At 35.3% G+C, this 66,684-nt stretch overlaps 3 protein-coding genes across 5 annotated transcripts; 1 reads left to right on the top strand and 2 right to left on the bottom strand.

Annotated features, from left to right (window-relative positions):
• Positions 1–6,970: 6,970 nt before the first annotated feature.
• LOC128233010 (uncharacterized) lies at positions 6,971–16,507 on the bottom strand. 2 transcript variants are annotated; one of them, XM_052946862.1, is made up of 7 exons: positions 16,370–16,507; positions 15,503–15,565; positions 11,620–11,808; positions 11,097–11,206; positions 10,624–10,747; positions 7,866–8,017; positions 6,971–7,517 (listed from the first exon to the last, which is right to left on the bottom strand). In XM_052946862.1, the coding sequence occupies exons 1-7, from the start codon at positions 16,380–16,382 to the stop codon at positions 7,287–7,289; spliced, it is 882 nt and encodes a 293-aa protein (XP_052802822.1). In that variant the 5' UTR covers positions 16,383–16,507; the 3' UTR covers positions 6,971–7,286. The 2 variants fall into 2 exon arrangements, with proteins under 2 accessions (XP_052802822.1, XP_052802821.1); XM_052946861.1 differs by lacking the exon at positions 16,370–16,507 and having other exon boundaries at positions 15,503–15,717.
• Positions 16,508–16,638: 131 nt separating this feature from the next.
• Positions 16,639–22,348, bottom strand: LOC128233011 (dnaJ homolog subfamily A member 3, mitochondrial-like). The gene is made up of 2 exons (XM_052946863.1): positions 22,296–22,348; positions 16,639–17,373 (listed from the first exon to the last, which is right to left on the bottom strand). The coding sequence occupies exons 1-2, from the start codon at positions 22,307–22,309 to the stop codon at positions 16,644–16,646; spliced, it is 744 nt and encodes a 247-aa protein (XP_052802823.1). The 5' UTR covers positions 22,310–22,348; the 3' UTR covers positions 16,639–16,643.
• Positions 22,349–28,126: 5,778 nt separating this feature from the next.
• On the top strand, positions 28,127–60,426 carry LOC128230590 (zinc finger protein 37 homolog). Of its 2 annotated transcripts, none has more exons than XM_052943004.1 (4): positions 28,127–28,213; positions 29,509–29,842; positions 30,971–31,281; positions 57,573–60,426. In XM_052943004.1, the coding sequence occupies exons 2-4, from the start codon at positions 29,565–29,567 to the stop codon at positions 59,231–59,233; spliced, it is 2,250 nt and encodes a 749-aa protein (XP_052798964.1). In that variant the 5' UTR covers positions 28,127–28,213; positions 29,509–29,564; the 3' UTR covers positions 59,234–60,426. The 2 variants fall into 2 exon arrangements, with proteins under 2 accessions (XP_052798964.1, XP_052798963.1); XM_052943003.1 differs by lacking the exon at positions 57,573–60,426 and adding an exon at positions 47,665–54,193.
• Positions 60,427–66,684: the final 6,258 nt, after the last annotated feature.

Below are 66,684 nucleotides of genomic sequence, written 5' to 3'. Positions count from 1 at the left end.
CCAAGGGGAACTCTGCAAGTGGAATGCAATACTTGCTGACCAAGGGGAACTCTGCAAGTGGAATGCAATACTTGCTGACCAAGGGGAACTCTGCAAGTGGAATGCAATACTAGCTGACCAAGGGGAACACTGCAAGTGGATTGCAATACAAGCCAGTGTGTGTATACCATGTGACAAATTGCGTCATAAATGCTACGTCGGAAGGCAACATTTTACTTCGAATGAAGACTTTAAACAAAGATAACTTCACTTTTATTTCACCATTTTAAATGAAACATAGCTCAGTCTGTGCTGCATGCAGAGGTCCGCTTTCGGTCTTTTACGAGAGTTTGATTGAAAGTTCCATTTCTAAAAACACTTCGACAAACCTTTTCACAATACGGCCGTCTGAAAGAGCACTGTCAAAACATTATTTTGGAAACCGGTTTGTCGAAGTGGTTGATGAAACTAATCACCTTATCTATTAACTTCGGTAATAAAACGAAGATGGGACTCTTTAAGCAGCATAGACTGCCCTTTGTTTTATTTGAAATGGTGCAGTAAAAGAAAAGTTATCTTTGATTTAAGTCTTCATTTAAAGCAAATTTTTGCCTTCCGACGTAGCGTATATGACGTAATTTATCACGTGGTATACACAAACTGTAAGCTGACCAAGGGGAACACTGCAAGTGGATTGCAATATAAGCTTACCAAAGGGAACACTGCAAGTGCATTGCAATACTAGCTGATTAAGCGAAAACTGCAAGTGGATTGCAATACTAGCTGACCAAGGGGAAATCTGCAAGTGGATTGCAATACTAGCTGACCAAGGGGAACTTTGCAAGTGGAATGCAATACTACCTAATCAAAGGGAACACTGCAAGTGGATTGCAATACTAGCTGATTAAGCGAACACTGCAAGTGGATTGCAAAACCAGCTGACAAAGGGGAACACTGCAAGTGGATTGCAATACTAGCTGATTAAGCGAACACTGCAAGTTGATAGCAATACCAGCTGACAAAGGGGAACACTGCAAGTTGATAGCAATACCAGCTGACAAAGGGGAACACTGCAAGTTGATAGCAATACCAGCTGACAAAGGGGAACACTGCAAGTTGATAGCAATACCAGCTGACAAAGGGGAACACTGCAAGTTGATAGCAATACCAGCTGTCAAAGGGGAACACTGCAAGTTGATAGCAATACCAGCTGACAAAGGGGAACACTGCAAGTTGATAGCAATACCAGCTGACAAAGGGGAACACTGCAAGTGGATAGCAATACCAGCTGACAAAGGGGAACACTGCAAGTTGATAGCAATACCAGCTGACAAAGGGGAACTCTGCAAGTTGATAGCAATACCAGCTGACAAAGGGGAACACTGCAAGTGGATTGCAATACTAGCTGATTAAGCGAACACTGCAAGTTGATAGCAATACCAGCTGACAAAGGGGAACACTGCAAGTTGATAGCAATACCAGCTGACAAAGGGGAACACTGCAAGTTGATAGCAATACCAGCTGACAAAGGGGAACACTGCAAGTTGATAGCAATACCAGCTGACAAAGGGGAACACTGCAAGTTGATAGCAATACCAGCTGACAAAGGGGAACACTGCAAGTGGATAGCAATACCAGCTGACAAAGGGGAACACTGCAAGTTGATAGCAATACCAGCTGACAAAGGGGAACTCTGCAAGTTGATAGCAATACCAGCTGACAAAGGGGAACACTGCAAGTGGATTGCAATACTAGCTGATTAAGCGAACACTGCAAGTGGATGGAATTATCTGCTGACCAAAGGGAACACTGCAAGTGGATTGCAATACTAGCTGACCAAGGGGAACACTGCAAGTGGATTGCAATACTAGCTTACCAAATGGAACACTGCAAGTGGATTGAAATACTTGCTGACCACAAGTGGAACTCTGCAAGTAAATTGCAATACTAGCTAACCAAAGGGAACTCTGCAAGTGGATTGCAATATCAGCTGACCAAAGGGAACACTGCAAGTGAATTGCAATACTAGCTGACCAAGGGGAAATCTGCAAGTGGATTGCAATACTAGCTGACCAAGGGGAACTTTGCAAGAGGATTGAAATATCAACTGACCAAAGCGAACACTGCAATTGGATTGCAATACAAGTTGACCAAGTGGAACTCTGCAAGTGGATGGCAATATCAGCTGACCAAAGGGAACACTGCAAGTGGATTGAAATATTAGCTGACCGAAGGAAACACTGCAAGTGGATTTTAATACTAGCTGACCACAAGGGGAACACTGCAAGTAAATTGCAATACTAGCTGACCAAGCAGAACTCTGCAAGTGGATTGCAGTACTAGCTGTCCACGAGGGGAACACTGCAAGTGGATTGTTATACTAGCTGACCAAGGGGAACACTGCAAGTGAATTGCAAAACTAGCTGACCAAGGGGAATGCTGCAAGTGGATTGTAATACTTGCTGACCAAGGGGAACTCTGCAAGTGGAATACAATACTAGCTGACCAAGGGGAACACTGCAAGTGAATTGCAATACTAGCTGACCAAGCAGAACACTGCAAGTGGATTGCAATACTTGCTGACCAAGGGGAACACTGCAAGTGGATTGTAATACTAGCTGACCAAGGGGAACACTGCAAGTGAATTGCAATACTAGCTAACCAAGGGGAACTTTGCAAGTGGAATGCAATACTAGCTGACCAAGGGGAACACTGCAAGTGGATTGTAATGCTTGCTGACCACAAGGGGAACTCTGCAAGTAAATTGCAATACTAGCTAACCAAGGGGAACTTTGCAAGTGGAATGCAATACTAGCTGACCAAGGGGAACTCTGCAAGTGGATTGTTATACTAGCTGACCAAGGGGAACTTTGCAAGAGGATTGAAATATCAACTGACCAAAGCGAACACTGCAATTGGATTGCAATACCAGTTGACCAAGTGGAACTCTGTAAGTGGATGGCATTATCAGCTGACCAAAGGGAACACTCCAAGTGGATTGAAATATTCGCTGACCAAAGGAAACACTGCAAGTGGATTTTAATACTAGCTGACCACAAGGGGAACACTGCAAGTAAATTGCAATACTAGCTGACCAAGCAGAACTCTGCAAGTGGAATGCAATACTAGCTGACCGAGGGGAACTCTGCAAGTGGAATGCAATACTAGCTGACCAAGGGGAACTCTGCAAGTGGAATGCAATACTAGCTGACCAAGCAGAACTCTGCAAGTGGATTGCAGTTCTAGCTGACCACAAGGGGAACACTGCAAGTGGATTGTAATACTAGCTGACCAAGGGGAACACTGCAAGTGAATTGCAATACTAGCTGACCAAGGGGAACTTTGCAAGTGGAATGCAATACTAGCTGACCTAGGGGAACTCTGCAAGTGGATTGTTATACTAGCTGACCAAGGGGAACACTGCAAGTGAATTGCAATACTAGCTGACCAAGGGGAACTCTGCCAGTGGAATGCAATACTAGCTGACCAAGGGGAACTCTGTAAGTGGATTGCAATACTAGCTGACCAAGGGGAACTCTGCAAGTGGATTGCAACACTAGCTGACCAAGGGGAACTCTGCAAGTGGAAAACACTACTACCTGACCAAGGAAAACTCTGCAAGTAAATTGCAATACTAGCTGATTAAGTAAATACTGCAATACTAGCTGACCAAGGGGCATAATTATAAATAATATCATAGCAAGAGTAATTGAACTTGCTCCATATACATGTGTAGATATCCATTGTTTACATGTGTTCCAAGTTTCATGTGAATATCTTAAATGATTTTCAAACTTACATAGAATTTTCCACTCAACTCAAAAAAATGACAACTACTTGAGCAAGGCTTTGACAAACCCCAACATTTTTTTCTCTGATTACAATTTTAGCATTTGCAGCGCAAGCTTACTGCTGACAGCTTAAAAGTGGTATTGAATGTGGTGTCGATGAACAATTAATTTGACATAACACTTAATAAAGTTGAAAGGAGTTGCATTCCTTTCAAGATAAGCAAGTTTAATTTGTGTCCACCCAAGAAAGTGCCTAGCAATATGAATAGGAACAATTCATTAAATAAGAAATAGGGAGCTTATAGGAGCTCTAGTGAGAACAAACGTCACTCATTATTCTTTCAAACATTTAAACATACTTAGATGTTGCTCTCCGATACCATTACACTTCCTACGAGCTGTCAACTAATGGGAAGTTACTCCACTCACCTAAACACTGAAATGTAATGCAGTTATTTCCCTTCAAATACTGGTATTTTTCAGCAGGGTTTGAAATGATTTTTTTAACGTTCTTTAACTACAAACAATAAGATCATTGCAAATTAAAAATTATGAATGCAAATGTTTTTTTTAGTAAATGAAGTAGGGTCAGTAGTCTACAAATATTTCATCGGAGATTAATATATGCTACACATAATTATGCATATTGTTACAGTGACTATTTGTATCAAGTTCAATGTTATTATCTGTTCAGGCTATTTTAGATTTGGACAATGTTTTTTGCATGCTGTTGCTGCAGATGACAACATCAAGTCTACCACAATATAACAGGATGTATACAGTTTGAAAACTGGTGACCCACTTCATAAAAAGAACAATATTCAAACTAGGGATGAGATGATTCTAGTCATCACGGGATAAGATAGGTATCGATACAACTATAATAAATAATTAAGCCCATACAATATAGATACTTGATAAATGGGAATAGTTATCTTTACTAGCCATTTCGTTTTCACAAGTTAAAAAAAGTAATTCCTTTTGAAATATTTTCTGACATTATTGTGGTAAGTATTCACCTGAAACAAATAATAAATCTTCATCTCTTTAACTGTTCTAAACTATAAAGATATTTGTAAATGAAATACACAAGTAGTTTTTAATGTTGGTTTCATTTCTTTGTTTGTCAGCTAAATTGCAGTGTTACTCTCCTGTCATCATTGCAACTCCTTCAATCAAAGCTGTTTACATTTTTGTCGCCTTTATTTCCGACCCTGCCGCTGTTATTTCCACACAAATTACCGTTGTTTACACCCGTGTTGTTGTCGTTGTTACTCCAATCGTCATTTGTTTGTTTTCTGATTCTGTCTGCATCATTGCTGTATTTCTACTCTCTGTCCATTTTTTCAACTGCCGTCAACATAAACATCCTCTGTCAACATCATCTTTCACGCCACCGGTGTTGTTTGGTCTCTCATCACTTTACTTATATGCATGTATTTATTGTTACTCTTGTAATCGTAGCTATTACCGCTCCTGTGGATGTGTGCTTACTACCTATCCCATCACTGTCAGTTGACATCCTGTCATTAATACATTCAAAAAGGAGTCGATCTTCATGCAGCCGATGTTCATAGTATGGAAACTAAAACATTAATTTTTTGCTATATCTGACGCTGATCAAAAGAACATTCAAGATATATTTTGACATTACTAGAATGCTCTCAATTTTTTTTGTAATTTCTTTTGTTTCCATTTCATTGTCACTTGATAGTTGTCTGCTTGTCCTTCGATTATATCACTGATGAATGTGACTCTCAATGCTTCATAAAATACATACTATTGGTATTTGAAACAAACGCTAGCTGATCTATTTAAAGTCGTACTGAGTAATGGGTTGGTATAGAGGCATTTTGCTACACCCGGCCTGTATATCGATATATATTGGCGATAGCAAGTACCAAAACAGTATCAATAATTATCTGTATGGTCTAATCCCTACTTCAAATGTATTTAATTGTATTTTATATCAAATGTACGTTTAAACAGCGTTTATCAAAATTTCCAAAAAGTACCAAAACAGTATCAATAATTATCTGTATGGTCTAATCCCTACTTCAAATGTATTTAATTGTATTTTATATCAAATGTACATTTAAACAGCGTTTATCAAAATTTATCGGAACCCAAATAAAAAGTTTGGATTAACAATATTTCAATTACAGTTTTTAAAGAATAACAGCGTTCGTGAATTATTGCTGATGTTGATTGTTTAAAGATTAAGATGTTAGTAATGTTAGCTATAGATTACCAACATGTTGTGTTTTGTTTAGCTGATCATTCAGTATATATTTATGTTGAATTATTGTTTAATAAATGATTAATAATTTGTTCTTGTACTTTTTTTAATAACAACAAAGTTTTGAATGTAAAAAAAAAAATGACAGCACATGCTTGCAATCATAACATTCAATATATCCTCCTGGTTCCGTTCCCGGGCCCTTCTCCAGATTGTGCGATAGCAGGAGGAGTGACTAATGTGGCGATCAAATTTATTGAGATGGACATTTCAAATCATATTCAGATGGTATAAACCGAACTACACCGTCCAAAATAAGTTGCTCATTACCTGACATTGATGTTTGTTACAAACGTGTGCTAAATGTCATTCTTTAATTAGCCCCAACTTTGTTTCATTTTTACCTCAAGCTGATGCCTGCGCGCTGTTGCAATAAGGTGTGAAAAATATGAAATTACTGAGTTTGAGACAAGGATTGATAAATAGGTGTGAATTACAGAATGTGGACAGAAATTTTACTTCAAAATAGCAATAATTTAAAAAAAAGCAATTCAAATTTAATGATAGAAATTTTAATTTCATAGATAAAAACAGAATCGGGACAAAAAACTAAATTTGAAATAGCAATAATACAGATAAATGATGTTCGGATTAACAGTGTTTAAATGTACATTTATATTCCACCATGTTCATAAGATGACATCATGTAAATGGTAGAAGTTGTATCATACAAGATGTACAACTGTGTAAATAAGAGCATTATGGCCTTTTGTGTTTACTCTTACTAGTGACCTTGACCTTTTTACGACCGGTGACCTTGACATTTAGACATGGGGAAGTGCACATTGTCATTTTGATAATGTCATGATTAAAATTAACAGCACAGAGCATGGCAATTTCTACATGTCTGGCCTGATATGTGAATATAAAAGAATTGCCTTAAAACAAAAGAAAAACAACCAATTTTTTTACATTTTATTTGGGATATCACTTTTCTACATACAAGTTGTAAAACTCATTCTAAAGGGTTTCACAAAATTCAACATGTTGAGGTTATGCCTTACTTCAAATCAAGAACAATGTAATGAAGGATTAATTTTGATAGGAAAAATTGTATGAAAATACCTAGTGTAAATATAATCAATTCTACTATTTAGTTGTTATACAAGGTTTCTTAGAGAAGGGCATGTTTATACAACTGTGAAACCCTCTGTACAAAGCAATATTAAGATCAAAGCTTGGTAAGCCTGACAAGAGCTATGCTGCAGAAACCAACATTAACCGACTAGGTCGCTGGCGGAGTTGCTGTCATCGGTGCCATTGTCAGCCCACTTGTGCGGGAACTGTTTCATGACAGCCTTCATGCCCTTCGTCTTGGAGCACCAGAGGTGAGAGAGGACGGACGACTCGTTGGAGCAATACTCCCCCACTTGGAAGGTGAAGCACTGAACGTCCAGCAGACCGAAAAACAGCTTCCCCACTTCATTGGACGTCGGGTTGTTAACTTTCTGAGTTGGAAAAAAATATTATTTTGTGATTGGATAATGGTGGATCACATAGCAATCATGAGAATATAAAGTTTAAAGGTTTAGACTAGGAAGTTTCCAAGCTGAATTTGATGCCTTAAAATGAAGCTTTCAAAAGCAAAAGGATCACAATGGCACCTGGCCTTAAAACCAATGGTAGTAATATTAATTTTCTATTAATGTGATTGCAAGCAGTATATCAATTTCATTATGCTATGAAGAGCACATAAAAAATGTACATCCTCTAAATGCATTCAAAAAGAAAAGCATAGTGAACTTCCCAAAACATGAACTTCCAACAGGGAACATTGACATATTGAGGGCCAGTACCTTGAAACAGTCAAAGAGGTGTTGGTCACAGTCACAGTGGCTCACGGTCCACGGGTATTTGTTGTAGTAGTGGTACTTCGTCTCAAACCGGTCAATGTAGAAGGGACAGTGGTCATGGGTACGACAGCATGCGTCTGTCTGGTTGTGGACACCTGGGGAATTATAAAGACATTCATTTACTTAATAATACTTAACTAGGCCTGACAGTCCTTTTCAATTTATTGGACAGTTAGATTTACAGACCAATGAGAACAGTCCAAGAGAGTTCATGCTTAAGAGGGGAGAAAACTCAATAACCCCAAATGATATGTAACTGATGTTATTTCCCTTTATAAGCTTTTTTTACAAAACCTTACAGCATAATGATGTGGACCATTCACAACAACATAGATTAAACTCTGAAATCATCATTCTGTTTTTGCATAATCTACAGAAGACCTTTAACAATAGAAAAATAAATGTCAATTTTCAATTCTTTCATCTTTATTTTATAACCAAAATAGTGTCTCAAAGCCATTAATTATAAATACAATGCATTTTACTTGGCACAACAAGATATTTACCAAGCATAAGACAAAATGTGAGTGCATTTGAACTGTCAAACATAAAACATCTTATTTCTTGTCATTGCCATAAAAAAACTAGAATGAGCTCAGCATAATTAAGTTTTCATTTTTTAACCAATAAAAGTCTTTAAATAATAGTTTAACTATTTAAAGTGAACAATACATCATGTTTTATAGACATGTGCGGAATAAATGACTAGAATAAATGTTATGTAAAAAGGGGGTGACTTAAATGCACCGTATATGGCGTCAATGTGCTAGTAATAACATTCATCAGTCTAAACCATGATAACAGAAAACTTACATCGTGATTTTGCTGTTTACTAATGAAATTCAGCAGAATGCTCACCAATTTATAACAATTTCCTACAAAGGCTAATTAAACTTGTTAAAAAAGATCCATATTCAATAACTACTCATGTGATTATCTATATAATTTTTTTTATTGAAAGATTGAAAAATATTCAATAGGAATATGTAACAAACAAGAGCAAGCGGATACCAAAGCTTGTCTGGGTTGTTTTCAGTCAATAAGGGACATAACCAAATAATTATTACAGCAAGAGTACTGGGCCCTGCTACACATGTGTATGTTGTATCCAGCAACATGTGAAACAAATTGCATTTAATGCCTAGGTTAAAGTTTTTGTAATGTCAATGAGAGTATCACAATACCTAAAATGTTATATCTTCAAATAAAGACAAGATAAAAATATGTCTTTATAAGTTATGTACTTTTGATATTAGTTAAACTCTGCAAGTAGATTTCCACTGATCATAGCTCATATCATAATTAGGTCAAGCATGATTCCTAGCCATTAGAACTAAACAGACAGAACATTAACGTCATTCAACATGGAAACATATCATATATTTATGAAATAATTGATGTCTTTGTAACGTTAATAGCAAATACATCTTGTTTCCCACAATCAAGAATTGTTCAAAATGAAAAATGGGCATAAATCACTATGATTGTTTAAAAATGTAAATGAACCAGTAAAACAACAAGCAGAGCAACTCTCATATCAGATCTGGAATTATATAAATAATATATCCCTTAATAATTCAAATATTTCGTCTTTAATGTTTTTAAAAACATCGTGCTATAATGACATAGTGCAATTAACGAATTAACCCATTATTTTTCCATTCAAATAAATCAAAAGAAAAATTTGTTGAACCATCAATTTAAAGTGAGAAATAAACTAAATGCGGCTGTTGGATTCATTCAGATAAAGACACTATTAAATCAAGCAAAGTTTAAGAATAGCAAAAAAGTGTTATAAACCGTTCAAGAAACAAGACCGCCCACATGACAATTTAATGGTCACAAACGATACGACAGCAGCTTTATAACATTTCTATGATCTTTAAATCACTTTGACAATAATTAAACAATACTGCAACTTATTTACAACTTCATATTAAGCCATCTCGTTCTTCTTGCCTTCATTATCAGTTTCAAGAAATCACTCCATTTAAATTAAAGGAAATAAAATATCAAAGTTCAATACGATACACAAATTGAAGGCAAAAAATTGAATAATATTAAATGAATGAGGAAATAGATGATAGTGTATGACCTTGATTGTTATCAATCTTAATAAAAACAAAACAATAATAGCCGTCGGAGGAGGCTCATGACTTCATTATTCCCTATAAGGCAGGCGCTCATCTAAGATAAGAATAGGGGTTTGCGCCTTACTTTCAGTGCTTTCTTAAGTTTCAAAATGCAATCCAGTATTTGCCCTTGTAACTCTGGACTCAGACTTGAGAGTAATTATATATGCTATCAGCAGCATTCCTCACAATCAAAGTAAATAAATAAGTCTGAATTGAGTTGAGTGATGGTATTCTACAAGGTTCCCAGAATGTACATACAATTCATGAGGAGAGATAATGTTTTACTTTACTTCTGTTTATTGAGTTTGACTATAATTCACAATATTGTCTTCTCATTCTAATAGAGGGCAGCGTTGTCAAACAGTAAACTTGTTATGACATTCAAACCTTAATCCTTTAATCAATGTGCAGCGATGTAACCTGTCAAATACTTAAATATTTAAAACTAGAATATTTTCTGGTGCAACGGCTATTATCATTGTCACGTAAGTGCAAAAACTCAATATGTGCATATAGACATAGTAGACACTTATTGTGTTCTTGCTTCAGGCGACAGGGGAGATTACCAAGGTCCTGCATGTTGCTTGCAACATTCTGGAAGCCACACCATTTGGTGCCTGGGTAGATGGCAAAGTGACTGCCTGCGCCACTTGGTGCTCCCGTCTCAAAGTCACCCTTGAATGGCATAGTCTGAAATACATGTTGAAATACTGCTTTATTTTATGGAGGTTTGAAAGACTATTTTAGATGGAAACCTGGCAACATGTAATACTTTCCAAGAAGATTCACCACAAAACCTACAGACATGCTGTCAGCCATGATTTACTTTTTCAATTGATGTTCATTGATGATCATTAAGATATACAAAACTATCTTGCACATACTACTTCCATTACATTGCTTATTTGAAAGTTCCTTACCAGGCTGTTTGGGACATAGATACATAGAACCTGTTATGTTACCTCTTCTAAAGATAATCATAGATACATGTTTACACCTGCATCATAAAAGAATGAACTACCTGTGACCTTTGTCTCACCTTGGCAAGGTCATGGTTGAAAGTATCATGGTCATCAGCGCTGGTGGCACGACGTGCACTCGTCTGGTACTCCCGACACTTTTTCTTCATTTGCTTGATCTTCTTCTGGCCTGAATTCAAATACATACAGAAAATTGATGGCCCATGATATTCCTGTCATTTACCTTATATCCACACACAAGAGGAAAGCAAGTGGAGCCAGTGCTCATCTTTTGCTTTTTCAGTTGAGAGTTATGTTCAATCTGAATCTGATCTATGTTATATCTCGAACATTTTTAAGTCATGGCCAAGTTAAAAGTTTTTGCATGATGACACTGACGACATCAATGCACAAAGATATCACAATACCATAGCTATCTTTGATAAACACACATACTAAAATGCTCTGAAATCTCACAGTTGGTTTTCCTTTTTTTAATAATAAAAAGCCTCTTCTTATTTTCTACATTTTACATGATCTACTCTTCTTTTGACCATTATGATGTCGGCCATTCATCCGAGCAGTCACATTTTAGCAACATACCAACAGTCTCCCTATTGGCTTCCCCATCCTGCACAAGCTGCTGGGCCTTGCTGGGATGGAGGTAGAGGAAACACGAAGTCATGTCATCCACAGACTTGGACGTGCTCGCCTTCCAAACATACTGGCCATCAGTCACATCAAAGTCGTAACGATCCACATCCACTTTCTTGATCTTGTATGCAACCTCACCTGGAGTGCAAGAATGTTTTGAAAATGAAAATCAGTTTGTTTGTTTTTATACTTGTTGGATTGCAATTCAGATATCGTACATCTCTGATGTGCTGGACAACTTGGGTCACTACATGTCTCTCTTGCACATCACATGTTTTTGCAAGAGACATTCGACTTGTCATTGCCATGCTAATATTTGATATCTTTAATACTGGTAGCTTTTGGCTAAAATTAATGCTACCACACAATGTTGCCATTGACTACAACTACAACTACAACGTCACTACTGACAACACCAAGGCTGTAACAATATCTAAACATTTTTTCTTCGTCGATCAGATAAGCAAAAAAGACCTAATCATTGCAGAAAAAGATATGTGTTGAAACAAATAACTTTTAAAAAAAGATGTTTTTTAAATGTTTTGCTTTTTGCCGCAGAATGCTAATTATAGTCGGTGTAATAAAACTGGCATTTGGTAAGGGTTCACTCTATATGATAATGTACTAAATTAGACCACACATGAACAGAATCATCATTGAAGAAAACTTCTTTCATTCATTAACTAAACAAATATTATATTCTAAATAATAATTCATGGAAATGCAAGTAGTTTTTTGTAATTTACATTTACAGAAAACAATAACAACTTTAATGTTGTTTGCCTCTAAAACAAAAATGTTTCAATAAGTTCAACATAAGCCTTGCTATGTTACTAACTAGGATGTTATATCAAATTAATTAAAGGCCAAATTTTGTTTGTTTGTTTCAATGTTTCAATGTCTGTGCCCACCAAAAATAGGGTGAGTAGGTTGGGATTTTCACAAATTTTATTTCCTATCATTATTTAAGTTGTGTCTGAATATCACTGTCACACTTATATCCTGCGCCATTTGATCCCGATTAATGGTTCGTAGTCTAGTTTGGTGTTTTAAAGAGTACTCCATACAACAATGAAATCCTGAAATGTTGTACCAAAAAGAAAATTAATTTAAAGGGCAGAGAAACAGTCTTAAAACAATACATGAATGTGTCATGCCAAAGCAAAAAAGATACTGGAATGATGTACCAAACAGGGAATTAATAGAACAGTAAGGTCAAAAAGGTCAACACGAAAAATTAGGGTTGAATGCAAAAACATTTTGGAATAGATTAGGAAACCGGAAATAAACTTGTTTTGTTAAGCCTAACTAGGGCCCAGTCTAGAAAATGCCTGGTCACTTAATACATTTTTGTGACGTGACAATTTCAGTTTAAAACCCTAAAAGGAATGATAATGGCATAACTATAATGCTCAGATATAAAAAAAAACATGAGTTATGATAAATTATATATTTTCAATCAATGAAAACATTGCTCAATATAATTATAACGAAATAGAAGACAGGAATCATTGCTCAATATAATTATAACAAAATTGAAGACAGGAATCATTGCTCAATATAATTATAACGAAATGGAAGAAGACAGGAATAATTGCTCAATATAATTATAATGAAATTGAAGAGAGGAATCATTGCTCAATATAATTATAATGAAATTGAAGAGAGGAATCATTGCTCAACATTATTATAAAAAAAATGGAAGATTAGACAGGACACTTTGCTCAATATTATTGCTATAACAAAATAAAAGAAAACAGGAATCATTGCTCAATATAATCATACTGAAATTGAGGAAGACAGGATTCATTGTTCAATATAATAAAACGAAATGGTTGAAGAGAGGAATCATTGCTTTATATAATTTAAAGAAATGGTAGAAGACAGGAATCATTGCTCAAAATAATTATAACACATTGGAAGAGGATTGGAATAATTGCTCAATATAATTATAACGAAATGGAAGAAAACAAAAAACATTGCTTCAGTGCAAGTCAGTTACTCCCACATACTCATAAATCACCAATGTTTATGACATGAATTAATGTTTTTAATTATAATTTTGATGACAGAATCATCATAACCCATAATTTATCACAATGTATGTCAAAGATTAAAATCAAATCATAATTCAATATAAAATGTCTTACTTCATGTTTAAATTTACGTAGAATGACTTATTACTTATGTTATGATGAAAAACAGTTTTTTTTAATTAAAGTAGCAATATCATCTAACACCACTGAATAATGTTGAACTAAAAACTTGAAATGCGGCATGTTACAAAAGCACTTTTAATCTTTGCCCATGCTCCTTGTCAAAATGATATACGTTATGTTGTTACAATCGTTAAAGATTTATAAAAGTGACAAGAACTTGTATTAAGCTGTCGCTTGTTTTGATTAAAAACATTATCGCATGTGAAAATATTTCATGAATTAAACAAATGTCGCCACTATTCTTTTAGACACCGGAAAGGTTGTACACATTTATGACAAAGCTCAACATGTTCAATGCAATATTAACATTTTTAGATTCATTAGAGATAAAAATAAATACATTTATTTTATGTCATTCAACTGTACAGTGACTGGAATATAGATTATTTTATAAACACTAGGTTAACCTCAAAATGCATTTATAATATGCTATCCAATGGCAGTATTCATAAAGCATCTTAAGTCATTTCCTAACTTTAGATTTCTTAAAAAAATATTGTCAAATTAAAAGAAATGTATAAGTGTTTTTAACATTAAAGTATGTTTTTTAATAAGGTCAATGAAAATAATGAATTTTGGAAATTCTTTATTATTTATTTCATACGACTAAAGAGATACTAAAACTAGAACTGTAAGCCATAGGCTAACGAATACCCCCCACCCCTCCATGTCTAGGTTGTTTGCCCTGGAGTTAGGCCGGACAAAGCTAATTTTGCCTACAAGGGGAGATAACTCCAGTCAGGGTCAAGTGACCTGTACCAAATTCACAGAGGCGAAAGTTTACAACATGGCCATTAATTTCTGAAAGTTTGATAAAGATTTGTTGAATAATAACAAAGATGAATCCCGGACAGGGCTTATTTTGCCTACTTTAACACATCAAGGGGAGATAACTCCAGTCAGGGTCATGTGACCTGTACCAAATTCACAGAGGCGAAAGTTTACAACATGGCCATTAATTTCTGAAAGTTTGATAAAGATTTGTTGAATAATAACAAAGATGAATCCCGGACAGGGCTTATTTTGCCTACTTTAACACATCAAGGGGAGATAACTCTGGTCAGGGTCATGTGACCCGTACCAATTTCACAGAGGCGCAAGTTTACATCATGGCCATTAATATCTGAAAGTTTGAAAAAGATTTGTTCAATAACGACAAAGATGAATCCCGGACAAAAAAAAAACGGACGGACAGACGGACAGACAGACAGACGGACAGACGGACAACCCGATTCCAGTATACCCCCCCCCAAACTTTGTTTTGGGGGGTATAATTAGGAAAGTTAGGATATGACATTAGAAATTTTATGAATACCGCTCCAGCGCTTTATTGTGTAATAAAAAACAGTATTGAGATATATATCTTTTGGTGCTCACTCGTTGAAATTTATTGCAATCTTACACTGAAACAATCAATTATTCTCCATTCAAAACATATAACCCTTTTCCCTGATTTTTTTTTTCTTCAGCCACATACATGCTACGAATCAAAATAGTTCAGATTTTTAAGCTTTTAAAGGCCTCGTCATATATAGCTTGTCTTTGTTGATAGAGTACCAAAAGTAAAAACACACATAGCACAGACATAAATGCACACAAATTAGACAAAGTACCTGTTTTTAGTTTGGTCGTTATTGGGGTATTAACCATTCCGGCCCAACTATGGCCAATAAGCACTGAAAACACAAGAACACACCACATTTCATACATGTAAATATCTCCAGATACAAGCAGAGTTCACAGCAGTAGTGCCAAACATCAGGCAAACCCCTGTACTCTTCTACTTATCTATCTACCAGCAGGTTCAAATAGCACACCTCTAGTCTTGACCGAGATTATTCTGACGAAAATGCTCCAAAATTGACTAATTTTACAGGTTATCTCGATCTACCATCTACAATGTTCTGTTTAATTGAGTTTCCTGATTTAGAATATACAGCATATATATATGTATAATTTCCTGCCAAAACAAGTTTTTGTTAGGGAATACATTGAAGTTATCATAAATGTAATGGAAAAATATTTAACAAAATCTTTACTTGAATAGAATTTCAAGTTGAAGTCACTATGATGATGAAGTGCAAGATGTTGGGGACCAGGGGCCATACCTACGCACGGTCGTCTGTGTCTAGACTCAGACTCAGTAAATCACTTTAATTAAATTACAAATAATCAGTTTCATTCAATTGGATTTACAAAAATTATGTTAATACTTGTACAATTTCAGACTTGAGCCAGTTAGTAATCATGGCCTCAGGACTTGTCTTGGAATATTAGCCCATGTGTAAGTAAAGAATCCAACGTACTTGTACATGTAAATATGGTTCCTTTATGCCGAAACGCTCAGTAAGTCTGGATGACAAGTTTGCTATTTGTGTGATGCTTTCTTTTGTGAAAGAAAAAGGGCAGGCAAGCTCATTAATTATGATAATGCTCTACTTATCATTTATTATTGACTCAAGGTTTATACCGGTACATACCTGCAGATGACATGCGGATGTTGATCTTGACATGCTCTTTTAAAATGTACTTAAACCTGTAACTTCTGACCTAACCAGGTAAGTAATTAACTCTTTAACATACAGAAAATCCCATTTCATGCTTAATGAGCCTTTGTCTAGAATTGTTGAGGTCATATTTTAAAAGTTCATACGATGCAAATACACATTACTGATTGTCATCACAAAAAATATTCCAATAAATGTCAATTTTCGGTAAAAAGCAATCCAGTGTCAAGTTGCGAATATAAAGCATTTACTGAGCTTCTGTCATTACCGATTCATCATCATCATCTGGATACACTACTCTAACTGACAAGGAACAGGAGTCACAACACACAATGTCGAATTTCAACTTCAAGTCAACCGACGTCAACATGTAGCTTCCTCCGCATCTACATTCTAAAACATAGACACTGCTACATTTTTGCACTTTTCTTGTTGAAGAATGGCTAATTTCATTCTTCCTCTCTGCATCAATCAGACTAACTGGCCCATCTTTTACCTGCCCAGTGATTGTTGTTTCCACTGGAAATGCATTGATCACTTTTACATCTAATTCAGCCAAATTTCTGGTATCATTAAAGGAACATCTATCATGATTTTCTCTAATTTTGTTATCAGTGTCAACAAGATTTGCAAGTCCTCCATCCTTTATGTCTATACTATCTGCAGAACTGAAACCTTCCTCTTCTTCAACTACTTCTTCAAATTCATCAAAGTCTACTGTATCTTGTATCGGGTAAGTTTGTGCCAAGCATCGCTCCTGCCATTTGAGGTCATATTTCTGCCTCAAATCATGATCTTCCAGTATTTTCCAGGCTCTATTTATCTTTACAAACTGCTCGGCTGATGTCCCCGCAGGGCTCTTGTCAGGGTGATGTTTTAATGCCAAGTCCTGATAAGCCTTGCGCAGCTGACTGGTGCTTGCCGTGGAAACACACCCAAGAATCTGGTACAGGTCCTCCATTCTGTTGATGCTAGCCCTGAAAAAGACCTTCTTCATTATTTGTTTATATTATGCTACATTTTGCATCTATAAAAGTAAACTATAAATATTTACATATTAAGTAAACTAGCTAGCTTAACTAGCTTTATGTCAGTTTTCTGGAGACCATTCAGGGGGATTTGTTCAGAAAGGCTGAAAATTCAGGGGGATTTTGGTAGTATTCAGGGGAGTTTTTTTTAGCAGGTTTAAGTTGGCGAAATTTCAAAGTATTTTTAGAAGCAAGTATGAAAAAATGTATTCATATATATTTTGCTATGAAAACCTCTAACTTTTTCATTATACAGAATTATTTGATGTCATGATTTATCATATTCTTATGATACACTGTCATTTCATACTGTAATACTGTAAATTAAATTTAACATCCTCCAAAGTCTTTTAAAAAATTCTGCTTAATACTATCAGCTATGTAATGTTCAGACACTAAGAGAATTGAATGAAAATTATTAATTTCTTCTTTTTCCAAAATAGTAATATTTCTTTGCCTTTGATCATTACTTCAAATTAATTGATCACTTATTGTTAAGGTTTCCTTTTGGCATTTATCAAACCTTTTTTAAACAGTCATTTCACCCTTGCAGAGTCGATTTTTTACATACAGTTTCACGCACATACTATGGTTTCACTTTGTCATTATTGCCTAATGTAAAATGTCTAAAATAAATAAATAAAAAAAAATTGCATAATATTTACTAATATTAGGTTTTTTTACTTTATATAGGAGTTATCATTATGATAATCACAATAAACCATTTTTCATGTATCAAAAATCAATTATTGAAATAAGCTACTTAGGCCTGTTAAGCTTAAGAAGTTTCAAGAAATTGGGGCCAGGGGATTTTTATCTCACGCCGGGGGATGGATCAAAATTCCAGGGGATATTCCCCCCCCCCCCCGCCGGGGGATATGGCATGTATGCAAATGTGATGTCAGGATTCAAAAGCAAGAAGCACTAATTGATAATTCACTTTTATTTTGTTTTTGTTCTTCATTTCATTTCAGTATTTAAACTTATATTAAAGTGAGTTTTAAACATTAAAACATTGTTTAATATTCTTCTGGGTAATCACATTTCTGCAATGCATATAGCAAGGAAATTGTCATTGCGTTGTTATTGCATGAAAAAAATATAACAATGAGAATATCAGCACAAAGTTAAACATTATATTTGGAACCAAAATTCTAAAATCAAACAGGCAAGGGGATCAGGCCACAAGTTTTACCAACAGCAGTTACAAGCCTATCCTATAAACATAATTATTGTCATCTGTTGGCTGCAGACTTAAGTCCAGAACTGAATCAGCAAATGTATAAGCTATCAACAGTGTAGGAAGTTTAAAGTGTTTGGGCTTATAATTGGGGAGAAAATACCAGTCCAACACTTTAATGTATCTTCAGGCTCAGCTTTGGCTGGAGGTGCAGCCCTTAAGCCCGGACCTGCATCATCAAAGGTGCTGCAACCGTGGTGGCAGCTGTCGCCCCAATATTTAAGCTAGCCAACAAAACAATCAGCAAGATTGTGTTTTTTTGAGTTTCATTTCCCAAAAAATATTCATTACAATAATTGCTTTCGAAAATGCTTTTACCTCTTATAATCGATATTAAGTTGTGTTGCCTTGGTGTGCATATAAAAAATGCTGCCTATGTTAAAAAAACAACAACTTATGTTGCATTCACAGATTAAATGCAAAACCAATGAGAAAGATGATTTTACATATATTCTTCACATTTGTTTATTACATTAACATATGTTGCAAATTTCTACAAGGGCACCTCGAGAAGACAGTTCTGCATACATATATATATTTGGAATCACAACAGGTGCATGATGTGAACAAGGCGGACATCAACAAAGTCACAGAACATCACATCACAAAAGTTAGCACTGACATGAAACCAGCATCACATAGTATATTCTCAGAAGTAGTGACAGCGCTGAAAAATATCTTGGTGATGCTGACAACAAAAATACAAATTAACGGTCATTCTCTGCAATGTGCAGAGTAGAGAGGAACCTGCTGCCAAACATAAATCAAGTGATTGAACAAACTGATGACTCTCAGTCTCTGCACTTGCACAAGGAAGCTACAGACAGCCTTGAATAATGTGTGGTTGCAAATGAGCTCGTAAGATGGAAGGAAACATGCCAATCTACTTTCGGTAGATTTTAAGTTGACAAGCGCAGTTGAGTCAGCTTTTTTAGAAAATCTTGAACTGAAAGTACATCTTTTAACCCATGCTTGGTTTGTTCTGTATATTAGTTGACGTTACAAATAGGAACAGGATAAAAATCCAGAAAACCTGTTAAAACACGCTTTTGTTTACATTGATCGATAATTCAATGATCTATCATCACTTGCCAAGTGTCATCTTGATATTTATTTTGATTTAAAAAAAATTGTTTTAATTTAAAAAAAAAAAAGCCATTCAATGTTTTAATACATTTTAAGGACCAAAATGTAGCATGATGGGGAAATACCATCTTTAGGCCCTCCAAGTTATATTGACCTACATTCAAGATAATTATTAATTGAAATCGTGCTTTACATTTGTGAATCTCATGCTTTGAAAACCAGCAAAAATAAATTATAATTTGGCATCTAAGAGTTATATCAATTCAATACAAACATCTGTTTCCCACTCTTAGCACTCACCTGTTTCTACATACTTTAGTCAATATATAGAAAAAACTTTTTAAGTAAGTTGTATTATCTTAGATCTTTTTTTAAAAAATAGTGATTGGTATTTGTGCCCTACATAACATGAATTTAAGGATGATTAACTGTCCAAGAAATGAATGATATTTGACATAAAATTAATTAGATTGTGTACAGATGTTGACACAGCAACTAAAGATGTTTCATACTGAATCTTTACTTACTACAAAACTATATGCCATTAATGAGCATGTGAATGCGTATTGCTTAACACATTGTTGATTCATGAATTCAATGATATTTTTATCATAAATAAAATGTGTAACATTAAAGCCTAGATTTTTTAGTAAAACTTTATTTAAGGATTGATTTGTATTTTTTGTGCGTTCATGCAGTATGAACACTCGGCCACGATTTTGCATATGCATAAACCGGGTCAGCGGTTTTTGCAAAATATGTAAAATCGCTGCCTAGCGTTTATACTGCATGAACGCACAAAAAATAAGGATCAATACTAATATTTACATTTTTCCTTCTTATTTGTTATTTTTTAGCCATTGAGAATAAGCCTTTATGCTCATTTTAATCAAGAGAACTTTCGATACATTTTAACTCATGTTTTACATATGCATGACCCATGTGAGTGGGCATAAAAAATGTGGTCATGGTGATTTTATGGATTACTTCCAGTTCAAGGTAAATATAGCGTCATAATTTCATGTTTTTGTTGTCTTCTAACATTCGCAAAGATATTGAAGAGTTGTGATGTGCTAGTCTTCTCGAATTGTCAATATTAAGATGTTTGTTCGAACGAATACATTGGTCCTAGAAAGAAATCGCTGAATTTAGAATCATCATGTTTGTTTTGACAGTTGTTACAGACGAACCGTAGTAAAAACCGTGTCAATTTTAATTTGTCTTTATTATTTGTTCAATGCGTGTTCTTTGGTTATCAAATGCAAAATAAAGCATTTTCCAAATGATATTTCTAGAAAATAATGGCTTTCATTTAAATTCTTCGTAAAGCATCAAAAGAAACATGTAAACAAGCCGGCATTCAACAGAACATGTGCCATGCTATATTTAGCAATAAAGTAGATCGTAGTAAGATCACTACGCCCAATCAGAGCGTTGCTTTGTTGCCAAACTCCGCCTACATAGGTCACGAAAGGTCGACCGGTTCATGTAAAATGAACTCAATTTTTATCATTCAGAAAATCAAGTACGGATGTAAATATTCTTAGAATGAACCACAAAGCGCTGTTCTGTTGTTTTTGTAACCTCAAAATTGGCCGACCCTGATGTGCTTTTGGCACCCATCATTAATGAGTAAGGTTGCATGTTTGTAAATTAGTTTTCAGGTTATACTAATGAAATGAGACCAAATATTTCTATATAACATATTTTTTCATAGAAAAAGTGTTTAATGTAGAAAGACATGTTTTATTCAGCCTTCTGTACAGTAGACTATGCATATAGTCCACCTAAATGGCCGTCAACGAGACTTTTGACGATTTATTTAATATGGCAGACTCGTGACGTCCACCATCCCAGCAAAAAGTAGCAAGCGGTCCTTGCGCAGAGAATCCTCGCGGCCACAATTTTAAATTATCTCTGTTATAAATTCAAATTTCTATGAAAATATTATTGCCTACTATTAAACACATATTAAGTTATGTCAGTATGCCCAAAAAACATGTTAAGTTATCATAAAACACGTACAAGTGTTGATTGTTTATCAAGTATCCCGATATTGGTAAATCTGGGACAAATCTGACTGGTTGTGTACATGTATAACGGTATTCATGACCCATAATATAGTAATGTGAAAATAACAACTCTAATGACCAATTTAATCAAGTTCAGATCACTGTCGGATAAAAATTGAACAACTTTGTCATCATTATTCAACATCAATGCATATTATTACAGTATATCATTTCGCCCGTTGTTAAATGTTAGAGAGTTGTAGCGTTACAGGGATACATAAGAAATGGCTAAATAATAAAAAGAGTATCCCTGATCGCACATTATTGTAGCTAACTATGCATACTGTATCCGAAATTTGTCAATCCAGAAAAGCTTTCACTTTGACTAATGGAATTGATTCAACACTTAGGTAAACAATAACATGACAGTCAGTTAAATTCAGTTTGAGCGTATCTGTATGTTTATATAATCTGTATGTCTTTAAACTGTTTTAAATCATCTGTATCTTAGTGTATTCTGTATCTTTGCTTACCTGGATACATGCATTTATAGTTTCGTTCAAGGGAGGTAATTTGACAGCACGTGAATATAGGTCAAAGTGTAGGAAATTACTATTTTCTGCATATTTATTAAAGATGCACTCCTATTCCCATGTAAGATTTACCACAATTAAAACTTTGTTTTAAAATTACAAAATGGATGAATAAATGTCGAAAACAATGGTTCTCATGAAGGAAATCGAGTTGAATTTGAAAGAAATGAGCATAAAACACGGTATTTCTACCTTATAAAACTATAGTCAACCACAGTAAATCTTTAAGCATTCACCAACCATTAATATTATGCGCTTTCACCTATTAAATTCACGGTTACAGTCTTGTTATCAGTAAGTAATATTTTCCATTAACGCATTATTTAGTAAGTAGTTAAAGGTTTATCAGTCAAAATTTATGTTTGTCATACATGTGTATGTATTGATTTTGAATAAGAGTGTCACTTTAACATACATTAAAAGAAAGAAGAACTATCTTTATCGTAGATTGAATGATATATACGATATATAACTCTATAAAGAGTTTTCTGTTTATTTTAGTACTACCATTTGGTTAATTAGGGAAATAACATCAATGTTGTATCGATAGTTTGTATTATTTCGATCACTCGAAAATAAAACTAATACAAATTAATATATATCTGGTATAACAAATAATATATAATTCTCAATTTCACGGACACAAATATCCGTGCTATTCTGTATACGTAATTAGCGCCAAAAGATTGATGTTCACATGTATATAAATTCTTCTTATTTCAGTTGGTGGTATTGTTTAATAATCACTAAATGACAAGTTCTATTATTATTAACTTCTATTTCTTAAAACAGAAGTATTATTTCGTTCATTCAATCAGTAAATTAAATCAGCTTCGAAATCGTTATTCTTGTATTTCGTTATTGTTTTTATTTACCTTCTAGTAATATTGGTGTATTAATTAAATAATTAATATATTATAAGCTTACTGTATATCACAAAATCATGAGAAATAAAATACGTTTCAATTAAATAAGTTGTAACCCTTTTGAATTTTTTTAAATATCTGCTGTTTAACATCTGCGGGTTATTTAAAAAAAAAATCAACACATCGCCAAGAATTGATCTGGTTAAAAGAAATAACTGAGGTTTTCAATGTAAATATGTGATGTTTACCTAGTCAGTAAACAATATCTTAATTAGATTAAAACAAAGTTTATTTAAAGTGTATATCTTATTATCCACCATTCAGCTTCTACTGAGCGCAGAGTAACTCAAGTGCTAAGTGTAACGTGACGAGTACGGTTTTAACAGGTTTAACCGTTTTATGAATGCATACTTTGCAAGTAAATTTATGAATGAAACAAAAGAACATTGAAACACTGCGGAGCTCCTGCCATTACATTTACACGCATTTGTTTGCGGTAACAATGCAGTAGGGCAATAAGCAATGCGTTTTATGTTTCAACTTTTGGCTACTGAGCTTGTTTCTGTAGGTTTTTTTTTCATGTGAATATTGATGCGGGGGGTTGCAGCCGAATCTAGTGAAATTTGTTAAAGATTCGGATTTCATGAGCCGAGTGAAATCAAAATCTTCAGAAATCCATGAGATTAAAATACGTCCCCCTGGATCAAAACGCAGAAAAATGACACTAATAGATCAGCAACGTCTTCACGAGAGTTAAACCAATAAAGCATTTGAGAAATACACATATATACAGGATTTATATGCATTTAAATATGCTCGAGCCGTGATTCGAACTTATGATCCTTCGTAAGAAGCGTGAAAACCAAAAGTTTGTCAGCTACATTAAGTAATCATGGAAACGTACCTGATGTATACAACTTTGGGCATACGAGATCTAGAGCGAGAGAGACGGTTCCATCCAGAGCGGGAGAGATGGTTCCATCCAGAGCGTAACTTTCTTGGCGAGATCTAAAGCGAGAGAGACGGTTTCATCCAGAACGTGACTTTCTTGGCGTGATTTAGACCGAGAGTGACAGTTCCATCCAGAGCGTGACTAGGGCGAGAGAGGTGGTTCGATCCAGAGCGAGAAAGATGGTTCCATCCAGAGCGTGACTAGAGCGAGAGAAGCGGTTCCATCCATAGCGAGAAAGATGGTTCCATCCAGAGCGAGAGAGATGGTTCCATCCAGAGTGTGACTAGAGCGAGAGAGGCGGTTCTATCTAGAGCGAGAGAGATAGTTCCATCCAGAGCGTGACTAGAGCGAGACAGACGGTTCTATCTAGAGAGAGAGAGATGGTTCAATTCAGAGCGTGACTAGAGCGAGAGAGGCGGTTCTATCTAGAGCGAGAGAGATGGTTCCATCCAGAGCGTGACTAGAGCGAGAGAGGCGGTTCCATCCATAGCGAGAGAGGCGGTTACATCCAGAGCGAGAGAGATGGTTCCATCTAGAGCGTGACTAGAGTGAGACAGACGGTTCTATCTAGAACGAGAGAGATGGTTCAATTCAGAGCGTGACTAGAGCGAGAGAGGCGGTTCCATCCAGAGCGAGAGAGATCTAGAGCATGACTGTCCCGGCGATGACTTTTCGAGCGCCTTCATGATATTCGCCAGTTTGTTACCAAAATAAAACAGTGAAAAAAATACAACTGCAATACAATGATCGACAAAAAACATAGCCATTGCATTCCTTATGATTTAGTAGAACATCTTTAAAATTTCTTTGGTAATTAATATATTTGGCAACTTTCTATATAATCCGCCGTTCTGTATAATTATTGTATATTTATATCATAATCCGCCGTTCTGTATAAATATTGTATATTTATATCATAATCCGCCGTTCTGTATAAATATTGTATATTGCACTATGTTGATGTGTTGGTGTGTAAACTTTCGTCTTCCAGTGTAGATTGGTATTAACCCTTTTATCGGCTATCAAATGACACAGTGGTCCACCAAACTGTCCAGATCATGGAACAAAAGAAAGAGATTGTCGCAATAAATGAAATTAACTCCAGTATGTCTGTTCTGCTTATTTTGTGTTTAGTAAAGACGTTTGATGCCTGTTCTAACAATGTCAATATTTAAACATGCATACTAATTTAAATGATAATTTTTATAACGCAAGTTTTAAGTTGTTGTTTTTTAACTTTTAACAGTGACGTGTGCAATTATTTTGAACCATCACACCAACAAGAACGTTCCAGTCAACCTCAATGATAAAACCGAGAAGGTACCTTTATATACTTGCAAATATTCTTGGCAAGTGCGATTCATTATTTACGGTTTATAAACATGTCAATCAAAAATTTCGAGGGAACGAAACCAAACTGGTTAGTTAGAATATACTTTATACATACTGAAGCAAATTCACCAAACAACTTGATAAAAATGGTTTGGTTCAAAATTGTGTTTTGATGTATAAAGGAAATGTGAGTATACTCATTATTGATGTCGGAGAATAGGCCAATTCTGAGCTTCTATGGTGTATTCGGGAATAGATTTAGACATCAATGTTAGTAATCTTCAAACAACGGACACCTTCGCAGTAAAATAAGCTCAGAAAATAAAGTAATGAACAATTAATTTTTTTACCGTTGATTATAAAAGACTGGCCGGACAGCACCATATCAGGACCAACGGAACCGGACATTGTTCAGGAGTCTTTAGAATTTCAATTGGGTATAAACGACTGGCCGGACCGGACCATTTCCGTACCAAATCATAATTATAACAACAAACAAAAATTAACAATCAACATCTTATTACATATTAGTATTAAATATATAATACATAAGTTACATATCATACTTGATAATTTTTGAATAGACACCGTGTGAACAATATACTCATTAAAAAGAACCCCATACAGAGAAAGGTACATCAAAAATAGCTCAATCAATCAGGGGTCAATAACAAACCTTCTACCAGAATAAATGTACAAGTCAAACAACAAGCAATTACACTTTTGACGCAAAATACTTTACTATATACCACGGAACCACTCCGTTAAAAATAGTAATACTCGTTTGAATATGTCTCTTTTAAGTTTTAACCAAGATCCTGTTACGGCACAACATTTAATCGAAAACAACCGAACAAGAGAAACACCGCTATTCAAGACAATAAACACTACGTTCAAAATGTCGCCATTGATAAATGTTGGGGGAAATCGCCATGACACGGTCAGTGAAAACTAAGTAAGAGTTAAACCTAACACTTATCTAAAGAAAGTGGCATACGGACAAAACACCACATCACAAAGATGAACCACAAAATGCATTGCACATAACACTGTAGTTATAATGCAATAACTTATTTAAGGATAAATAGTATGGAACCCCCATGGAAAGGTCAATGAGATAACTCAGGAATTCCTTGTGGACCTCACACTTGCCCCCAACGTTTATCAATGCGTCCAACATTTGTCAAATAAACCTCTTATAGCAGCCAGCATCAGCTTGCATCAACTCGGAGGCAATAACGTATTAATAACTACAGAAACAAACTCAGTAGCCAAAAGTTTAAACATAAACTCATAAAGTACTAATGACCAGACATCACCTGCCAATGAATGAATAAAGTCGGAGCAACAGTATTGACTCGTTAACGTATAACTGTTTCTCACCATAATAATCACCACCACACTCAGAACCCCTTCAGGGTTTTTGTTCTTTGTTCATTTCTATACTTACCTTTTTCGGGTCCGGATCACCTAGTTATGAAATCCCCTGCCTTACTGCTTCTTGTTTAAAACTAATAGAAAAGATACGCCAATATTTTCACTTCCAGCTATCAAAAATCTGTTATATATATATATATGTGTGTGTGTGTATAGGCAGTATGGTCATAACGATGCACGGCATTTAAACCGTGAGTGTAATGGCAACGATGTCACGGCCACGCAACGGTGTCACAAAGTGGCCTAATGTCGGCAGTGAAAGAAATTGTGCGGTTTCGCCGGCAATTCGTAGACGATAATTAGGTAACACCGTAGGCAGGCATGTCTTGTATGTTTAATGACACAAACATATCAGGCTTATGTGTTGTATTGTGTGCCTCTTTTGGAGTTACTGCTTATAAATTGTCGTATATCTTTGTGCCACAAGTCCATAAATCTTTTTTTTTTTTAAATTAAGGACGGGCGGAGGTAGGGAGGGATAGATGGATGGGCAATGTTTTAGGAGCAATGGAATAGCATTTAAATATGAAATGTAGCACACGGGGGAATGACGTCAGTGGTCGCACGCGCATCTTTAGGCTTTGCAGTTAAGTTGACCTACATTCAAGATATTTATAAATAGAAATCACGCTTTACATTTGAATTGCATGTTTTGAAAAACATAGGAAACAATAAAGAACTTTTCAGCTAAGTGTTTATTTAACATAGCATATATACTTATTAATTATAATTGTATGACCATGTATTTTCGCTTTTCAAGTGTTCGGTATTTGTGCCCTCCACAGCATAAATTTAAGTGTGATTTACTGTCTATAAAATGAACGATTTTCGACATAAAATTGATGAGATTGTGAATCTGTACTTTCACAGAAGTTGTCACATTAACCAAAGCTGGTTCATACGCAATTTTAATTTACTACAACAAAAACTCTCCAAGATATTGTGAAAAACCTCAAAAAGTGTTCGGATTTGTGACCTTAGCCAGTAGTGAGAATTGTTTTCCATGTTTAATATTATAGTTTGGCCATGAATGGAACGGTAAAAACAATTAGGATATTGTCTTAATGTGGATAAATATCGGCAAATTACTGAACGAATGATTTTCAAATACCGATTTAATACTGTAAGTATACTGTACTATGACCTTCGCATGAAACTATTTTCGTCTAAGACGGCTAGGAATATTTCGTTCAACATGTAAACAATTCGTATGCTTTATGAAGCCAAAATTAGGGCGAAGAAGTGTTTCCCAGCACTGTTAACTTTTCGAAGTAAGTTTTCGATGTTTTTTCTTATGATTTGTCTTCAATTTTGATATTGTTAAATGAAGTAAAAGACTATGAATCAACCGAGCTCATGTTTATTTTGTATTGTTATTTTTTACGAACTTTCTTAGTTTATTTTCTGGAAAGCGTGTTGCGACAGAAATCGCCCCGAGCTTCCTCGCGTGCTATTTTTGGAACGTGACCTACTTTCTCTTTGCGCTGAAACAGGTGTGACATTTTCGGAAATAATTGCATACTTTAGAAACTTATGACAAGTTAAACATTTCTTAGAACTTTATGTTCATGCACGCCTTTGCAAACGTGTTTTATTGAAAAGTAAAAACAAATATTTTTCCATGTTCAATTAACTATGTATGGATACAACAGGTAATTTGGCAATTTTGCAGGTGTATTTTGTATGTTACTTTGTAAGTAATTAATTTCCTCATTTTTTAATGTTAAATATGTAAAAATTGAAGGTTTTATTATCCGCCAAGTTTCTAATGTAACAATGTTGATTTGATTATCATGACAACTAATTGAACAATATTTTTTTATGTTCAGAGATATGTTTTTCAGTAAATGTTCTTAATTGAATGAAAATTTGTATACAATAAGTACCCTGTACTTCATCAGCATATAGGCCAGGCTGTTGAAACGGGTCTGCTTTAGTTCTTCATAGGATTTGACATAATATGGTCAAAGTGGTCATCAGTCATATCAAGCTGTTACATTTCAACAAAACAGTTCATTTTACTTGTGGATATCTCAGGAAATGGGGCCTTCTAAATTGACTGTCTATCAGGAGATGGGGCTAAGGCACTTCTTAAAGTAAAGTAATATTTGCACCGTTCATGTCAGTAACACTCGGAAGAGGAGTTGACATTAAACAGAGATAGAGATAGATAATGTTTGCCAGAAATATTTATGAATGATTGTTGGGTCATATTGACCGTCACATAAGTAAGAAATAACTTGATTCTAGTGACAGTATATTGCAATAATAACATTTTATAGGGATTATCTTAAACTTGAGTTCTTTTAAGTGTCTCATAACATTTTAAAAGAGAATGATACTCAGTTTACACAGAAACAATACATATTGCGCTGAATTTGATCCTCCAATAAGGGACTTAAGGGGTTGCTCGAGAAGTAGGGTCCAGCTCAGCAATTATTATTCAGTATTTTTTGAGAAATTTTGTTTTTAGACCTTTTTTGAAGATAACTTAAATTTGGAATTCATATGAGATTTTAAATGTTTTCTTGGACTGTAATTTATGTGTTTTCCATTTTTTATACAGGATGGGCCCCAGACTTTGAGCCAAAGAAAATATAAGAATAGACAGCCCATGAATGTATGAAAATGGGGAGTGTAACCAATGAGGTTGCTTGTGGACATATCTATCTCCAAAGAGATGTGTCAGGAGAGTTTGACAAATCTCTGGCCTTAGCCAAGTTCAGGAATCCAGATGCATTCCTGGAACATTTGTTGGAGCTGTTTGTAAAAACAGAAGAGTGCACAAAGGTGGTACGGGTGAGGCCAGATCTTGCACAGAAGTTCACCACCATGCAATGCAGAACTCAGTTCAGATCCAGTGATGACTTGATGAAGCATTTGCTAAATCTTCATGTAGAGTAAGTTTTTGAATTATTAATTGAACTTGCAGATATTAAAGTCAGGAAAAATAATTTATAAGACTATGTTATAATATAATCTCAAGTGTTTTATTGTACATGTTATGACCGGTGCCTTTAGATGTTTGATAAATATTCGTAACTGTGACACATAACTGTAAAGACTTGACCATAGAATTAAGTCTCTAACATTTTTGCCAAGAACAATTGGTAATGGTTACAATAGATATAGAGGATTATTGTCAAGTATTGATTGGTCCCATTTTAAATATGTGAAAATATTTAAACAAAGAAGAAATGTTGCAGTATTTTCGAAATGAACATAATCCTTAAAATCTGGTCAAATTGAAAGGAAAAAATTATCTGTAACTGATTTTAACTGAAATAAAAAGGGTCTCAGTTAAGGCACACTAAGTGTCTAAGATTTCATGGACAATGAAGAGACTTGATAAATAAGTTCATTGCCTTGCCATTAACTTCAACCTGATGCTGTAAATTAAAATTGATTTAAAGGCCATATGCAAATATATTAGTAGATAATGGATTTCCATTTTAAACATAAAAAATGTAATGGTTTTTCCTTGACATGTCATGCTATCAATTTGTCCAAAATGGAAAACGTCTTTCTACAATTGCATAATTATTCAATTTCGTATGATGCCTTATGTCAAATTTAACAGTAGTAAACATTCAAGGATGAAAAATGTTTTTTTCAAGTCAAACACCTTTGCACTGTGTGCGCAGAAGTGCCGGTAACATTGGCTTAGAAAATAACAATAATATTGATACTAGTTTTTCATGTTCAACTGCCCGTTAAGTGTCTTGATTTTCTGCCTGCCATTAAAATACAAAATAATAGTTAAATATTAATTTGTTTAACTATTAATTTGTCTCAATTTCACCAGTGCCAGTGAAAAAAAAGGATATGAAGAAAAAGATTATTAATGAAATGAATATTAATAAAAAACTTAATTACATCAATTTTTTCTGACAATTTTGATACACACTTAATATACATTGGACTATTTGACTGGAAAATGTTTGTTTTTTGTAAAATTAAGTCGTGGTCCCACTGTCTGCTTGTATCCCAGTCTGTGTTGAAATCATTCCTTTTTTTGTTGTTTTCAGACACCAAAAACCAGTTGCTGTAGCAACTCCCACTCAGGAAAAAACTTCAGGAGGCAGAAAAAGCCGAAAATCACAACCAAAGAAAAATGTCCGACACGCATCTTTAATAGACTCCGATGAGGAGTCAGGGGGCCCATCTCCAAACAATCGTTCTTCGATCTCATTACGTGACATGTCCATCAGCAGTATTGAGGATCCCACTGACATTTCAACATCAGAAGGAGCCAACCTCGATTCTATGTTTGATCTTTCGAAGGTGAAACAGGAAGTTTCAGATGACGATATAGCGAAGGCCAAGCAAAATGAGAAAGGTTGGTGCTATATTTTCTTTAAAATCCAGCTTCTGTCTCCCTTTTCTCCCCATAAAAGTTATGTCTAGCTAAAGGGAAGTCTATACTTGTCTTGGCCGTGACAAAGCAATTAATTCTAAGAGCTGTTTTGGAGTGCTAACTCTTAATTATAATATATTTCTGATATGTCTTTGTTTAGGGCTGAGATTTTCAAAAAATGAAGTGGTATAAAAGTGACCTGTGTTTGTCCGATATATCTTAAACATTTCGGGCTTCAAATTCCAGTAATTTAATGACATGTTTAATAGTTGCCTAGCAGTCATGGCATGTTGGGTTTCTTTCAGAAGGTAAATAGATTTGGGAAATATGATAATTACAGGGACTTTTAAATAGAAAATTTCCTCAACGTTAATTTATGGGAAATGTTGTTTAAGTTTGAATTGCACTTCAGATTTCATTTAAAACTTGAGCTGGAAATTTTGAACAAAGGATTGATTATTGTTTGCTTAACTTATTCTGAACACGAAATGTGAACTTCTTATCAAGTTTAAGGGAAAATATAGCTTCGAACACATTGCTCCGTTCTCATCAAGGTTTCTTGGTTTTAACCCAGAGATAAGAGGAGTGTTTGTACATGGTGATAACAACCAGTTTTGGCAAGACATCTAGGTCATACTACAACTAGAAAGCGTTTGCCCAGTACTCAAATTTAATGTCCCTGTAATCATATATGGCTCGACTACAGCTGATATAGGCTCTTATTCTTAGCGGGGATCATATTTCAGAAGCAAGCAGTCAAACTGTTGATAATTATTATTTTAGTGCACAATTGGGATTGGGTTGTTATTTCTTGACTTTTGAAAGCAATTATAATCATATAATGACATATTCAGTATTCCCAGTTTTTTTTTCCCAAGACAACAACTTGAATGATTTGTTGTGACATTCATGTATTGAGTCTGCTTGAGTTCACAATGATTAGAAATGTAATCAAATAGAGAATAGAGTTTGATTGTTGTTTCCGACAGTGTATGTACAAAACCAACTAGTTGCCATATTTAGAAATACAAAATGTAGTTGATCAATCATTATTTTGGTCTACAACTAGATAAAATAGAAGGTTTCGTTCTCATATTCTTTGTTTACAATTTAGTCTGTTTAAAAAAAATATTTCAACAACCCAATCAGAGCCAATTATTTCATGCACTCTATTTTGTTTATTGGCACACTTGGCTAAGTTGATTTATTTATTGGGCTGTGACATTTACTTACCTGAGCTCATGATAAACTGTATGTCAGTTTTAGTTATGTATTACAAATGAAACAAAACTTGTTCCAGCAATTGCTGTCACACCCTTGGTAGAATCGGTTTGTAATACATGAAATATATGTTCAAACCTACACTCAATAGTTCTGTTCTGGTTAAAGTAAGTTGGTTTAATGGATAATTGCAAATTTTCTATGGCGGAAGTTAAGGTATACAGCAATTATGTTCAAACCAGTTACCCTGAATAAGTCAATGAATGAATTGACAATGAAATTGCTCAGAGAGCTGAAAAAGGTGAGAAACATGTTACCCATTAGTTTAACATTCAATTCCTTCCTCTTGGGTGTATGGTCTTTTTACGTTGTTGAAGTGTTTTAATCTGAATTTTTCAAAAATTAGAATATTCAATACAAAAACCCTAAGATTAAAGCTGCACTCTCACAGATGGACCATTTGACAACTCTTTTTATTTTTGTCTTTGAATAACCCATTCTTTGCGTAAATATCTGAAAAGTGGTTACAAAATATCAGATCACAATTTTTAAAATTAACGGTCTAAAACTAAAGTTTTGTGGCTTTAAGTTCTACAAACACTTCAAGAAAAAGGAGTTTCTCGGTATTAAACATCAATTTTCAAATGTAAATATGAGAAACTAGATCTGATCTTTTGTCAGCAGTCTTATATCACTGGTTCCATCTCTCTAATTAAAATATGTGATGAATTTGTAAAGGACCCCTCTGATTATAATTTTGACTTTCAGCAGATGGACATGGGTATTTGCACACAATATTCCTGTTCTATCAAATATTTTGAAAAAAGGGTGGCTCAAAAATTGATGGAATTTCTCTATTATTCGTAATAAAAGTAATTTTTACTAGTTTCCCATAAGGCCACACCAAATTGATATTTTGTTCCGCGGATTTACCGCTCCTATTTTTTTCGAAAATGTAAAAAAAAATTTTTTTATTTTTTTGTGCGCCCGCACCTCCATTTTGATTGCCAAGCAGATTTTTTTCAGGTAATAATTTATAAAAAGGCTAAAAATAATCAAGTATAATTTTTGTGTCGCCTGAAAAGACGACATATAGGGGTTACTTTTGTCGGCGGCGGTGTCGGCGGCGGCGGCGTCCCATTTTCGCTTGTCCGGGGTTTATCTCCTAAACTATTAGTGGTATCAACTTGAAACTTCATATGTACATAGATCAAATTGAGGGCAAGTGCAGTGCACAAGAACTGTTACTCTTGCTTCCATATTTTTAGAGTTTTGCCCTTTGTTATTTTTCATGCTTAAAGTTTTGTCCGGGGCATATCTTGTAGAATATAAGAGTTATCAACTTGAAACTTCATATGTAGATAGATCTCATGGAGGGCAAGTGCAGTGCACAATAACAGTAACTCTTGCTTTCTTAGTTTTAAAATTATTGCCCTTTGTTAATTTTCATGCTTAGAAGTTTTGTCCGGGGCATATCTTGAAGAATATAAGAGGTATCAACTTGAAACTTCATAGCTAGACAGATCTCATTGAGGGCAAGTGCAGTGCACAATAACAGTAACTCTTGCTTTCTTAGTTTTAAAGTTATTGCCCTTTGTTAATTTTCATGCTTAAAGTTTTGTCCGGGGCATATCTTGAAGAATATAAGAGGTATCAACTTGAAACTTCATAGCTAGATATATCTCATTGAGGGCAAGTGCAGTGCACAATAACAGTAACTCTTGCTTTCTTAGTTTTAAAGTTATTGCCCTTTGTTAATTTTCATGCTTAAAGTTTTGTCCGGGGCATATCTTGAAGAATATAAGAGGTATCAACTTGAAACTTCATAGCTAGATATATCTCATTGAGGGCAAGTGCAGTGCACAAGAACCGTTACTCTTGCTGCCATATTTTTAGAGTTATTGCCCTTTGTTAATTTTTTTGCTTAGGTTTTGTCCGTGGCATATCTCGTAAACTATAGGAGGTTTCAACCTGAAACTTATTCCGTAGGTATATCTGATTGAGGGTTCAAATGCCACCTACACTTGAAAGTTAAATGGCAACATCATTGTCTATAAATGAATAAAATGCCAATCTAACAGCTATAATGTCGACAGTAAATAATTCGTCAGGCGACACATCCGACTCGCGGAGTTCTAGTTCTATGCTAGTTTTCGTGTTTTTGGAAAGGAAAGTTACCGATGGGTAGTGTTTTTTTGTACTGTATATCGATCGGTTTAGAATGGGGTTCAATAAATTCAATCAAAATGGCCGCTTCTGGTATAAACAATGTGGCTCGAAGTTTGGAAATTAAATCTTATTTTTGACAATGTTTTGAGCATGCTTGAAGCCATTGTTGATCGTCTCATGCACTAAAGGATCATTATTTAAAGCAATCATTATGCAATAAAGCATGTGTATCTGAGACTGGTAATGATTATATTGCGTAATTAGTGACTCGTTTTGAATGGAAATCGGAATGATCAACTTAGTACTATTTTATTCAAGTCATAATACAAGGGACCAAAATTTTACCTCGTTACGACGATGCTGAAGATGTCACAGGTCAACTTAACTGGAACATGAGTCATTGATTGGTCCAAATTGATGTATCAATCTCATTTTTGATCAAATTCTGACAAAACAACAGTTATGAACAAATATCTTTTCACAAATAGCGATATTAACACTGGTCTGGATATACCTCAACATAAGTAAGCCTAAGTTTATCACCTTATATTTTGTTTTTATTTGCAACATAATCCGGGATTGTAATGCACCAATTGTAACCACTGCCCCGCCCACCCCTCGCCCTTTTTCCAGGGGTATACGGGGGACAGCAGAGGCAATGGGCTGTGTTTTTACCTTTCTGGTGCCCCCGCAGTGCCTAGTGAATGTGGTTTTGTCTTCATATTGAAAATAGTCGGTAATGGGCCTCACATAGGTATTTGGGGTTTTGGGGCCATTTGGCAGGGATTTTACCAGCAGTGTCCCTGCAGGTCGTGTATTTTATCAGGTTTTGAGAGACTGGAAGTCAAAGTCCCCGCTATTCCGGACTTAGGGGGGCGTATACAATTGGCTGGTGCATAAAAACATCTAAATAACAAAAAAAAGTACTCTGAAAAATACCCTTGTTCTTTTATAATAATATAAACAAAATTTAGTCTATGTATATGGAGTCTGATGTTTGATGATGCCAGTAAGTGATCATTTTTTACAAATCCAAAATCAATCCTAAGTTACAGTACACTCCACGCGGAACTACCACTTTCCTCGGTGACTCGGAGGCGTTTTTAATTTATCGCGGATTTCCGCCGAGTACGCAACCTTTTTCCTCGCTAAATTTCGCCGAGTTGCACCGAGTTAATCATTTTCTATGGAGGGTTTTATTGCCGGTAGCGCCGGTGATCGTATCGATTTATTGACCTAATCGCGGAACTCCGCGTGTTGTGCATAGCTACTACAGTACATTGCTTCTGTTAAAACAGTATTAAATAATTAGATAATTAATTGTTCAAAGTACATTAAGTTTCTTCTTAAAAACAATTATCGAAAATTTCCATATCAATTTTCATCAGAATCATCTAACAACTGTTGTTTTTCACATTATGTAATTAAAAGATATACCATAGCGTGCGTTTGTGTTTGTTATTGTTATCTTTCTCTTACTATATTAAGGTGTTGAGAACTTAAATTAGATTGGAGTAATGAAGGTGTTGAGAAGTTTGTAAGTGTGAATATTTTTCGGTCTTTTTTTCCTAATTTGCATTTTATCTGACTTATTAATTTATCCATAGTTCTCAATGGTTCTAAACTTATTTATTACGCATATAAATGTAAATCCTTTATCAAGTTAATTAAAATCCCATTAAACACCATTTTATACATGCATTGAAATGAATAACACATTCTATCGGCTTCAGATCAAACAGTCACTCTGTGTGACGTCACATAACTCACAGTTTTACCCACGAGGATCTCATGGAGAGCATGTATATTGTTATGCAGGATTAATGCGTCTGAGTGGTGTTTTCGAATGTAACTGGAGTATTGCATTTCCAACTTAAATTCATCACATTAATTAGTTACCTATATCATTGAATGTGTTGACTTTTATTGATGATTCAATAAGTATAACTGTACATAATTGCTTCTTACAGTCTTTAAGTGTGGTATAAGTTTTAAAGTTTGTTTTACAAAAATGTCATGTCTTTGTTTTCTTAATCCCTTGATTGCCCTTGTTGTTTATTTAATCCTCCAATAAATATTTCACACTTTCTCTTTCTACATGTTTAAGATGGTATTTACTAATTAACTTGTCACAGTGGTGTACTATACGGTTAGGTAATCAAGCCAGGATAAAAGATGAAAATCAATAATCTTCGTCTGTGAAACTTAGTAAGTGTGAAAGTTACGATTGATGTTCTTTGGGTGTCTGAAAATTAGGTACGCGAAATAAATTATTTTTATAAACAATTACGGGTGTAGCAAAAATTCGAGTGTAGCGATTGTAATTATATGGTCCACTGATCAGCCTCGGTGGGTGAACGAGTAAAAACGCCGAGGAAAGAGGATTATGATCAATTGGATGTCGTGTCCGCGATGACCGAAATCCGCCGAGGAAAACGGAAAGTGGTAGTTCCGCGTGGAGTGTACTGTATGTCTAAATACAGTTGCATATTATGTTAAACTGAATCAGGTAGATTTATATAAGTTGTTTCAAACTTTTTACTAAAAGCAGGGTTATCTATTATTATGAATGATCGTCATATTAAATATAAATTATATAAGAAATTAGATTTATCCATATAATGTTTGTACTAAACACGGATGAATAAATAGTATGATTTCCGACATTTTCCCAATGTCCATTAGAGGTTCAGTTCAAGATGGCATTAAAATGGGTTTAAGGGCAATTATTTTGAACAATCTTTCTTATTTATATTGAATATAAGAAAAAATATATTTTTCGCTCTTCGCTCGCTTCGGTTTTTATGAAAACTGACAAAAATTTTTTTTTATTTTTTTTTGCTCGCTCGCTCCATTTTTTTTTGGCAAAAATCCGAGGAACTAAACATTAATTTGATGTGGCCTAATGTTAAATAAAAATGCATTACTGCAAAAATATGATATAATATGATATAATAAAAAAGCTAAATTATTCAAAACTAATTTCCTTAATTTATCACCATCTAAAGTTTGTGTGTGTCATTTGTCATGTTGTTTAATATAAGGTACTCTAAAGGTTGTAAAAACAGTTTTAAAGAAATGATTTGATAATAGATAGGCACATACAATTACAAAATAAGAGCTCATCCAGATTGCACCAGCAGGATATCATGTAGGGTTTTAGCTTGAGGGTTACGGGAGGGTGCTGCACTCTGTGTTTTTTTAGAAGGACCCTTCTGCCCTCATGGAGACCAGAATCTAGAATGTGCAACCGTCTGCCTTCAAAAATTAAATATTTGATTTTGTTTTGATTTAAACTTGAAATATGATTATGAATTCAAATAAACTTTACATACTTAGTAGTTGAAACCTAATATGTTTAATAAGCAAAATAATATTTTCAATGAAACATGTAATGCTAAAAACATTCTCTGCCCGATACAGTGCCCTTTTGTCCCTTAGCACCCTGTCCTTATGCAACACTGGTCTTTTTTAAAACCCTAACATGCATTCAGACCTTGACCAGATTGCACATGCAGCACAACATGCATTCTGAGCATGACCAGATTGCACCAGCAGCACAACGTGCGTTCAGTTTGACCAGATTGCATGAGCAGCACAGGGTGCATTCTGAGCTTGACCTGATTGCAACAGCAGCACAACATGCTTTCACTTCTCCCAGATTGCACCAGCAGCACAACGTGTGTTCAGTTTGATAAGATTGAGCCAGCAGCACAGCGTGCATTCTGAGCTCGACCAGATTGCAACAGCAGCACAACGTGCGTTCAGTTTGACCAAATTGCACCAGCAGCACAGTGTGCGTTTGATCTCAACCAGATTGCACCAGCAGCACATCGTGCGTTCAGACCTCAACGAGATTGCACCAGCAGCACAGCGTGCGTTCAGACCTCGACGAGATAGCAGCACAGCGTGTGTTCAGACCTAGACCAGATTGCACCAGCAAGCACAGCGATCGTTCAGACCTCGACCAGATTGCACCAGCAGCACAGCGTGCGTTCAGACCTCGACCGGATTGCACCAGCAGCACAGCGTGCGTTCAGACCTCGACCGGATTGCAGCAGCAGCACAGCGATCGTTCAGACCTCGACCAGATTGCACCAGCAGCACAGCGATCGTTCAGACCTCGACCAGATTGCACCAGCAGCACAGCTTGCATTCAGACCTCTACCAGATTGCACCAGTGCACAGCGTGCATTCAGAGCTTGACCAGATTGCACCAGCAGCACAATGTGCCTTCAGAGCTCGACCAGATTGCACCAGCAGCACAATGTGCGTTAATTTATTCAGATTGCACCAGCAGCACAGCTTGTGTTAGTTCAGCTTCTTCCTCGTAGCAAGTCCAACAAGAAATTTCTTGAAACAAGTTGTTTCAAATTAAGTTCAATGTAAACTCAGTACATAATCGTGGTCGAAAGTTTTCCATCTTTTGACAGAATGCAGTATTTTTAGCCTTCACGGTGATCATTTTCTTAATCATATAAACCTGGTGAGAAATGAATTTCTTACTAACTTCTTTGCCTGTTTTGGCCAGAACAACAGATCACTATCATTGTCAGTTGTCTGACATATTAAGTCGATAACATTTTGTTTTGCCCAGATTTTGACATTTTGTTTCTTTGCACCGAAAAAAGTACACTTTTTTTGTGACCACCTGTTTTACATTGTGCCAAATATAGTTTTGTCAGCAAACTAGATGCAATTTTTGCTCTGAAGTTATGTACAAATCTACAAATATAACGGATTTTTGTTTTCAAGATTTATACTGGTGGCCCATATGGGTGACCAAACTACAAAGCGATTTTGAATTACTTGAGCAAATAGCATGAGAGTGAACTATAATTATTTTCATGTTTTCACAATTGTTTTTTTTTATTTACAAGACTTTCAAAGAAAAATATGGTTGAATAGAAAAACCATAACTTACTCTTAACTCTTCATAAACAAGGGGAATAAAGATAAAGAAAAGACGTACCTATAATAATATACAAAGCAGAGAATGAGTTTTTTACACAGTATACTAGTTTGTAAAAGAGTGTCATTTCATCATTATCAACCTACTAAGACTTAAATGTTATACTTAATGTAAATGTCCTTTCCTTACAGAGTCTGTTTTATATAAACATGAAATATTATGCTTTGGTGTAATGAACAAATTAATGGAAATTAATATATTTTTCATATAATAAGAATTATTTTTACAATTCATTTACCAGAATTTATTTGTTAACTTGTTTATTGACATTGCAATAAATTGTTATGCTTCAGGCAAAATGATTTGGTTCTGTTAATAAGTTTCTAAATAATAATTGCCCACTTCAAATATTGTTCAAGGTATTTTCAATAGATCTGTACAAAAGATTTTGTTCCTAGGAAGATTTACCATACCCCCACTGATTTGTGACAGTTTTTCAATAGCTTGCCTTTCAAAGCAATGTGGTTATATCTTCTTACCAATGTTTAACGCACATAACCCAGATTTCTCGGGTGTTATTGGGGGATTTTCTTTTGTGTTCCATAAAAGGTAAAATAAACTGCCTGATCAAATTGTTAAGAAATATTTCAAGTTGGCAGAGATTATACTTGTAAACCGAGTGTAGCTAAGCCAAAATCCTTTGTTGGTAGAGGTCATAGTCTAGATATGATCGTTGAAGCTATTATTTCTAGACGCTAGTCACGACTACACTATTTCCTTTGAAAGCCAATTTGAAAGGCTGGTTTTTCTCGGTTGAGGTATTTTGTGGAAATGTTGGCGAGGGTATTTGTCACTCTGTATTGAAATGTGAGAAAGGAAATCTCAGGTATTAATGCAAAACGGGTATGTTGATATAGGGCAAGAAGTGTAGTGTTTGGCTTGGCGTGATTAGTTTATCACTAAATATACCGAGGGCTATCTGGTAGGATCTCTAGCAGAGCACAATAGCCGGAGATGGGGATGAATGGCTGGGGTGGTCTCCTTAATATTGTCACGTAATTATGGTCATTAAATTGTGTAACCAAGAGACATTTTCTCAACTTGACCAAGAAAATAGATGACCATACACTCAGCCTTGTGGTGTAATTCTCAAAAGAAAATGTGTCTTTCTCAGGTACTTCCATTTTATATTTTGATGTATTAAACCTTCTCTACTGTTTGACCTTTGATATTTCTAGGGTTAATGCGAGAAGGTACTAAGTGACATTAAAATGTAGAAGGTTTAGGTATCTTCTGCCATTAACCCCAGGTAATATCTCTAAGGGAAGGGTGACTTGTTTTTGAATATGGGAGTATGTTGACATTTATTGGTTTTAAAGGGACTTGCTTATGTTTTTGGATGAGTTTTCTGGTTATGCATCTAAAGACACTTACATTATAATTATTTCACTTTTTGATACCAAAATTCCAATAAACAATACAATTTAAGTATTAAGAAAATCCTGGCTGTTATAGGGAGGGAAGCTGGTTGTGTATGGTTTTTTAGCCAAGTAACTGATACCATATCCACTTGCCCTAAAGGACTCATATCAAACTGATGGATATTTTAACTTTTATTAAAAACATTGGTAGCATCATGTGATAATATCCATCAATCAATCATGATACAGGCTTTTGTTGCATTGCGTTACTCACCTTTTTTAGAATGATTAGACTTCAAAGAAATATTTGAGCATATTTGTTGAAGTGTTCCAGCCGATAGTATCTTAGTTTTAACACACTGAATGATATGCGACATTTTATTTCATAATTTAAAAAAAAAAATGCATTTTATAAACCATGAAAAGGTCCTTTTAAGAGCCTGAGAATTCATAACCATCTCAACCTACAGAGACCTACAAACAAAGACAGTTGTAAATGTTAATACTTTCCAGTTGTCTTTATATGTGTGCGACTGCATTGTTTTAAGTTCAGACCATTAATTATAATTTATTTTCTGGAATACATAAAGCTTGATGCTGGTGTCATTCATTTTGAGTGATGTATTGAAATTTTGTTTGAAAGATCATAAAGTGAAAAATGGTAAATTATTATGTTGACAGTAATAGCTACTTCAGGCTTTTTTTTCCATTAAACTCCATCTTTGTCTGATATTGTGAAGTATAAATGCATCTTGTATATTTTGCCTTCTTCTTTCTTGTAATAAATTATTGTAAAGTAGAATTCAGAAGTGACACAGATAGGTTTTCCATGCATCCGGAATATTAAGTGAAAAATATTTTTAAAAATTTGGTCAATCTTTGCACTCATGTTTCAACTTAGATAACACATTCCATGTATATACCTAAAGTTTAAAGGTTTTAAGTTTCGAAGCAGACTGTAGTTATCTAGAACACAATAGTCCAAAGTTAAACAAGCCATCCTGGGCGTGCTATCTGATCTGAGTCATTGAACCTCGCAAATATCCTAATCTAGAAATCTTCTACCTGTGGTATAATTTGCCCTGAATTGAAGCCACTATAAATAGTCTCAAGTAGAGATATTTATGTGATAAATTCTAGCTCATTTGTTGACTTAATCCTTCTTAAAATAGGGTAAGTCTTAATCATATTTTTCCTTTGTTACTGATAGAAACAGTTTTAAGTTTTTGAAGGATTAGAGCTTCATTGTTGAATATGCAGAATTTTAATATTGCAAGGGAGGCAACTTTTATTCAAATCTCATGGTGACAAAACTTCTAGCTTCCCTTATTTAGCATTTTATGAATGAAAATGATGAGAACATTTTGGCTTTAATTGTTTAATTGAAGCCTTTTTCTTACCTATATATTTGTACTAGGAGCTCAATTATTTCCCAGAGAGCATGATAATGAAAGATATTGTAGTTGATTTCCTCGCAGTGCTAAATTTATGATCATGTTTTACATTTTGATGGTGATAAAAAAATGTGAATCAGCTATAGCATTAATCTTTAGCAGAAATATATCTTGAATAACAATACTAAATATGCCACTTATTAAGACATTTACATGAAATATCTGTTATGACGTGATCAGTCAAGGAAATGATAGGAGTCTCTTTTTTTCCTTTGTCCTAAATGTACTATCAGAATTAAACTGCTGTTTGCCATCGGGCTGGATGTTTTGCTATTGTAATTTTTATATTGGAATTTGTTTGCAGCTTGTAGGTCAGTCAAAGACAGTACCAGATCATGTACAACACTGCCTGTCCTGTCCTTGATACATGTAGCAATCAAGGGGATGTTAAGCTGCAACTGTTCTTAGTGGTATAGGAGTCCCGTCCCCCCTCTAAGAGGTGGTGGGTTTCACCAAGGAAACTTTTTAATGGCGTATCAAAATGGACACTAATACAGGTTTCTACCCAGGAAATAGACTTTCTATCCAAGTGTGTTCCATAAGCTGTCCACTTTTCATCACAATTAAGCTTAAGAAATAAGTTGAAATAAACCCTTATATTTGTAAGTGTAAACAATGTAAACAACAATAGCTGACTTAAGTGTAAGAAAGCAATTTTCAGATAATAATGTAAGTCAAATGTAAATTAATTAGCATAAAAAATGTATGACAATGACAATTTTATATAGCCTATTGCTTAATGAGGTACATGATGACTGCATCGATAAACATTGGACTAGTAATTTAACCTCAAAGCTTTCGGGCAAAAACGATTATTTGTCAAGGCTGTACTAGTGTTTTTTAATGTTGCTTGTATCGACTATCTTTGATAGGAAGCACATAGATCTCATCTCTTTCCGACTCAAAATTGACGCCGTTATCTCTGTACTATGATTAAGTTTTATTATTTAATAGTTATATATTGTATGTTGTATTTTTAGCTTGTAGAAGAACTGTTGAGGGATTGTGGTGGCCTTGTTGAGGCATTGTGGTGGCCATGTTGAGGCATTGTGGTGGCCTTGTTGAGGCATTGTGGTGGCCTTGTTTAGGCTTGTTGAGGCATTGTGGTGGCCTTGTTGAGGCATTGTGGTGGCCGCATTGTGGTGGCCTTGATTAGGCATTGTGGTGGCCTTGTTGAGGCATTGTGGTGGCCTTGTTGAGGCATTGTGGTGGCCTTATTGAGGCATTGTGGTTGCCATGTTGAGGCATTGTGGTTGCCATGTTGAGACATTGTGGTTGCCATGTTGAGGCATTGTGGTTGCCATGTTAAGGGATTGTGGTGGCCTTGTTGAGGCATTGTGGTTGCCATGTTGAGGCATTGTGGTTGCCATGTTGAGGCATTGTGGTTGCCTTGTTGAGGCATTGTGGTTGCCATGTTGAGGCATTGTGGTTGCCATGTTGAGGGATTGTGGTGGCCTTGTTGAGACATTGTGGTTGTCATGTTGAGGCATTGTGGTTGCCATGTTGAGACATTGTGGTTGCCATGTTGAGACATTGTGGTTGCCATGTTGAGACATTGTGGTTGCCATGTTGAGGCATTGTGGTTGCCATGTTGAGACATTGTGGTTGCCATGTTGAGACATTGTGGTTGCCATGTTGAGACATTGTGGTTGCCATGTTGAGGCATTGTGGTTGCCATGTTGAGACATTGTGGTTGCCATGTTGAGGCATTGTGGTTGCCATGTTGAGGGATTGTGGTGGCCTTGTTGAGACATTGTGGTTGCCATGTTGAGGCATTGTGGTTGCCATGTTGAGATATTGTGGTTGCCATGTTGAGATATTGTGGTTGCCATGTTGAGATATTGTGGTTGCCATGTTGAGATATTGTGGTTGCCATGTTGAGATATTGTGGTTGCCATGTTGAGATATTGTGGTTGCCATGTTGAGTCATTGTGGTTGCCATGTTGAGATATTGTGGTTGCCATGTTGAGATATTGTGGTTGCCATGTTGAGTCATTGTGGTTGCCATGTTGAGATATTGTGGTTGCCATGTTGAGTCATTGTGGTTGCCATGTTCAGACACCGTGGTTGCCATGTTCAGACACCGTGGAAGCCTTGTTGAGGCATTGTCTTCAGTATGAAAAGACTTGAACCTAATGGCCATGACTCAAAAACCTTTCAAGATATTTAAATAGCTTTGTACGCAGTCATGTTGCCAGAGACAATACCCACATGTACAGAAAGGTCCATAGCCATGACTTTATTCATTACTGAGTTATGTCCTTTTTGACTGAAAATCAACTGACCCCATGCCACACTTGTTCCAGTAAAATTCCAAAATGGTAAAGTTTTGGCATTTAAGAAGGGGAAATATTCAGGGTTTTTTTACTGAAAAAGGGGATTTTTTGTTTATCATGTGCATGTTTTTCAATTTGTTATTTAACAATTTAAGGGCATTTTTACCAGTTACTGGGAAGCTCTTTTTGTAAGGGAAAAAATCCCATTTTTTCCAGTTTTAGGGGAAAATTCACTATTGGTATTAATACTGGTATTTCGGACAAATGGAGTAAAACATCGATAAGGCAGTAAAAATATTGCTCAGAAACATCATTTAATGAATCGTGAGTTTCTCATATAAAATAAATTTAAATTAAAAATAATGGAGAGGAATTTATATTTTAAGGGGAAATTTAGCTTTTTTCAAAGGGAAAGGGGCCGGATAAGGCAAAAAACAACGACCTGTACAGGTATTTAGCAATATGCTTATTTTCCTGTCGGTGCAACCTGAAAAGAAATTGCATGAAAAGTTAACATTATCCATGTATCATTTTTTCAAAGTTGTATTAAAGTTAAATGTGCTAATTAATTATGACAATCACAACTTCACCCACTTGACATTAAAAGCATTGTTATTGAACATATTCTGTTTTGCTGCATATTGACAATATTAATTGTTTCGAACAAGAAGCACATTAACCTTCATTTACATAACACAGCAACACATTGACAGTATTGTACTTAAGAACTGAGGTGTTGGATTTGAACATTGCTCATTGGAAGCTTTCTCGTTGTGCGAGCCTGGAGGGGGCACTATGACATGAATTAAGTTCATTGATGTGGAATAGGTTCATTGACTGCTTAGGTAAAAAAAGTACCACTGACAACTGGAACATGTGACTAATATAGTAGTTAGAGCAAGAGTTTATAGGGAGGCATCAGGGAATGGTTGCTCTGTGTCCATGGTGATTTGTGGTACATGGATCGCAACCAGCACCATGAAATTCTGGTTTTTGGGATATAAGTGTAAGTCTTGCCTCTACTGTACTAGGATTGAACGTGAATTATTTTTTTTTGCAACTGCTTTCAAAACATTGTCTTGGTTTTTTAATTGTTCATTCTTAGTAATTGTAATGACTTATTTGAGTGAAACTGACATAAATCTAATAGGTTTGCAGTGTATTTCAATCTGTCATTGTAATGGAGTAACTATTGTAATACTTATCCATTAATAAATTTTTGTCTATTTTTCCAAGAAAAAGCTTAGGCATTGAATGTTCGTATAATGTCTTGTTGGATTTTTTTATTTCTCACACATTTAGATGCAAATATATACACAATTGTTTAAATTGTCATTCCATGAAAAAGAAAAACTACTTTCTTTTGTTCCGTGTATTTTGTTTCACGATTTTATGTTCAGGTCTATATAAAATTATAGTCTTGATTGTGTTTTTGATATATATTTTCCTCTCTATTTAAATGCATTTTGAACTACAAAGTATGGTTTCTTGCTGAGGGTGATGCTTGTGATGATTTTCAGTATAATTTCTGTGTTTGGTCATTTTGAATCATAATTTTTTCACCTAGTGTTCTTAGTTTTTGGTTATTTGTTTTCATGCTGCACATTTGGCCTTGAATTTTTGGAATTGTTTAAGTTGTGCCATTCATAACTGCGCAATTATTAGTCATTTACTCATGATATCTTTCAGGAAAGTATTTGATGTTATTAAGTTGTTAAACTCATAATATTGATGCACATTTATGCAGAATGGACACCATAATGGCCCTTGCTTTTGTGACAAACATGGCATGTGGGGGCATGGGTGTTCTATGAACACATTTCTAGTTTGGGTTTCTTTTAAGTTAAATTATGTTATATTTGACAGCTGAACATGAAATGCCTGGATAAGATTAATATTTGGTTATGATGTTTTTTTGATTTCTATTGAATTGTCATACAGTTGTCATAATTATGAGCTTTCATGCCCATATGTGTTGTGTTGTGAAGGAAAACATCCCTAGAGTTACGTTAAAAGATCATTTATTTATATTTACAATAACATACTTAATATTTAAATGCAAAACTGGTCTCTGTGCAATGAATGAAAGAGTTGAAAAAATTCTTGGCATTTAGCTAATTATAAACTTTCATCAACCCTTTTTCTCTTCGCTGAGTGTTTTATTGAATGAATGTTAATGTGCTGTAAACCAACAACTGAATGTCATTGGTGTATTAAACTCCTCCCCAATTGTTGTTCAGCGCCTGTCAGCGTATCATGTCAGCTTTTAAATGATTTTTACTGGATATTTTGTTTGACTGACAAATGAGTTTCATGCTTGTCAGAATATACAGGCCTGATAAATGTTCAAAATGTTATGTGAAATAGAGGTTTTAAATGATGGTAAAAGCGCTTTGGTATAAATTCAGATCAATATGTTTAAATGGAAAGCATTTGAAACTTAAATCATTTGGATCTTTTCAACTTTAGAGAGAAGTTCTGTCCTTAATGTCCTTTTCTTAGTAATATGTTTCATAATGAGTTTAGAAATCATAAACACAGACTGAAAGATGACAAACCTGGTCAACTTCTTCATGAATTTAGTACCTTTAACCCTTAGAAGTGTTCAATTCTAAAAGAAAACAAATACAATTGTTTTTAAAGAGTACTAAATTTTGCTCAAGGGCTGTTCAGAATGTTACTGCACCCCCCCCCCCCCCCCCCCCCCCCCCAAATAACTTCATATTTCACACTTTTAAGAGGAACTGTTCCTAAATTAAAGAAACGTTTGGTTAATTTTTACTTTTATTTCGTTGCATGTTTATGTTTTATGTTCAATAATGTAATTTCTATTTTTATTTATTTTTTGTATTCTTGTTTGCTTTTGTTGTTTATTTTGGTGCCTTCTTTATGTAGATATTGTTTTGTTGCAGATGGCCGAGAGGGAAGGAGCCAGTTGTCTGGGCCGCTGCACAAACCAATATCTGCAAAAGATGGCAACCACAGCGTTCTGGGTAAACGTGGTGTGTCCCAGTCCACACTGGATGCCCTTGCTAGAACCACGCGTCAATTTACCCAGCTGGACTGGCGAAACAGGTCTGAGCCAGTAGACCATGACCTCACTAACAGACCAAAACATGAACCGTCTTCCCTACAGGCCAGCCCCCAGGGATATGGGCCCCCACAGGGGGACGATTACATTGAGTCCCTGAAGAAAGAAAAAGAGGACATGAAGAATGGCTACAACTATGTGCTCACTCTTGCCCCTACCAGCCCTGGGTCAGGAGAGCATGGCAATGGTCTTCCAGAAAACTCTATGCAAGTTCCCATAAGATATCCGAAATCCAAAGTGTACACAGTATCGTCTGACGAAGAGGAGCCTGAAGATCTCTCAAACAGTGTACACCCACAGAATCAAACCCTGACCAAACCAAGGGGGGCAGCAAAGAACCGCAATAGAGTAAAATATGACAGAAACGCTAATGCTGTTGCAATTACCATGGGCAATCTCCAAGATGCTCCCATTGAGCCCAACCAGATCCCAATTCCACAGAACCTGCTGTTCCATGACCCCCGTAGTGTCAGCCAGGTTGGACCTCCTCCCATGCTACAGATGAAGCCCCAGAACTCTCAGTCCCCATCCACCTTCACCCCTCCCGGGGGACAGCCCCCCACAGGCATGCCCAGCCTCATAATGCCCAACCCCATGCAGCTGTTAAACTTCCAGAATGGCCTTCCTCCCCTTTCATCCACAGGCTCCATGCTTATCAGACAGGGCATTGTCTCCCCAACCAGTAGTGCCCCCATACTTGTCCCGCTGTCTTCTCTTATGTCGCCAGCCAACAAGAACACGCCTTCAAAACCCTCGGCAGCCGAGTCTGATGACAGCCAGTCACAGGACAGTCCTGGAAGGAAGAAACGAAAGAGGATGGAAGATACCACAGTATTTAGAGACCCCCCTGAACAGTCTTTGCCGTTCAATGGGCCAAATAAGTACCGTTTTTACTGCGATGTTTGCGATACTGGCTTTACCAGACGATACACATTCAATCGACACAAATGCAAGGGAAGGGTTGAGAAACACTACTGCCAGCTTTGCGATAAAGCTTACCTCTCCAAGTATAAGCTGAAGGATCATATCCTTGTGAAGCATGAGGGCCAGACAGTCAGCTGTCCTGAGTGTGGGAAGCGCTTCTCCTCCAGATCATCCATGGAAATGCACAAGAAGCAGCAGCATGAAGGCATGTACAGTATCTTCTGTAAAATCTGCAACAAAGGCTTCAATCATACTGGTCACTACTATGGCCACATGAATAAGCACACGAATACGAAGCCTTTCTGGTGCCAACAGTGTGGAAAGCGGTTTTATGGCTCATCTTACCTGCACAACCACAAACAGGTTTGCCGTGGCAACAATGAGCTCAACTACTCTTGTTCCATCTGTGACAGGAAGTTCAAGTGCGAGCTCTACCTGAAGAAACACATGAAGATCCACGATAACACGCCCATCATCAACAATCCCAATGTTGTGAAAGCTACGGATGAGGACCTCGCTAAAGCTGGGGTAAAGGTCGCAGAGTTGGATGAGGTAGAAGAAGGGGAAATGCCCCCCACCAGTCAGCCCATATTCCCAAATGGCCCTGATTTTTCCGATTCCAACTCTAGTATGATGGACATTCCGGATGGAGGTGAGATGACGGAGGTTGCTGCACAATAATAAGCCACACAGTCTGACACTGTTCATTTGTAAACGTGGTTTATGGAAAATTGGGCAAGCTGCAAAGTTGATGTTTTATAAGAATAGGCATAATCTGAGATAGAGAAAAAAGGCATTAATTGCATGGTGCTTCAGTTTGCTTCCATTTTGATAAGAGACCTGTATCGGAGAAGGAATATTAGAGCTCAAAACTGCACATGATTGACCATAGGACATGTTTTTGAAAAACAAGTTAAATGTAAGAGTGCAGTGATTTTTAAAATCATATCAGCATCTTTAAACCACATTCCATTTTCTTCTGAATTACATGTACAAGTACTTATGGTTTTATAGTGACACTCCACATTAGGACTGTTAATCAGATTTTGCGTTTGAAGCTGGACTTGGAAGATTCGAGGTTTCTCAAATTTTTCTGTCAGTGCAGAATGTCACATCATTGATGGCTCCTGTTTTTTCCTGATTACCTGTAAGGAAGGGCATTATACATTTAAAATGTATTACGTTACTTTTGTCATTCCATGTTTCCTACTCTTCCCCCCCCCCCCCTTTTTTTTTTCTCTCAAAAATTACCATTTTATTTTCTGTGTTTTTCTTATTTTAAAATTAATGTAGCCTAGTGTTATGTATGTTGTTTATTTTATGAAAACCTAGATTTTAAAACTCTAAATTGTTTGATTTCCATATGTTTACGTTTTTTCCCTGCTTTACTATTTTGATAATTAAAAACAGTGTATCAATAATTAATTATTCACAAATATTTTTGAAAATTTGTTTGATCATGATAAGTTTTACTTTTGTTTTCTCGCTCTCAAATTTTGCAAAAACATTACCTGATATTTTTGACATTCCATGTTTGATCATGATAAGTTTTACTTTTGTTTTCTCGCTCTCAAATTTTGCAAAAACATTACCTGATATTTTTGACATTCCACATTCTTGAGCATTTTTTGGTGAAGGTGATCAACTTAAATGTTTTTATTTGAGTGAAAAATCCAATATGATGCATAATGCATTGGTTTGGGCATTACGATTTCATTTATTATTATAATAATAATGAAGCACAAACAACTCTGTTTTTATTTCTATACAAATTGTATGCATTTATCAAAATACTAATTCCAGATATATGAAGCCATGAGGCATATTACTAACAACTCATTGTATATGTTTATAACACAGTATTTGTAAATTTATACTTTATTGTACATAATATTGCCTTCAATCTTTGATCATGTCCTTGATTTTGACAGTTATGTCAGTGTATTACTAATTACAATTTTGTTTGAATTTTTTTGTGATGTGATGTGATTTTATATTTTACTTACAATTTTAGATATAATTGTTATACATATGAAACATTCCACGACGTATCTATGCAACACATTCCTTTATCATTTACGGTATATCAAAATATCTTGTCCTTATCAAATACAATCTTACATAAATATTGCAGAAGATGTAACATCTGCTCAGTAATTATTAAATCTTGTTATATCGATATACGTGCAAATCAAAATGTCATTAATATGTTTGTTACTTAATTTTTATAATTGTAAGAAATGCTATTTTTACCTTTAGCTGTTGTAAAACCCTTTTGTTGCTGTTAAATCGTTAAATACACTAAAGATGTGATAAGTTTAAAAACTGAGGCTTCCATTGTTGCTAACATTGTTATATTATTTCATAGCAACGAATTATTAATGTTTGAAAATAGTTTAGTTATATTAGCCTGTATTATACATGTTTCTTGTGGACATTCTATCAGTTTTATTATGTCTATAGACCCAACACTGCTGAAAAACTCTATTTTACATTTTAATGTGTATTTGCTACACTTAAAGCAATACATGTTTTATGCATCCATTTTAAATTTTCATGCAACTTAACAATTATATCACATTCCACAAATTGACATGAACATTTTCATGATAGATTCATATAACATTGAAATATGTTTGCATATTGATGTATATCAATTTTCTGTAATTAGTTCTGAATATTTTGATTGCCTTACATTGCTCAAATTTACATCATCTCTGCTTGTTTTAGATCTAAATGGAGAGCTTTTTTCTGCAAATGCAAAAATCTAGGGATCAGGATTCTAGATGGCGACCTTTAAGAGTCACCTTAGCCACCTTGTGAAATGAACTCTGAATAGAATTGATCTAATTACTCTTAAAAAGTCTTATAAAAATTGATAGTTGATAAAAAAAAAAATCCGTATTTTACAGTGTTGGTATTTTTGGAATGTCATGCTACAAATTTTTAGTATATTTCTAATATTTGTGCTACTTTAAACATGTCTGTATTTACTTTTAAATGCCAGAAAAACTCTAAAACTGTTGTCGGCAAATCCATTGTCTTTGTTTACGCATATTGGGCATTCCTGGTTATATTTTCCCTTGTTATGAATACAATGTATTCTTGTTCCCTCTCTGTTACCGGTAATGTACACTTATACTTTATGTGGTGTTCTGGTTTTTATGGTGTATTTCTGTATGATCACTGGAAACTTCGTATAATTGTGTGAACCCGTTTTCTCAGAATATTAGACTATTGTATATCACTTAGGACCGAGCTCTTACAAAATTAATATTGAGTAATGTTGGTGGCTGGTTTAAGTCATATTATAACAACTTTTAGCAAAAAAGGGTTGTATGTAACATTTCCAAGTCCTTTCATAACATTTCTTTATAAGGCTTTTTTGATATTGCTTAATATTTGTTAAAATTTCTCCAGTATTATTTGCGTTAATCCTGGGACATGATATTCTATGAAAACATTGCATTAGAAATAAGGTTGTAACATTTTCAGTAATTTGTTCAACTACTAAAAAAAAATTTTCAAGCTTGTATACAAGTTAAAGGGATATTTTGTCATTGTTTTCTTTTAAACCAAAAATGAAAGAATAAATGTTTGTCTCTTGTTTTTTTTTTGACAATGTCAAGGTATTGTCATAGCCTTGTTAATGTTGGACACGATGGCGTCATCACACAAAATTTTACTGTTGGCCTTTTCTTAAAAAAGTTCGCATCTTGGCATGAAACTTGGTACACATGTTGCATGAGACAATGTGAACATGTGTATCAAGGCTTACAACTCAGACTTAAACAGTTGAGTTATGCCCCCTTTTTGACTGAAAACGGAACAGACAAGTGTGGTGTTGGCTTTGCAGCGCTCCTGTTTTCATTACGATTCTTGAAATATGGTACCAATTTGTGATGATGTAATATTTGCTGAATTTTGAGTGAATTTTGTCTTTCCAAATGAAATGTTTGCTAAAATACAGGACTTCAAAAGTATCATTATTTCTAAGATACTCATTGAATTGTGAAAATTAGTTCTTTTACATAATGATCAAGTATTGGAAAGCCTAACCATTGTTTGAAGGCACACAGCTTGTATCATGATTGCTGTTTATTTTTTTATTAATCATGAACATGAATTATTTGCTAATTTTTGTTGTAACATCTGTGGAGTGGGCATTACAGAAGAAAATCCATTCTTTGTAATTTCAAAATTGTGATATTTTCTATATTTTAGTCTTTGAAAATACCTAGCATTACATGTCATGTCTCCTGTGTAGGCATTTGCTTAAATTTTCACCAATACCATTGTCTTATTGTTGACTGTTAAAAGCCAGTAACTTTGTAACTGCTATTTGTTGAAGGTTTATTACTTACACATATTTTTGTGTGCCTTACACTCTTTATCATTTTGCCAAAATATGTGCTTTAAAATACTGGAAGGTTTTTTTTCCATATTGATTTGAAAAGAATTTCATCAGATCAGTTCAATTAAGATATAATAAAAACTAAACGAGTTAATTGATGCTATATCAAGTATAACTGATACTTTTGTAACCTTAACAATGTTAACTGATTATTGTTATTAAAGCAAAGTTTTATATACCAAATAAATACTTTTTAAGTACTGTCCATCTACAAGACGGCCACTTGTATGTGATTGTCACACAAACTCTAACGTTGCTTTAAAAAAGGTTCAACCAAGTCTTTTTTAAATTGTAAATTAGTTTAAATTCATTTGTACATAATTATTTTAGTCTTTGAGTTTTTCAGTCAGGTTGTAAGAACTTCTATGAATGATTTTCATAAATTATTATATTCCTTGAATTGAATATGATTTAATATAATTCCCTTGAATATAAAATTTAATATAATTGATTAGCATAATGGAAATCCAACTATTGAAAGTATTCATGATCTTTATTCAAGGTAATGCATTTAATACTAGGAGGTAATACAACACTAGGTCATAGAAGTACTTACAATCTTAAATGTTTATCATAGATATATAGCTGAATACAGTAGATAGTAGAACCCCTTTTGTACAAAATGAGACCATTCCTGTTATCCTTGAGTGTACTTAAACGTAACAAAGTTGAGTATATTTGCTTTGTAGTGTGCTCTTTAGCAATTGGTAGTAATTAAGAATGTGCACTCATGATATTTGGATCATAATGTACTACATATCAAAGAAAACAAGATTTTAGTGGCAAAGTATGTTCTTTTGTTGATAGTATTTTCTTGTGACTATGCAAAATCTGTGGCTTCCAAGTTCTATTGCATGCTTCCGTAGATAATGTGATATACTACTAACAGAAAGATTGTTGACTATTACATATATTTTTGAGAGAAGATTATTTTTTATAACAATTAGATACTAAACCCTGACTAGTTACACTATTTTATAGCATAAATGGTGAATAAACCTTTATATCATTATGTCCTTGAGTTATTCTTTTCCAAGAACTTGCCAAGAGTATGAAATTGCCTGTAAAGTGTGAAAAGGAGTTACTTGCCTTGCAAATGATGTTGATGATGATGTTGATGATGATGTTGATGATGATGATGATGATGCTGATGCTGATGCTGATGATGATGATGAAAAAATTTGGAAGAATTTTGAAATGTTATGGCCAACTTGAGAGAACTATTTAAAGATTGCCAGGATATTTGAAATGATCTACAAATAATATAACAAAGTGGAGGTTCATGCTACAAGGATAGGATAGTTTATTTCATTATTGCCACTTTCCTGTGACTGCTTGTTTAAATCTTTAAGGTGTGTGAAGTCCCACACATATTACAATCAACCACTTCTAAAAAGAACTCATTCATGCATTAAGTAGTGTCTGAACATATTTGTTTGTCAGGGAGGCAACTACTGTAGCGAACAACTGGTCATTGCAAGGAGTTTTGGATCTTATAACAAGTAAAGTCAACATCACTTCCATCCAAATTCATTTTCTGAAACTACCAAGGGTGACAAATTTGGAACAACAGGCAGCAGAGTTATGGTTATAGAAATGTGATGGATTTATACTTACGCTATTCATTAATTTCTTGGCATATAAAAGTGCTTTAAGTTTTTATAGGAGGTTGTTTGGGAACACTTATTGACAGAGTTATGGTTATTGTATTAAACAATGTTGTATATTGATGCTTCAATTTTCTTCCAATTCAATTTAAAAAGAAGTTTTGAAGAAAAAAAAATCCTTTTCCTGAACTTGAATAATAAAGTTTACAAAAGGCCTCCAAATCTGACAAAATCATATTTTAAAGTTGGGTCACTTGTCACAAAAGCCATCTGCCAATTGTATGTGACACCTGTCAAGAGTGCCCATAATTTTCTAGTATAAGTGACCATGACTTTTGACCTCCAATTGAAAAGGGGTCATCTACTGACCATGACCAATGTTCAAAAAAAGGTTTGGAAACTACTAAATTGTTCTAAAGTTATCTTTCTTTAACAAAAGCGGCCCATATTATTTTAGTAAAGGCCACTAAGATTTTGACCTTTACCACAATATCAATACTATGGGATCATCTTCTGACCATGATCAGTGTGCATACCAAGTTTGACCAACACTTTCAAAAGTTATTTTTTAAAAACAAACGTGCCTGTACATGTAATTTGTCTAGGAAAGGTCACCATGACCTTGACCTTGGACCAAAAATAATTAAGGGTCATCTACTGACCATAAACAATATGCATTTCTTGGCATTTTATCTAAGCTTGCCTTTAGATAAATATTTCCTGTGGATACATTAGAGCAAATAAATTGGTGTAGACTAACAGTTGAATCAATTGACACCTGAAAAACAACTTACCGTAAGGTACCAGAGTACCAACAAATAAGCCATCCAAGTTTAATAAATCTATAATGAGCCATTCATTTGATTAGCAAAAGGTTAAATGTTGATGCCTGGTGACCCAAAATAATTTTGTTATCATTCAAAAGGATATTGCTTGCCCTTAACTTATATGTCATATAAATGACTGAAAATATACAGTAGAAACCCGTTGGCTTTAAATTGCTTGGCTCAAACTCCCCGTTGGGTCAAACTGACTTCAAAGGACCGATTTATTTAAACTGAAGGTAAGCCTTCCCGCTTGGCTTGAATTATCCTAAGCTCGAGCTAAATTCGTCGGTCCCTGCAACTTCGAGCCAACAGGTTTTGACTGTATTATAGAAAATAAATAATGCAGTATGTATTTTTAAGCCCCCAAAAGTGGTCACATTAAAATTGCACCATACATCCGTCCATGCTTCTATATGATTTCGGTGTCCAGGCTGTAACTTTGCCACGGACGGAGGTATTTTAAAAGTACTTGGCACATGTGTTTGTTACACAATGGGGAAGCGGCATGTGAAAGACCCTACATGTCCCTACTACAAAGGTCAAGGTCACTTACAGGTTTATCATTATGGAATGATTTTTCATGTCCAGACTGTAACTTTGTTATGCAAGGAGATATTTCTAATATTACTTTGCATATGTGTTCAGTACATAAAGATGACATATCCCATACTAGACCCACATCCCTAGCTCAAAGGTCAAGGTCACAGGTTTATCATTACAGAATGCTTGCAAATACAATAAAATTGGTAGTGTTCAGGCTGTAACTTTGTTACGTACGATGCATAGAGGCTATGTGTCGCATGCCAGACCCAAAACTCTACCTCAAAGTTCAAGGTTTCACTTAAATCATTATGGAATGCTGCATATATTCATTCTGAGTATAGCTGTAAATTTGTCATAAATGGAGGGATTTTATAATTATTTGGCACATGTGTTTGGTACATAAAGACAAAGTGTCACATGCAAGACCCACGTCCCTTCCTCAAAGTTCAAGGTCAAACTTATAGTTTCACCATAAATGGAATGCTGCATATATGCACATAGATAAGAGTATCCATGTACAGGCTGTTTTACTTTGTCATGCATTGAGGAATTTTAAATTAAATTGGCTCGTGTGCAAGACCCACGACCCAACCTAGAAGTTCAAGTCACACCTAGAGTTGAATCATTATGGAATGTTGTATATATGCATATAGTTGGTCGTATCCGGGCTGTAACTTTGTCATGCATAAAGATAATTTTTTATAATGCAAATAAATTATATTCTACGAAATACTCTTGATTTTGCATAAACATTTATTGAGCTTTACTGTGAATATTAATAAAAGTCAATATTGCCTTTCTAGATTGAATGTCCTGTTTGAATTGTTTATTAATACGGTATAAAAATACAGTGTAAGTGCATGTTTGTGATCTTGTCTCTGTGCACTTATGTCTTGTTGATTAAGATCTTGGTAAAAGACAGGTTCTGCATGAAATAATTTTGAGATGAACTCTGCGCAAACATTAACTCCTATTAAAGCTGCACTCTCACAGATAAACCATTTTTACAACTTTTTTATTTTTTGTCGTGGAAAGAGCAAAATTTTGAGTTAATATCTGCAAACCAATGATAAAAGATTGCTGACAAAAGATCAGATCGCAGATTTCATATTTCCGTTCATAAAACATCCATTTTTGAACTTAAATATAAAAGTCTGCGTTCTAATTTTTTGTCTTATATAACTGGTTTCCATGGATTTTCGCCAAAAAATGGCTTGTTCCAAGACAAAAAATTAAAAAGTTGTCAAAACATTCAATCTGTGAGAGTGCAGCTTTAAGGGCCCTCAATCTCCCAATTTGAGAGTTGAAGTTAAGTGATGGCTTTCCTTAAAGATTTAAGAATTTAATTAATAAGAATAAAAAATGCCCTAAACTTTTATATCCGTAATGATACGAATGATTGATTTCTTTTCAGCCACATTAATACGGAAGATCTTCCACAAGCCTGAAACTGGTGATAGAAGACCAGCTACAAGAAAAAGACGAGGGAGGAAACAAACAAAGACAACACCAGGTAAGAAAAAGAAAACTCCATTGAGAGGGGCACGTAAAGCGCTAAAACATAAGGATGACACCGATACTGAACTGACTGATGATGAACATGGTGCGATAAATGAAGCACTTCTAGAGGAAACAAGACAAGCCTGTGTTGTCATTGAAAATGTAGAAGATGATCCCAAGATTACCAAACAGAAATACCAGTACGAGTGCTACAGGTGTGGACAGAATATGCGCACAAGAGCCAGACTGAATCTTCATATGGCTTCAGAACACAATGAAGTTAGCGAGGTGGGCATTCTATGTAAAACCTGTGGGAAACATATTGACTTTGACCATGAGCTTGACCTCCACCTGCTGTTTATATGTAGAAAGTCTGAGCGCAGTTTCAAATGTGATACTTGCTCCCTGTCCTTCCTCACAGAGACAGAGATGGACCAGCATCCATGCACAAAGATAAAGCGTAAACCTTTCTTCTGCACTCAACAGGGATGCCCTTTTGCTGGTAAATGTTTCAAAGATTTGACTGAACATGTGACTCGTCATCTTGGAATAAAGCCTTTCCTGTGTAACATATGTGGCCGCGCCTTTTCAGCAAAGAAAGATCTTGACAGGCACTCTGATATACATAATGATTCAAAAACATACAAGTGTAGACTGTGTGAAGTAATGTTCCAGAGCGCAAATTCACTCAAGCACCACATGATTGCCCACAAATACAAGGACAGGTTTAAATGTGATGACTGTGGATATTGCACCCCATATCAGGTGACATTAAAACAGCACATGCTAAAACATCAGCAGAAAGAAATGACTTGTCACATTTGTAACAAAGGTCTTCGATCTGGGAGAAGCTTGCAGAAGCACATATCTAACAGACATTCTTTTAACCGTATTTTTACATGCCGCCACTGTGACTTTACATCGGATGATGGCTTGAAATATTCAAGCCACATGCGTAAACATAGTCATTTAAGGAGGCAAACCAATCCTTGTGATGAAGAATCAACCCAAACAGAGTCAGAAACAGTTCTCAATCTCTCTGACCATGATCTGACAGCCACTGACAGCCTTCCCCATAATATTGCATCAGCGTCAGGCAGTATTCTTGCACTGAATCCCTTGGTAAGCTCAGGAAGCATGACTCTCACCGCTGCAGCCATAGCAGCTGAAGAAGTGAACATTTCTGGCCAGCACGCTGACACCATCATGGCGGATTATGTGGCCACTGCCGACACTTCCGATATATCTGTGATAACGTCCGACGTGAGTTCCCTTGGCATGTATACAGTGGAGATTCCAGCTGGCAGTGAATCATTGCCCACGTGTTCGTCAGGAGTGCTGAACATGCCCGTTCTCATGTCTGAGGCCACTGCCGACACTTCCGATATATCTGTGATAACGTCCGACGTGAGTTCCCTTGGCATGTATACAGTGGAGATTCCAGCTGGCAGTGAATCATTGCCCACGTGTTCGTCAGGAGTGCTGAACATGCCCGTTCTCATGTCTGAGGCACTGCCTATGGATACAGAAACTTGGTCGACTACAGTCCATGATTTGGCAAATGACAATACATAAAATACTGTTATCAGATAATATGATGCTTAAATTTAATTACAATCGTCCTTGAAAATTGCTTTCTGATTTAAAGAGACTCATCCACTGATTTTATGTTAGCTATTTTTCTTCTAATTTGTTCAAATTGAATGAGATACTTATTTGAATTTTGAAAATCCAAGTCCGTAGTCATTCCATTTTCAATAACTTTAAACGCTTTACCGCAAAATATGAAGCACTTTTTGTCTCTTTTTATGCGGCCCAAAGAGACAGCAGATGTATGTAATTTCTGCTGTATTCGCCCGTTTGTCACATCTTTGTCAGGAGAATGACTTTAAAACTGCTGATGGCATTGAAATAAAATTTAGTATATTGTGAGTAAAGGCTTTTTCTGAATCCGAATGTATACGGTAATAGCATTTTACGAATTATTATGATTATCTAGGATTTTATATAAGTCTGCTATTACTATATATTTAACTGACCTCCGGGATGTTGTTATATCAGTCCATTGTTAACTGTCTTAAAGTAATTGTTCCATTACAGTTCTAAATTCTGATAAAGTTTTCATATTGTTTCATAGTGTCCGCCATCTTTATCTCGTGCTATTTGCTGTTGCGTCACCGCTTCATGTGTTGACGTATTGTGTGTTTACTTCAGATGATACATGTATAGATGATGTTATTGTAGCTGTCACCTAACTATTTGATGAATTTTTATATATTTTCATCTTGTGAAAATATGCCTTTAAGCAGGTAATTGATGTATTAATGTATTGTTAATTGATTGCAAGCCAAAAATCCATATCTTTAACTTGATTTAGTATACTCTGTCAGATAGTTTTGCCATGACTTGCGGAATTCCACTACTAAATTCCTCCATTTTTAGCAGCCTCACATTCTTTCATTCCAAAATCTTGCAGTTTCACGCTATATTCTGCCAAGGTACGCTAATTTTAGCGGAACTTGATTTCATGTATAAAACATTGTGTTTTTCTTACATCAGGAGTTCTGGCAAGAGATTTTCTTTAGTCAAGGTGACTATATATTATTTAGGTTTACTTAATAAGCAGAACTCCTATGCTGTATGCATAGTAATGTAATGGGATTACATTGTATTTTTGGCTTGACTTTGATATTTAATGTTTATTTCTAAGAATGAAATAATTGATGAAATGATATTGATATTTGCATAATATAAATTGCTGGAAGTAATATTTAACGATTTATATGCAAATAAATTACATACATGAACTGTTATTCCAGACTTTGTACTAACATCTATGTGATGAGAGTCAAATGTAATATGCCATGCTACAACATAATTGCTTGATCGTCACATTATAGATAGATAGATGGCATGAAAAGAAGTGCAGAGCTAAAGAACCATATTCCTATTATGCACATTTATTAAGATATCTCCCCTTAAACCTTTTTTCATAATTGGTGCTTGTAGTTAAATAATAATAGAGATTCAAAACGGAACTTGAAATGTACATGGAAAGCAATATGAGGAAATGAAGTACCTAAGAACCATAATTCTGCCTTGCATTGTTTTGTTATCTCCCCTTATCTGATAGTTTTTGAAATGGGAGTTTGCCCAGACGGTGAGACCATATCTTGGAATGTACTAAGGGATTGGAATGAAACTTCAAATATAGATAGATGGCGATGAGATATTTTTAAGTTTTCTTCCCTTAAATACCTCCCCTTTACCTGATACTTTTCGATTGAAATGAAACTTGGAATGTAGATAGATGGAGATATGTAGAACCAAAGAATTATAAAACTACCCTTTAGAAGTACATATATGGGTTCTTGTCCAGATCATATCTTAAAATGTACTTGAGGGATTCAAACTTGGTATAGGAATAAATTGTAATGACATGAAGTGTAGTACCAAGGAAAAATAATTCTACCCTGCATATTAATTTTGTTATCTATATTTGACTAAAATCCTATAAATAGTAACAAGCGAGTTGGGTTTTTTATGCCCCCGAGGGTGGGCATATTAAAATGGCACTGACCGTCAGTCTGTCCGTCTATCTGTCTGGCTCAACTTCTCGTGTTCTGACTGAACCTCTCTTGTATGTACAGATATTAAAATAAGTCCCCACATGTGTTCGGCATATAAAGACGATGTGTCGCGTACAAGACTTGTGTTCCAACCTTTAAGTTGCTTGAATACTATGGAATGCTGCAAATATGGACATAGAGTATAGGTGGTGGTGTCTGGGCTGTAACTTGACAGATTTTAAAATAACTTGCCACATGTGTTTGACATACCTAGAAGACATGTCACGTGCAAGACCCGTGTCCATACCTCTAAGGTCAAGGTCACACTTAGTGTTTGAATAGTGCATATGAGGACATTGAGTATAGGTAGTAGTGATCGGGCTGTGTACTTTCTCTTGTAGTGTATGAATACTAATATAACTGGTGACTTCAACCAAAATGCAATTTCCCGTTCAATTCCACAAATATGCCACATGTTCACAGAAAAAGGATTTTGCCAGTATTTTCACACACCGACCCATGTATTAGGTTCTTGTCTTGACCATATTATCTCTCTGGATTAGTTGGCATAAGACCAACAACAACACTGACATATTACAATGACCATGCATGGGTCTCATGTGGTGTTTCAAAGAAAGTTAATTAGTATTTTTATATATTCCACTTGGTCATAAACATACCTTGCTTTATCCACACATTTCATAGCTATTTTCTTCCCTTTTTTATGTAGTGACATTGTTCAAAGGTCAATGTCACATTCGGGGTCATTCATCACAAAGCTATTGTTTGTAATAAAAAACAGATGTCTCCCCCTAATGTTATGAGGTGGTTCAAGAGATGTAGCGGACACCAAGTATAGTCAGATGACCTTTGACCTCTAAGTGTGACCTTAACCTTGAACTAAGCCAGTTGTAACATGCACTCTTCATATTGTATCAATATGGTGAACATTTGTGGAGATTTATTTCTAAATTATTCAAGCAGTCCAAGAGATCTGGAGCGTACATGAAATGTAGTCATATGACCTTTGACCTTTAAGTGTGACCTTGAACAGAGCTGGTTGTTACAAGCGCTTTGCACACCGTCTAAATAAGTAGAACATTGGTGGTGAGTTATTTCAATATCCTTTGGTTCAATAGATATGGAGCAGACATGATTTGTAATGGGCAGACAAGACAGACAGACTGACAGACAACTTGAGCAAAAAAGATATGTCCTCCCATGGCTGAGACATGAGTTATTATGCCCCCCCTTCGAAGAAGAGGGGGTATATTGCTTTGCACATGTCAGTCGGTCGGTCAGTAGACCAAATCTTGTCCAAGTGATAACTCAAAAATTCCTGGACCTATGGTCATCAAACTTGACATGAAGGTTGGGCCTGACCAGTAGATGATCCATATTGATTACAGGGGTCTGAAGGTCAATGTTCGCCTTTTGAGATATTTATCAAACCAGCAGTACCTATCCTACATCTTGAGGCAATGGTAGGAACTGAGCCGGCTCAAGATCACAGTCACAAATCTTGGTTCTTGGTTCTGAGTGCATGATTTATATCTCACACCCTATTACAGACATTCATGGTCACAATACTATATCCAGGGCCCATATTCACTAACGTCTTGAGATAAGCATACAGTCAAACCTGCTTGAATGGTCACCTGCTTAAAAGGGCCACCTGCCTTATCGGCCACTCCCCCCCCCCCCCCCCCCCCCCCGTACATTTTCACTATTTGAAGGTATGTGCATTAAGCCGCCAAATGTCTTATGCAGCCGCAGTCACTAATTTTTGACCCCGTGAAGCCATATAAACACTAATAAGCGGCCACTAATCCCTTGTCACTGACACTTCCGCTAGTAATTTTTGCCAATACACAGCTTTAATTGCATACTGAAGTTGACGGAAAAGAACGACAGCCTCGGATATTTCCGTCATCCAATGAAAATGCATATAACTTCACAAGATTACCATGCATGATTATTCATCGAGAAATAATTTTTATAACACTTGGGCGAATGTTTTTATCAGAATTGACCCTCTTAATGGAGATATTTTAATAATTACGAAGTTAGTTATCAAATACCGACAACGAACGCCGGTTACAATAATTATTGATTTACAGTTTGCATTGTCACTTGAAGGTGTGAAACGAGTTACGATGTATATTCATTTCTGTATTAATTTTCAAAGTTCACGGATTTATACTTTTACGAACGGATATTTACATTGCATTGTTCGTGATTTTTTTTTTTAATTTTGATGGCTGACAATAAGACAAAGCGGAAGTGTTTGACTATAAAAGAACGTGTTGAGTGTATTAAAATTATAAGAAAACGATCGTAGTGCAAAGTATCTTCAACATAATAAGTTTTGACAAAAGATGCAGTAATCATTATAAAATATCTATTTTAAACTTCTGCAGCAATTATTTTCGATTTTGCTATTCGAGTAGCAATTTTACAATGAAATTGAGATCAGCAGTCGGGAGTATTGACTCTCAAGAAGAGATTAATGAATATGGGCAGAGTGTAAGCCTTGCAATAAGTTTCCACTGCATATACATCTCCAATCTTGAAGTATGGATGACATACAGCAAGAGTGCTTGATCCACATCTGAAGGGCATTGTTCGCTTTGCATTTCCTGTCCACTTCATCACTTCATTGTACTCCACTATTTAACTTGCTTCACTTGTTCTTACAAATAAAGGGACACAAATTGGTCAAATACTGGGTTCTGGGTTTGAATTTCTTAAACCAAAGTTTTACACTGGAGAATTGAATAAGCAATATATAAACCCATGAAATGGCATTGGAATGATGAACAGGTATACACTCTTTTAAAAGTTGTGCCATTAAATTATTAACACATGCTCAAAGGTAATACCTTATTCAGAGATACACAAGACCAATAATAAGATGCCATATAATATTTTAAACATTTATTTTCTCCACATGTATGCAATGAAATCAAATAAACAACATTTAAGAACATGATAATATATAGTAAAGTCTGCTAACATAACAAGGTAATTATACTTATTCAAACAAGAGCGCCATGAAGCATACACAAACACTTGTCTGTTGTTGATTAACACTTGTTGATTAAGTCGTAAAAGGGCTATAACTCAATAACCATTGCTGTCAGGGTTATGGATCATGTTGAACTCTGGTAACATACATATCAAGTTTCATTTAAATTTCCTGAATGTTTTATTTAGGTATTGCCAAGGTTCCAGTTGTTGTATGCTGACGAAGCAGAAGACAACAATTAGTCTATGCCAATACACTGAATGGTGCTATGACAATACACCAACTTTTTATATGACAATACATAAGCTTTTGCTATGACAATCGTTGACTTCTTATATGACAATACACCAGCTTTTGCTATGACAATACATTGACTTTAATCAAAATATATAGAAAATCATATGAATATACATATAAAAATTCAAAACATACAAAATATGAACAAGAGAAAATTAAATTATGGCTCGCTCACCCAAGTTCAGCTGTACAAAGCCTTATTCATTTGAATCAAAATTTATACCAAAAATATGCTTCAAAACAGTAAGAATAACTTTGCTAGTTGTATATTATACTATATACTGTGTACGCACTACATATTCCATGAGGAATTGCGATAATGTTTTAACATAAACCCCAACATCAGACAGAATAAAAGAAAATGATCTGGGGGTCACAATTATTACGATCTCTGCTTGTAATGAACTGTTCAGTCAGAAGACGTAAAATTCACAACTACTTGTTCATCTCAGGCAAGCTACTTTGCCTTGTAGCTGAAAGTTTTCTGAATGCAAACAGAAAATTTCCGTCAAAGTAACAGGTGCGCATTAGCCATTTGTTACAGAGTTACAGTTCGTTACATTAAAACAGCATGCCATTGACAAAGTCTATAAGAAAAATCTCGAGACTGTGCTAACTAATCAGGTAAGACACTCTGCAGTGTTAAAACTTGTAATATACTGTATGTAGTAAGGGAGCTAATTCATGTAGGTTACTGTTGTACAGTACGGTATGTGTTTGTATGAGCCGATGAATAAACATGTTACAAAATGGCAGGGCCCTTATAGTTATTACATGGCGTCAGAAGTGGCAAAATATCAAAAGAAATCAGCTGGCAGAAGACTTTTTTGTGATTATAGTGTGCCCAACATTGATATACAGGACTAACGATGTCGTCCAACAGTGTAAGGAATCTGCCTGAATTCAATCCAGCAGACACGACAACCAGTGCACCAGATTGGGAACAATACAAACGTGATTTAGACGCATTGGGCTTACACGAGCCAGGTCATAGGAAAGTTGCTATGTTGTTGTCTAACATGGGTCGAGAGGTTGAGAGGTTGAGAGGAGAGCATTTGTTTGGGCTCCAGAGATACAGAGGGACGATGGTAACAATGTGCAAGCAATGTAAGTACAATTTGGATACGTTTTCCAGGAAAATTTGATTTGATCAGCATTTCGGTGTTAATAGCTATAGAAACATTATAAGACAGGAATTTTTTAACACAAAGCGGGGTAACATGTCCATCATGGATTACATTGCTGAACATTGAGAAAGGCCGAACATTGTCAATATGGTGTCCAGAAAGAAGGCTTCAATCGTGACATGATTATAAATGGTATAACTGACTCGTGTGTTCTGAGAAGTTAATGGAGATTCTGGTCAACGATCTTTTGTTGGAAAGAGTTTATTCAAACTTGCAGACAAGTTGAACTACCTACAGCTCATTTAAAGAACTCATCTGATTCGGAAAATCCCAAAGTCAATGTTGTACATGCACTAAGAGGTAAAGGTAACAGTCAACATCGTTATCAACTCAACAAACCATATTGCAAGAAGTGAATATAAACATTGCCCAGAAAGTGTGACACGTGTGGCCAAATCTGACATTTTAAGAAGTCTACCAACTGCAGCGGTACGAGTCACAGAGGTGGACGTGGACGGTATAGGAGCAGAGGTAGCTATGGTCTTGGTCGCGGACATGGTTTTAACAGGACACAAGTAAATTACACAGACACTGATGGTATGAATTGTTTGTTTGATCAATGCACAGTACAGGATGTGTTTACAGTAAATATAGATAAATCACACAGTAAAAATGACTGGAAAGCTAAGTTTGATGTATATGGTCATGGAATTATTGTTGAAATTGACAGTGGCGCCAGGTGTAATGTGTTATCTGAGGTATCGTCCGAATCATTTACATCTGTAAGAAGAATACGCAGCAGTGATGTCATAATTAATGGGGTATTATTGCGCCAGTAGAAGAACCAACTGAATGGGTCAGTAGTATGGTTTGTGTGAAAAAGGAAATGGCAGCGTCAGTATAGGTATAGATCCAACTGACCTAAACTGAAGGCTATCTTGAGAGAGCACTATCCAATGAGTTAAATTGATGAAATTTTCACTAGAGTTAATAAAAGTAAATGGT

This window comes from Mya arenaria, chromosome 4 (assembly GCF_026914265.1).
Source record: "Mya arenaria isolate MELC-2E11 chromosome 4, ASM2691426v1".
Classification (NCBI taxonomy): domain Eukaryota; kingdom Metazoa; phylum Mollusca; class Bivalvia; order Myida; family Myidae; genus Mya; species Mya arenaria.
This window is presented reverse-complemented; position numbering and strand designations above follow the sequence as displayed.

Coding starts and splice junctions, on each gene's coding strand:
- LOC128233010 (XM_052946861.1), bottom strand. CDS start 15,599: ATGTATGAAATGTGGTGTGTTCTTGTGTTTTCAGTGCTTATTGGCCAT. Junction 11,809..15,502: donor AACGACCAAACTAAAAACAG/GTACTTTGTCTA, acceptor CTTGCACTCCAG/GTGAGGTTGCATACAAGATC. Junction 10,748..11,096: donor TCAACCATGACCTTGCCAAG/GTGAGACAAAGG, acceptor CATGTATTTCAG/ACTATGCCATTCAAGGGTGA.
- LOC128230590 (XM_052943003.1), top strand. CDS start 29,565: ATGAAAATGGGGAGTGTAACCAATGAGGTTGCTTGTGGACATATCTAT. Junction 29,843..30,970: donor TTGCTAAATCTTCATGTAGA/GTAAGTTTTTGA, acceptor TGTTGTTTTCAG/ACACCAAAAACCAGTTGCTG. Junction 31,282..47,664: donor GGCCAAGCAAAATGAGAAAG/GTTGGTGCTATA, acceptor GTTTTGTTGCAG/ATGGCCGAGAGGGAAGGAGC.